Source organism: Quercus suber, unplaced genomic scaffold, assembly GCF_002906115.3.
Source record: "Quercus suber isolate HL8 unplaced genomic scaffold, Cork oak 2.0 scaffold_77, whole genome shotgun sequence".
Taxonomy (NCBI): Eukaryota; Viridiplantae; Streptophyta; class Magnoliopsida; order Fagales; family Fagaceae; genus Quercus; species Quercus suber.
In genome coordinates, this window is record NW_027069542.1 from 1,097,357 (window position 1) to 1,163,676 (window position 66,320).

General features: G+C 36.3%; 3 protein-coding genes and 1 long non-coding RNA gene across 8 annotated transcripts; 1 reads left to right on the forward strand and 3 right to left on the reverse strand.

Moving 5' to 3' along the window:
• Nucleotides 1-6,219: 6,219 nt before the first annotated feature.
• On the reverse strand, nucleotides 6,220-6,648 carry LOC112028795 (uncharacterized mitochondrial protein AtMg00310-like). Its single transcript, XM_024061485.1, has one exon. The coding sequence runs from the start codon at nucleotides 6,646-6,648 to the stop codon at nucleotides 6,220-6,222; it is 429 nt and encodes a 142-aa protein (XP_023917253.1).
• Nucleotides 6,649-16,787: 10,139 nt separating this feature from the next.
• Nucleotides 16,788-29,063, reverse strand: LOC112028810 (uncharacterized). Of its 4 annotated transcripts, XR_010629008.1 has the most exons (7): nucleotides 28,841-29,063; nucleotides 28,645-28,746; nucleotides 20,656-20,884; nucleotides 19,153-19,244; nucleotides 17,664-17,715; nucleotides 17,350-17,457; nucleotides 16,788-16,996 (listed from the first exon to the last, which is right to left on the reverse strand). XR_010629008.1 is itself a non-coding variant. In XM_024061504.2 (6 exons), the coding sequence occupies exons 1-6, from the start codon at nucleotides 28,949-28,951 to the stop codon at nucleotides 16,993-16,995; spliced, it is 684 nt and encodes a 227-aa protein (XP_023917272.1). In that variant the 5' UTR covers nucleotides 28,952-29,061; the 3' UTR covers nucleotides 16,788-16,992. The 4 variants fall into 4 exon arrangements, 3 of the variants coding, with proteins under 3 accessions (XP_023917272.1, XP_023917270.1, XP_023917271.1); XM_024061504.2 differs by lacking the exon at nucleotides 17,664-17,715 and having other exon boundaries at nucleotides 17,312-17,457; nucleotides 28,841-29,061; XM_024061502.2 differs by lacking the exon at nucleotides 17,664-17,715 and having other exon boundaries at nucleotides 28,841-29,058.
• Nucleotides 29,064-41,364: 12,301 nt separating this feature from the next.
• On the reverse strand, nucleotides 41,365-47,486 carry LOC112028802 (nucleolin 1). Its single transcript, XM_024061493.2, has 17 exons — nucleotides 47,313-47,486; nucleotides 47,101-47,152; nucleotides 46,572-46,744; nucleotides 46,216-46,302; nucleotides 45,976-46,119; nucleotides 45,735-45,878; nucleotides 45,537-45,653; nucleotides 45,321-45,431; nucleotides 44,313-44,423; nucleotides 43,870-43,944; nucleotides 43,692-43,780; nucleotides 43,504-43,621; nucleotides 43,218-43,306; nucleotides 43,029-43,122; nucleotides 42,841-42,932; nucleotides 41,766-42,079; nucleotides 41,365-41,601 (listed from the first exon to the last, which is right to left on the reverse strand). Exons 1-17 carry the CDS (start codon nucleotides 47,343-47,345, stop codon nucleotides 41,570-41,572), a joined length of 1,875 nt encoding a protein of 624 aa, XP_023917261.1. The 5' UTR covers nucleotides 47,346-47,486; the 3' UTR covers nucleotides 41,365-41,569.
• Nucleotides 47,487-59,529: 12,043 nt separating this feature from the next.
• Nucleotides 59,530-63,229, forward strand: LOC136067550 (uncharacterized). 2 transcript variants are annotated; one of them, XR_010629010.1, is made up of 3 exons: nucleotides 59,530-59,878; nucleotides 60,662-60,792; nucleotides 61,773-63,229. It is a non-coding gene; the product is annotated as an uncharacterized LOC136067550 (long non-coding RNA). The 2 variants fall into 2 exon arrangements; XR_010629009.1 differs by having other exon boundaries at nucleotides 62,055-63,229.
• Nucleotides 63,230-66,320: the final 3,091 nt, after the last annotated feature.

Below are 66,320 nucleotides of genomic sequence, written 5' to 3' on the forward strand. Positions count from 1 at the left end.
TTCATTTTATAGTTCATGATAAACTGATTAAAAGAATCAGGTAAAGATGCTAGGATCGCATTAGCTTGGGTCTCACTATCAATTTCTGCACCAAGCACATCCAATTCATTGATGAAAGAAATCATCTTTAGGACATGTTCCCAAACTGGAGTTCCTTCCACCATTTTGGTGGACATGAGATTTTTCATAGCAGTTTGTCGTGCGCTTCTGCTTTGTTCTCCAAACATCTCTTTAAGGTGCAGCATCATATCTTGTGTTGTAACTAGGCCTTGGCATTGTTTTTGCAACACATTGGTCATAGAGGCCATTATGTAGCATTTAGCCATTTCATCAGCCTCATGCCACTTATTAAATGCATCTCTTTGAGCCTCAGTGGCATCAGCTAAAGCAAGTTTTGGTGTCTTAGTATTAAGGACATGAGCTATCTTATCAGCAATGAGAACAATGATTAGGTTCCTTTTCCAATCTACATAGTTTGGTCCAGACAATCGATTTTCATCCAAAATCTTAGCTAAGGGATTAAAATTGGTCATAATGAATCTGCAAAATAATATAAAATAATATTTTCACATACATATATCCATCGTATTCAGGTTTTTGAATAACTAATGGTACCTCCCACAAGAACAAAATATCATAGATTCCTAGAACAGAATATAACAATTATATTCATAAATAGTTCGAAGTGGGCATCGAGAACCCTTACCTTGCATGCTCCAATAATTTCTTTTGAAATATACTGTTCACACCATATAAAGGCAAATAGATACTATTCATCACAATTTCATCTCATGTTTCTAATGTTATTTAATTTATCTCTGACTCCCGATTTACTTTTGGCCTCCAAATCAAACATGTTTTACACTATTTTTGTGGTCATGTTTATTTGGATAAGTGCAAACCATTATCTGAGTGTGATATATGCACTAGTATGATTATGTTGCTATTTTAGCCACAATCCCACCAGTCATACACACACCTGTCTTCCCAAGAAGTAAACAAGAGGAACTACTAAACCAAAATCAAGTCTATCCTTTTGGCTTCAACAAAATTTTAATTTAATAGAACCTTTATTCACTGACAATGGAGGGCCATAGGTATTATTCTATAAAATAATCCTATTTAGCACTTAATATATATCAGTACTGGGATGCAACTGTAAAGTGAGTCAATGCACTAAATATCATTCTTTATGTGTCTAACACAACTCCCACCAATTGAGATTCAATACACTTGAAACCATTAATTCGGCAATACTCAAGATTTTATCAATATAAAAAGGTGAGTCAATGAACTAATATATATCAATATGGGTTACACAGATAAGCACATATACATGAAACCATAAAAGACAATCTACAAAGCAATTATAGGCTTATAGCACTATGGCGCACAACTCAAGATTATATCAATATGCCACTTCTTTGAATATCAATTATAGCACTACGAAAACGAATCGGAACCAAACAATCAACATATCAATATATATCAATCACAGCACAAATTTTTATTGTTCTCCACTTCTCCGAATAAAAACAATTAACATATCACATATTTATCAATCATGGAATAAAAACAATTAACATATCACATATTTATCAATCATGGCATATAGGAAATAAATCTTGGCAAAAATACTGATATTAAATAACAATTTAAAATCCATGATTAATTGTGGTTTGCTCTGATACCACTAAAAAATTTTGCGGAAGCAATATAAACAAAAAAAAAAATTATATTTTCATTTAAAGATCGTTGTACCACACAACCATGGATTCTAAATAGAACAAATTGCATACCTCTCTTAGCAACCCAAGCGTGTTGCCTCCCAAGGTATTCATCAAAAATCCTAAATATTATTTTTTATTCCAAATGCTCTTTCTCTCTCTTTGGTGTCTCTTCTCAGAGTTCTGCTCTCCCTCTCTCCACAACAGTCCAAACTCCTCTCTCTCATCACATCTCTCTTTAGCTCATAGTGGTGGGTATTTTTTGGCTTGATCTCCAGCATGGGTTAGGTGACAATGTGGGTCGTGGGTATGGTGGCGTGACCTGGTTCGTGGGTCTGGCGTCGTGGAGGTGGGTCGTAGCAAGCAGGGTTATGACAAGGTGAGTCACGGACTCACAACGTGGATTCTGACGAGGTGGGTCACGGACTCACGGTAGAGGTGAGTGGATTTTGATTTTGGGTGGGTTCAGATGGGGTTTAGGGTGGATTCCAACTCTGATGGTGTTTGGATTTTGATTTTTGCTATGGATTTTTGTTTTTTGGACTTTGGATTCTGATGGGGTTTAGGTTTAGCACAGATTGGTTGGTTTGGTTTGGTTTGGCATGGTGGTGGTGTGGTGGTTGATATAAAATGATTCTTGGTGGTAAGTGGTGTGAATGTTGCTCAGCAGAGGTGGGTGGTGACTGGGAAGCTGGACGGTGGTGGTGGTGGTGGGTGGTTGAGAGAGAGTAAGAGAAACAAAGATTAGAGAGAAAAGTGAGAAATATTTTTATATTATTTTAATGTGTAGTATGGTATAATAAAAGTTGGGATGTTAGGTGTGTTGTAAAATGCTATGGTATAAATGATAAAATAGCTTTTGAGATGGTAAAATAAATTTTTTTGTAGATACTGGATGTGAATGCTCTTAGAATAGCTTAGAAGAACACTACATAGGCATTTGTTGTGAAAACATATGTGGAAGAATTTGGATTTGTTGTAGCAGAAGAGGTAGATGAGGAAACCTGGATCTTAATGGGGCTTCGATACCACACTAGAATAAGAAAGACATAGACTGAATATCTATGAAACAAGACCAAGAGAGAGAAGAGAGGAAATAGAGAGAATGAATTTGAAAAAGAAACTGAACCATGCACACTACATTATTAGTCAGTGTACAAGTACTTATACAATGATGTTCATCATATATTATAGAGAACTCACTTAACAACTTGATTGAAAAACAACTCTCTTAGCAAATCTAATTCACTAGCCATTAACCCTAACTACGAGGATGACACCACATCGCACCGACAGTGGCAACTCAACTGGGATAGAGAGTTTAATTCGGATGTGTTCCATTTCTTAATCTTAATAAAGGCTTGCTTAAAATTGTTTGCACACACCTTCACTTGGTTCTTTTGTCCTTTGCCATGGAAGGTGATGTGGACACAATGGAAATGTGTGTTAGGAGTCGCCACCTAGTTTTTGCAATGGTCTAGGAACCATATATATAGCGTCCTTTCAAGGAAGGACCTTTTGATCTTACTACCAAAGATATGGGTTTGAAGTTAAGGTATAGTCTGGGGAATGTGTTAGGCACCCAAAACTGCCCAACCCTAAGGTTGGCTTCCCCTTATTGTGTCTTACGTATTAACCCTATTAAAGGCACACTCAATATTGCATCTGTACTCATGCACACACTATCATTCATCTAATAATCAACATGACATCAAACATCCCTAACCATACATCTATCATGGCATCTCCTAACATTCATCTAGCATACATGTCACATCATCATGGCATCTCATTCCACCACAAACCCTAATCATGCTCTTATCTCACATTATAAACCCTAACATACATCTAGCATCACGTCATCACACCTAAGGTAGAAGCATATGAACATTAAAATCAATGTAGAAATAAAGCCAACAAATCATGTCATCATCCAAAACATTAAGAACACAATTGTATCATCAAACCTAAACAAGACCATGCCTGTACATTATGGATGCATGACTTACCTTTACTTACCTTGCAGCAACTTAGTACCTATGGCATCATACAAGAACATGTGAATGAATGGCATAGCATCAAAGCAAGAAAGTTTAAGAGAAAACCCTAATCTAGCATATAACAACAAACAAACATGTGAACAGAGAAATAGAAAACTCAAAAGCATACATGAAATTTAAAACAGAGGCATATGATGTAAAATAAAAGAAGGAGCTAAAGCAAAAAACTTGATTTAGGGTTTATGGGCACGAGTATGTGTACACATATTTAGAGCCTATGTACACATGCAAGAAGCACGCGCACACAAACACACCCTAAACCCTAACCCAAAAATAGAACAACAAAAAATGACTTAACAGCTTAAATCTAACATCATATAATGTTCAAAACAAAGGGAAAGTAAAATCCTAATCTAAAAAAACATGCTATAACATAAACAAAGCATAAAACAAGATCAAAAATAGAATTAAAAGCAGAAATGAAAGAGAAAGCTTAAAATTCGAAGATCAAGGCCAAAAAAAGGCCCTAATCAAATATAATTAACTTGAGAAGTTTTGTGAAAAACTCCCTCTTTGATTCACTATTTCTAGTGAATCTTAGTGTTTTCCCGTGTGATTTCTATGTGTTTTGAAAAGGTACCATGTATGGCTATTTATCTTGTGAAAATGAGGGTTTGAAACGACTCCCAAACAATGTGAGATTCATTCCAAACCTCAGTCTTTGATGCAAGAAACTTGCCTTCCATAAGATTCTAAAACCCTACCTGCATGCACAGGCTCATGCCTGCATACGCAGGCTTTAAGGATGCATACGTAGGTTTATGCCTGCATACACAAGTCAAGGGTTTTCATTGGCCTTTATTTTCCAAAAATAGATTTTTTGCTCATTAAAAAGTTATGTTTTTCATTTTAACACCTCTCAAGTCAAATTGTTATTTGATTTGGTCCTAAACCAACCTTAGGAACGGGGGCCCAAGTCGTAAAAGGTACAAAATGTGGTGTCTACAGATACCCCTTTTTTGATTCGTGGACTTCACTCACAGAATCAAAAGAATAAGAGACAAAACATTTTGTTTTAACATACGGCTCAGGCCTAACCCATGCACATGGCACACAGCACGCATACATAGGGTGAGGTGCGACTTCGCAGAGTCGCTTGGGATTCTTATGTCTAAATTTCCACCTTTATTGGTGGGGAAACAAGCAACGACAGGTTCACTATCCAAAAACTGTTTTGCCAATTGCAAGCAAAAGGTGAGTGACTCACTATCCTAAAGTCTCTTAAAAAGAAAAACAAACAAATGTGCTTTTACAAGCTCAAACAACCAAACAAACAAAGGTGCTCTTACGAGCTTAAAATGATATATATGTTTGGTGTCCATTTAGGGCTTTTGTCTCAAACTTCGCCGGGTGGCTTGTGTCTCTTGTCTTCTTCATCTCTATCTCTACCTATTCTTATAAGCCTCTTGCCTCGAGTTGACCTTGGTCTCTATCTTAATCTCTACCTCTTCTATTGTGCTTGCATGATCAATTCCTTTGGGATATGTGCATGAGTTTTGTCCATTTTGACCCACGAGGGAATTTTGGGTGAATGATCCACTAGGGATGATAAAGGGGAACTCACTAGGGAATATGATCTTCTTGAAGTTTTGGTGACCCTTAGGGGAGCCTCCTTATTGGGGAAAAAGAACTTGCTAAGAAGTTTGGTGGTGATTTTGACCTATGAGGAAGTCTTTGAAGATATGTGATCAACCAGGGAATATTTTATTTTTCTTCATGGCTCACTGGGGAACTTGTGCTGACTCTACTCACGAAGGGGTTTCATCAACTTCACAGGGATTACCTTCTTCACAACTCATAAGGGGGTTGTCATTATGCCTTGGACCCACAAGAGAGTCCCGGGCATATCCCCAAATTTGCGCTGATGGAAGCTCCACAGCCTCATGAACTACCTAGTTCTGGTTGTACCATATGGACCAAGCAATGACAAAAGATAACTCGAAGTCATGAGAGGTTCCCTTCTCCAAAATTTGCATTGCAACATCTATGAAAGCATGGTTTTCAAGCAACAAGCCTATAGGACAGGCTTGCCAATGCCACCATACTTCCCAAACTTTTTTACAAAAAATCAAGGCATGTTGGATGCTTTCAAGGGCTTTTCCGCATAAGGGGCACAAAGCATCAACCCTGATTCCCCTATTTCTTAGGTTTACACGTGTTGGTAGACCATTTATACATGCTCTCCATGAAAAAATTCTAACTTTGGGGGGAATCTTAAGTTGCCACATTTTTTTCCATAACGGGGTTCTATAGTCCCCATTAGAGCTTTCACCCCCTTCTATCTTGTCAACTAGAGGAATGGCAACATAATAAGCAATTTTGACTGAGAAGACACCTCACTTATTTCCTACCCAAACTATTTTATCGTCGGGGAAGGAATAGCTTAATGGAATTTTGAGGATGGTGTCTGCCTGAAAGGGACGAAAAAGGGCCTACACCAGATCAGTTTTCCACCTCCTTGTATCTTCATCAATGAGTGAGGAGACCATGGGGAAATCATCAAAAGCCTGTGGGGGTGAGCATACTCTGCACGTGGTTGGTGTGGGCAGCCATTTGTCCTCCCAAATGTGGATTAACTTTCCATTACCCACATTCCATCTTGTACCTCTCCTAATGACTTCCAAACTGCTGTGAATACTTCGCCAAGCATAAGATGGGTTGTTGCCTAATTTTGCTCCAAAGACATCTCCATTAGGATAATACTTGGCTTTATATATATGAGCCACAAGTGAGCCTTTATTTGTAAGGAGTTGCCATCCTTGTTTAGCTAACATTGCAAGATTGAAAGCTTGTAGATTTCGAAACCCAATACCATCCTCTAACTTTGATGTACACATTCTTTTCCACCCAACCCAAGCCATTTTTGCTTCTTCACCTTTATAGTCATCCTTTCCAAGTCTTCAAATAATCCATTTGGTAAAAGGAAGCAACTCATTGTATACGTTGGAATCGCTTGTGCAACCGCCTTGATTAGGATTTCCTTACCACCCAAAGACAACATTTTTTCCTTCCAACCCGATAGTTTCTTTGCCACCTTTTCTTTGATTTCCACAAAAACTTAAATCTTGGATTTTCCAATCACAGATGGGAGGCCAAGGTATTTACCATGCCTAGAGTCCTGCATAGGCCCAAGAATCCTAATAACTTCACCCCTTTTCTCACTGGTCATGTTTTGGCTAAAGAAAACTGATGATTTATCTGAATTAATTTTCTGCCCCGATGCCACTTCATAGTGCTCCAGTATTTCTACAAGCTTGTGACATTCTTGGCTATCTGCTCTACAGAACAAAAGACTATCATCTGCAAAGAAAAGATGAGTGACTTTTGGGCAACCCCTGCAAATAGAGTTACCATTGAGCCCATTTTTGTTATTAGCATCCACAATAAGAGCTGAAAAAGCTTCAATGCATAAAAGAAACAGATAGGATGATAAGGGGTCACCCTGCCGAAGTCCCCTAGATGGGATTATATTGCCATGTGCTTCCCCATTGATTAGGACCGAGTAGGAAACAGTTGAGATACATTTCATGATCCAAGCAATCCATTTTTCATGGAAACCCAGCTTCTTCATTACTTTTTCCACAAAAACCCACCCTACTCTATCGTAGGCTTTGCTCATGTCTAGTTTAATCACCATATAGCTTCCCCATTGATTAGGACCGAGTAGGAAACAGTTGAGATACATTTCATGATCCAAGCAATCCATTTTTCATGGAAACCCAGCTTCTTCATTTCTTTTTCCACAAAAACCCACCCTACTCTGTCGTAGGCTTTGCTCATGTCTAGTTTAATCACCATATAGCTTCCTTTGCCTTCCTTCTTGTGCTCTAGATAGTGCATTACTTCAAAAGCAACAAGGATATTATCCGTAATCAACCATTCGGACAAAAAGGCACTCTGATTTTCTGAAATAATATTAGGAAGCACTGCTTTGAGACGATTAGCCAATACCTTGGAGATCAACTTGTAAGTAACATTGCTAAGGTTAATAGGAAGAAACTCCTTCATTCTAGTGGGGTTTTTAATTTTTGGCACCAGGGTTATATTTGTTTTATTAATCCCATCCATAGGCATATTAGAGTTCAACACATTGAGCACCATTTTAGTAACATCTAAGCCAACAACATTCCAAAATTTGTAGAAAAATATAACAGACATACCATCCGGTTCGGGGGCTTTTGTTGGATGCATCTGTTGGAGAGCTAATCTGACCTCTTCTATTGTGAAATCCTTAATGAGGTTCTCGTTCATATCATTGATGACCTTAGGATGGATAAGGCCGGTTACTTCTTCAACTTGACTAAGATGTATGGTGGTGTAGATGTCCTTAAATTATGATATGGCAGTGGTTGCTATGCTAGCTCTATCATCACACCAAGTTCCATCTTCACTCCATAGGCCAGTAATAGTATTCTTTCTCTGTTGTTTTGAGGCACAATGGTGGAAATACTTTGTGTTTCGGTCTCCTTCACAAAGCCATTGGACTCTTGATCCTTATGCCCACCAAATCTCCTACCTATCAAGTAGTTCATTAATTTCGCGCCTTAGCTGATTTATTTCTACCCCATTTTGTCCCTCTGTGTCTTGTATAATCAAATTACCGAGGACCTTCTTCTTCTCCTTAATCTTTTTAGTGGTGTGACCAAACACTGAATTGCTCCAATTTGTTAGGGCAAATGCACACTTTTTAATCTTAGCTGCAATACCTCCTGGTGTGCTTGGTTCCATACTTTCATTCCAATTTTCTTCAATTATCTCCTAACAATCAACTCTTCTAGTCCACATGGCTTCAAAATGGAACCTACGTCCTCTATGTTGTCCAATGGTTATGGACTCAGTTAGTAAAAGTGGACAGTGATCAAATGTTGTGTCAAGTAGGTGGTGTACCTTGATACTGCTAAAGTGGTCAAGCTAGTCAGCTGTTGCAAAAGCTCGATTAAGCATTAAATAAATTCTATCATCCCCTTCCTGTTAGTTACACCAAGTAAAATCTGGACCACAATAACCCATATCTTTAAAGTTACATCTGTCAACTGCATTGCGAAAACTATCCATTTGTTGTTGAGGCTTTGAGGCATATCCCAATTTCTCCTTTCTTAAGAGAATTTCATTAAAATCTCCAAAACATAACCATGGAAGCTTGTATTGCTTGTTTAGAGTATCCAAAAAATCCCACGACTCCTTCTTCTATCTCTAAGCTTTCCTCTTTATTTGTTCTTTTAGACCCAACAGCATTTGTATAGCTATATTGGGCTTCATTGGGCTTGTTATCTCTAGCTCATCCCTTTATTTTTTTTTTCTTTGGTTGGCCCACTTTTGAACTTTCATCAGCCCATATCTTGTCCTTTTCTTCTATCAAGTCAAACTTAAGAGCTTTCCGAAAGTTACGTGCATACTCTTCGCTCTATGTAGTTGGTGTCACCTTTTTAGAATTGTCCCATCTTGGCAACTGATAAGCCGTCTAACCACTTGACCCTGCTTCCTCGCCTACGGCCCCCCATTTTTCACTATTCCCAACTCCATACCGACCATCGAATTTCTGAGTTCCTCCGTTGTACTCCACCACCAAACCACTTGTGTCTTCAGATAGTGTTTGAGACCTTGTCTTTTCCTTTCCATCATTTGATTGGTTGCTGCTCTCATTCCTAGGTTTTACTTTTTCTACACTTCCTTTGTAGTTTCCATTTGCTCTGATCCAATCCCTATACTGGTGCTCCCTTTTTTGCTCATCAGAAAATGTTGGACAATGTCTATCATTGTGTTCAATTCTTCCACAAAGAAAACAAATTGTTAGGAGCCTCTCATATTTAAATGTAACCCATAACCTTTCACCATCCAAGTTTGCCATATGTCCTCCCCTCCAAAGAGGTTTGTCCACCTGCAATTTTACTATAATTCTCATAAACTTAGCTTGATCGGACTACCATGATCTCTTATCAGTTTCAATGTAGTTACCTATTTGACTTCCAATATCCTTCCTAGTTTCCTTAAACATATTTTCAAAAGGTAAGCCCCATACCTAAACCCAAAATGGAGAGTGTGAGAACTCCATGTTTGCTATTGTTAATCCCTTTTTCCACCGTCATAGAAGAAGGAGGTTGTTATCAAAGTTCCAAGGTCCATTTTTTTCTACCCATTCCATTTGATACCTTGATTTAAACTTGAACTGAAGGATACCATTACCCGCCTCTACTATTCTGAGATTTGATCCCATCTTCCATGCTGACCTCAGTGTATTTTTGAGGGCACACTGATTTTGCTGTCGATCTGACTATAGTTTTCCAAATAGACTCAACGAGCATTCGTCTTACAAGTCCGGTTTGCTTTAGGTTGTAATCTGGATGTCTTTTTCTTCTTCTTTAGTGAGTTGCAGATTTTTTAGCCCATCTAGGATTATTTGTTCCATACTGTTAAGATTGGGAATTGATCATGCTTCAACCGGATTAAAACATAACCAAAGAGAGAACCCCAGGATAGGAATCTTAGGGAGAGTACTCTTACAGAGAGAGGGAGAGAAGCTCCTACGAGGGAGAGTTAAAAGACTATATTGATGTGTTAAGTGTTACTCTTGTTTGTTGTTAGATCCAATGCATGTTTAAGAATAGTTTTTGCTTTATTTATCTTTGATATCTCTGTTGTTAGTTTAGATTGTTTAGTTTTGTATTAGAACTATGCTAGGGTTTGTTAAATTACTACTTTTTTTGTTGTTTTGAAACTGTGTTTCTAGGCGTGTATGCGTGTGCATGCTCTATGCATGCATACGCATACTCAAAGTATGTGTACGCATACAGTTAGGATGTGCACGCATACTTGTGCCCAGAAACGCAGATTTAGGGTTCTTGATCACATGTTTAGATCTTGTTGAGTTTAGTTTTCACATATTTAGCATTAGGTTAGTAAAATAACTTGTTTCACCTGCTTGGTTTGATAGATTGATGATTAGGGTTTATGCTGAGGCGTTATGGTGTAGCAAGGTAAGTGAGGTAAGTCATGCTTAATTACATGAACATGCATTTGATTTGGTTGGTGAGCATGATATGGTTGATGAACATGATGAACTTTTTTGATTGATGAACATGATTAATATGCTTGATTAAATGCCTTGTTAATGCTACCGCCTTGGATGTGCTTACTACCCTTGGATATATATTGCTAGATGAATGGTAGGGTTTCATGCTATGGATGAGTATGGGACATATGCGATGTTTGGATGTTAGATGCATGTTAGTGTGGGTGAGTTTAGAATAACATATTAGAGGACTCTTTGATAGGATTAGGATTTGGAACACAATGAGTGGAGGCCGACATATGGACTAGGTGGAGTTAGATGCCTAACACCTTCCCATCCCCATACCTAAACTTCGGATATGTGCTCTAGTAAAGATTAATCCTTCCATAAGAGTGCTATATTTATGGTTCCTAGACCTAGTCTAGGTGGCGACTCTATTTACACCCTCTGCCATGATCCACCCTAAGCTAGGGCGTACTTCCCATGAATTTAGGGAAACCCAAAAGCCCGTTGTAAGCACTTGCGCCCACACACTTCACCCTACTTTCATGGTAGAAATCTAGCAGCATTTCAAGTCAAGTGCATCATAGCACACAAAACACTATTCTCACCGAACTTTTGCGGTGAGAATATGACAAGAAAATGCCACATTTTCACTGCAAAAATCTGGCAAAGTTTCGCGTTTGGTGCGCTACAGCACATTTTGCAAGGTTTCTTTCCTATGTATACGGCATGCATCAATATGCTTGAACTAAGGCAAGCCAAGGCTTACCGAAGTACTAAACACATGATGCGTGTCGCATACACGAGGAAGCCAATGTCACTAATTGACATGGATAGGGGCAATCACACACATGGTAGATCATGCATCCAATGAAGCATGACTATGCATCTATAGCAAAGCCTTGAATGCATACCCTCACTCCAAGGTTAAGAGCATCCATGATTAGAAAGGGGTTACCTTCCTGACCACGTATGTCCATCATTCAAAGTACATAACTACCTTTTTAACAACATACATAGCATGTGCAATGCATATACACATAGAGCAGAAAAGAAAAGCAGACATATCCACATCCAGATGGTGTGGCCCAAGCAAGCTACATGTAGACACTCCATTTCACACCCATAATTTAACCTTGGAAGATGAAAAAATGACCATTTTATGTACCCCAAAAATCATGGTTTCATTTTAAACATTAACTCATTCATCAAATATCACGAAAATGATCTTGAGGTTCTAACAATCACAATGATGTGTTTGGTTCCCAAATCGGACGATCGGATTAAAAGATATCACAAGATCAAGTTTTAACAATCTACATGCATTCATTTGGGTGGAACCTATCACATATGATTAATTGAAATTAATTTTGATTGGTTGATAATTAAAATTAATCAAATCAATTTTTGTGATTTGTGGAATATTCTTATTAAAATGTGATTTGTTGCATGGGAATAAAAGAAGCTGATAGATATTAAATCTACACTAATAATTACATTTTTAGGATAATTATCTTATAAATAATTGTTTTAAAAGCCTAATTATCAATTTGAGATGAGTTTTATCATGAATATTCCATGTGGGTTCATACCTATCTTTGCACATGGGATCTCGAGTCACATCCAACCCACATTTGTTCCCTGAGGACACATATTCTCTTTGTTTGCTTGCTTGTTCACATGCTTGCTTGCTTCTTCGCATGCTCTCTCTTTGCTTGTTTGTTACCATGTTTCCTCTCCTTTGCTCGAGTACTTGTTTACTTGTTTCCTTTCTTTATTCCTTTGCTTGTCTGCTGAATTCCTTTTTCTTGTTTGTTGCGTGTATAGATAATATGCAGACACAATTCTCACAACATGGAAACCAAAAGACTACAAAAGATGTTGCGGGTATGTGTGTAAGTGTATATATATATATATATATGAGTCCGAATTTGATAAGGATGGGGTGTAAAATCCATGTGTACACCATCCAATAAGAGATCTCTATATTAGTTTTTTACTTAAAACTCAAAACATTCTACTACACATAATAACATCTCAATAAACTCTCAAATAAATTAGATTTTCAAATGGTATTAGAATTAATTAAGTATGGTTGTAACTATTCTTTAATATGTAATATGATGATGTGATGTGTAGGGATTAGAAAGGTAAAACTTGGGTTTTGCACCATATCTTTATTGAATTTAATCTCATATATATAGTCTTCCCCTATATAGAACAAGGAGACAAAAATTGTCAGTAGGATGTTGGATAATTGAGGATACTAAATTAATGTTGGGAAAACTAGTTTTGCATCTCATACAAAACCCACCGCGGAAGCAACATAAAGATCTACTTCGTTCATGTGAGATAACATGGAATTTCTAAGTTTTAGAAACAAAGAATAGAAAGGTGTACCTTGATGCAATGAAATTCAAAACAAAAGAATATCGAACTTGGGAAGACCTTCAATCTTCACCCCAATTCCACATATACCCAAGATGTGTAGTCTCTCAATCATTTATGTACGCACTTGTTCAAGAAAGAATGTGTTTTTTTGAGAAAACTGTATTTTTTTTTCTTTTAATCGTACATACATTTTTTTAACTGTCAAAAGGTAGTTACTTTATTTAATAACTTTTATTAAATAAATAAATAAATAACTGATTATCTAAATGGGCTTTAGTGTGCGGCTTGGGATGGGACCAAATGAACAAATAAAGCTCTAGCTCCAATGAGATTTGGGCTTATTTGTCAACTCTTGACATGTCCAAAGTTACCATTAATTATATTTAATACCACTATATAAATATAATTGCTAAACATGACTTTATTATCTAAACAATTATCTGTCAACTCTAGGCTTTATTAATAAAATTAAATCCCAAGACTTTATTATCTAAAAAATTAACCCCTTCATGAAAATATTCGTAATAATACAAAGTCATAATATATAACTACATTTTAAAAAAATTACTACCTCTTGATCCTTGAGTACCTAGTTTAACCCTTTAAGTTATTCATATATATTTATAAAATCAAATTTCATAAAATATAAACTTTAGTAACTCTTTACTAAAGTGGTTAGGCTTAACACTCTGAATAACCAAACTCATTAAACTTATCATAAGGGAATATTTTATATCTCTACAAAGAGACTATGAATTCCTTCTTGAGAATATGTGTTCCTTTAGCACTACGTGTGGTTGCCCAACATAGTGAGATTTTGACCGTTGAATTAGATCTCACTACTGATATATCAAAGTAACCTACATTTCATAATCAAGTTCACTCTCCTCTTAGGATTAAGAGTTTATGAAAATTAAAATCGTGAGATTTATTATTCAGTTAGTAGTCGTTAATAGAATAATTAATCTCACGGTGGTCCAGTTCAATGTCTTATACATTTAAGAAACATCAACATATCAACCAGAAGTCTCAACTTTCATGATCAAAACAAACCATCTTAGTTGACACGTTATAGTCTTCACAAATGAAATGTCTAATTTCATCACTGACTACAAACTAAGGTTTTGATACAAAAAACTTGTGATTTATATCTTCTGTGACTAATCACATACTATGTATCTCAATGACTATATGATAAAGTCCAAATATTCATGCTACCATTATTTTAGATAATAAAACAAATTCATTATTTATAATATAATGTTATACATAATATCATACACAGCATCGTATAATAGGATTTTAGGGCACTAATCCTAAAAATTAAGGATTTGGCTTACCTCCGATACTTTTTTAACTGAAATCTCATTTTGTTTTAATGAGAAACTATCATTTCACCCACTAACTAAATAAAATGTAGAAATTAAAACACACTACCACCTAACATTGTATATTTAGGGTGAGTTTGGTTTGGCTTTTTGAAAAAGTGCATAATGAAAAAGTGAAGTTTTTCAAAAAGTACATAATGAAAAAGTGTTTTTTAAAAAAGTTGAGTGTTTGGTAAAAGCTGTTAAAAAGTGATTTTTGAAAAAGTTGAGTGTTTGGCTAACACTTATAAAAGTGACAGTTTGATGGGTAAATTACCAAAAAGGGCAATGTATATATAAAAGCATTTCTAGTAGGTTAGGAAAATTTTTGTATTGTTTGGACAATCAACAGTGACATTTACTTTTTGCCTATCCACTTTTTTAATTTTTATTCTTTTCCTATTCATTCTCAACAATTATATTTTTCAACAAAAAATGTTACATCCACAATATTTTTTGCAATACTTTCACAAGAATCATAACAAAATCTTATATGGAAAGTTGTTACTAATTCTAATTTAAACCCGCCACTGAAATTATATTTTTACTCACCAATATTAGCTAATTACTTAAAATTTATTGTGAAAATATTGTTATATTATTTTTAAATTGTCATTTCTTATTCTTTGCCTTTTCTTTCATCCATACGTTTCCTTTTCTTTTTTTTCTTTTTTTTCTTTTTTTTTTTGTCTTGCATTTTGTCCATCACACACATATACCCATCACTTGATTCCAGAAGCTCCTTTCCACACATTTATACCCACCACACAGTACATCCTCTCCTTTTTTTTTTCTTTACTTCCACTTGATTCCAAAAGCTCCCTCACTCTTTCTTTCTCCAACTCTCTCATTTTCTACTTTTTTTTTTCTTTTTCTACTTGATTCCATAAATTCTCTAGCTCTCTCTGTGATACGTCTCACATAAATCTTGCTTTCCTTTGGTGTCATTATTTTCAAACACACACAGACACACATGGAGAGAAAGAAGAAATCACCTTTGCTCCACCACACCACCACCGCTGCTCCTCTTCCTCACTGCAGAGTGCATGCTACTAGGAGTCATATCGGCTTCTATTTTTTTTTCCTTGTTCTTGATTAGTTGTTGTTTCTGATTTTAGATTTATCTCAGATCGGCTTCTTCTTTTTTTTCTTGATCATTTATTGTTGTTCTAATTTTTTTTTTCTATTCTTGATCTGCTATTGTTTTTGTTTTGATTTTAGATTTATTGTTTAACTTATATCAGTTTTATGAGAGCAAGAATTTTTTTGCTTTTATTGTTGTGGTTTGATTAATTTTATTGCGTGAGTGAGCTTCAAGGCAAAGGGAGAGCAGAGAGATGAGATGAGAGGAATGAGGGACAGGCGTGAGAACTGAGGACTTTTTATCAAGGGTAATTTGGTAATTGAAGGAAGAGCCCAACGGATAGTTCAGAAGGCTCATGGACTTTTTATTTTATGAACCTCCAAAGCTCCATAAGTTTTGCGCGTTCTTAGCCTTGGCCCAAAACGTAACTTTTTCTAAAAATTTGTGTTTTGGGTTGAACCAAACGTACTTTGAGCTCCAACTTTTACAGAAACGTGCATTTCAACTCCTAAAAGCTTAAACAAACAGACACTTGAAATAAAAAGACATATCCAGTTAAAAAAGTACTAAAAGTAAGCTAAACCCTTAAATTAAGTTTGTTCCTTTCTTTTCTTTTTCTTTTTTTAAATTATTATTATTGTTTTAAATTTAATGGGAACGTATATCATATTAATTTGTACCCAAATATATTACTAGATCAATCAACGAAATCTCTGTCACATTTGGCTAGATCTTCGCCAATCTGGTGAGATCACCAAACATGGTAAAATCTCCACAAGAGGTCCAGATCCGATGGAGATCACAACATCTCTGCAACAGGCCACCAACGAAAGGAGGACAATGAATTCATTCTAGCAATCTGTTCATCCCAAATCAGATGGTTACCAGGTCGGCAAGTCATATTCCACCGGTCAGTAATGAATATTAGATTCTACACAAACCCAACCCATGGACGCCCCTTAACTACAAAGATCAATTTTCAACCAACCCAGACCCTTGAGAGTCTCTTTGCATGTTGCCCTTAAATCTATTAGCGTTGGATCTTAAGTTATAAGCATTTAAATTATAACCGTTGCATCTGAAATTAAAATAGTGAAATTACAGATTTCACTATTATAATGAGATATTTTAATGAGATAATAATCATGAAAACAAATTTCATCTTCATTAGCCTTTATATCTTTTACCATTTTCTACATTACAACCTCAAACATATTGCAACCCGTACAACAAATGTACAATGCAGTTAAATCAAATCTTGCCTCCATGCAAAACTTTGGCTTCAACCTGCAACCCCGATCAAGATGTTCTGCATGGGCTTCTGCTAGGCGAACCCGCAACAAATCCAAATTTACCTAAAATACCCAGAAATAAGAATATTAATAATTAGTCTGGACAGACGAATCATTTAAAGTAATCCAACTATCAGTCTGTTTTCTATCTTTTACACTCCTATTTTGTAAATATCTTTTTCCATAAGAAAAGGAAAAATATCTTTACGATATGATCACCTCTTCACTATGAATCAACTTTGATTACTAGTGGGGCATACTCTTTAAAACAACTATAAAGTCATCCGTTATGTAATGTATGCTAACGACATAGTTTTCTTCTCAAGAAAAAATATAACACTTATGCCATCCAGCCTAAAATAGTTATATTAATCTCACATAGGAATAAGTAGGGAAATTGATGGAGATAGCAAGACCTCATTGTCTTTGTTGAGTTGAAGTTCACACAGAGTGCAGTATATAAGATGGTAATTCTCTAGCAACTCTCCTTGCTTACATATGGGGCACCAAATCTTCTCGCACTCCTACCATCAGCATCCAAAATTCTAATTAGTTTCTCTTTACTTTCTTTGCAAAAAAAGGGGGGGAATGGGAAAAAAGCGTTTTTAAAAGAAACTGTTTATAAGCATTTTTGCAATGTTGGATTCACACAGAACACATGGGACAAGTTTTGATAGAATATGGACACACCAAGTAGCAGATTGAATTAAAGCAAGCAAGGGAGACAAACCAAGGTAACTCAGAATAGCCGTCAGACTACAAGTGCCACAAGAAAAGCTGTCCTGAGAAGTAAAGGTAGCAGGAATGTCTTGAGGGGTGCTAATGAATTGAAAGATTTATGGTTTCAAGGGATTCTATAATAATTAAGCTACATGGGTATTACCTTCTTCTTTTTTTAAGTAAGATTTCATTAATGAAATTCAGAGGGTGCCACCAATATACACAGGATGTATACAGGTACACTAAAAGTACATTGATCAAGCAAGTCAGGCAAAGCAGCAAAAGAAAACAAGCCCAAAGCATTTATACACTCAAGCAAAGTCTTGAGGAATAAAAGCTCTAGGTCATGAACCGATCCTTCACAGCAGCCCTTAGAAGTCCAAGAATTTCTCTCCAACCAAATATCCCCACATGAGAGAGATTATACTCCAAATCTCAGCATTACTACACTTGCTGAACTTGCCTTGCCAACTGACTAAGAGCTCCACAACACCTTGCATGGGTATTTCTTTTCTTTTTTTCTTTTTTTTTTATTTGAGCATGGGTATTTCTTAATTTGCAAGCAATAGCAGAAAAAAATACAAAGAACAATTAAGTATAATGATTAAGAAATATAAGGATAGGCAATGATGCATTCAAAATAAAGGAAACAAGCTCATTTATACACATAATCAACCCTAATTTTTGTGTTGTACATGAAGCCTTTTGTGATACTAAAAATAATTTTATTTAAACTGAAAACCCTCCAAAGGCAAAACCAATCAATTCAGAAATCTGTAGGACTCCATTTGATCAAAGAAAAACTACCTGAAATATGTGTAATATAAAAACCTGGCTCCCAATAAAACAAGTGTAAGATGCTGGAAACTACTACAAAACCCAGCCCAAGGTTGAAAAAGAAAATGGCCCCAATAATAGAAAATCTGTTCAGGCACACTCAGGACAAATATGCTTACAATTCTCAAGCCAGTGACTTGAAGGGTTTTGTGTGTGTGTTAACTGCCTGGTTCAGGCTTGCAATGGAACCTAATTTTCCTATCCATTTCTCTCGCATTCAACAACCTCTTCTTTTCTTTTCTTTTCTTTTCTATTTTCATTTATTTCTTTTCTGGTTGAGATCCTTTACTGTTGATTAAAAGTCAAGGATCACATCCACCTCTATCATCTGGATTGTTAACCCCAGTGGCTTTCCTTCTCCGGCCCCTCCAATGAGTTCTCACCCTCTGAGGTGGACGAGAAAATTTCATAACTACTTGACATACAACAATTTTCAAGTAAACTGATAGTGGAACTAATATGATTCTATGTTTTATGCAAATAACAATTCAATCAGAATAATATGCACAATGACAACACAGACTTTTGAACATGTATATATGGCCAGAGAAATTAAATAAGCATGGTACATGGAATTAAATGTAAATTTTATAAAAAGATACATATATATACCACATACCATTAACTGTTGTGTAAACAAATACAAACTGTGGCTGTCATACCTGCTCATCATTCAGCTGCATATGCTCATAAACTGCACGGGCTAAGTATGCATCTTCTTCATCTTCCCATGTTTCAATATGGGCCTGAGGTTCTGCGAGCATAATCAAGCATTTATGTTCAAAAGATACTTTGATGTTTTGACCAATTTTTGATAAGTAACACTTTGACCAATTATAAGCTCCAAAGAAGACATATGTACATAGATCCAAATATATAATGGTCAAACACTTATTTGGTCCCTCAATTTTGTGTGAAGCTCCAATTTGGTCCTAAAATTTAAAAAGTAGCAAGACCATCAAATATCTAAAATGTTGCAACTACGTTGTTTTGCCTATCAAATGCAACAGAAACCACCAACAAAGCAATTATCACTGACAATGTTGTTAACCATAGATAAAGCTTTAATACTCCCTCCAATTCAATCTAGTTGGGCTGCTTTCCTTTTTGGACCATCTCAAAGTACATGGAAGTTTCCAAAAATGTTCATCCATTAAACTTTCAATATCACTTTTAAAATTTGGACCCACATTTTTTAAAATATGAATCCACCTGTTTTCTTCCTTTTCTGAGTGAATAATGATGACAAGAATGCTTCTTGGCCAACCTAACAACATTTTAGGAGGATTTTTATATTTATTTTGTTTAGTTTAAACAAGGAACAGTCATACAAATGTGTCAAATATGCTAGTTGCTTATTCATGCCATTGAGTTTGTCCAAAACCCCAAAAAAACCACAGCCATATCCACCACTTGTGCCACTAAATTCATGGATTTATCCAAATCCAGTGTGGATGCCAAAGTTGGTGGGTTTTTGCATTTTGTTTGGCTTATGGACATGATGAAGCTTGGAAATAATGAATGCAGTAAAGCTTGGTGTAATTGATTGCTTCTTTCTAAATTTGAGAATGTAATTGATACTTCATGGAAGTTTTAGGAACCAGAATAGGGTTTTGTCCACATGCATAAAATACATACATCTGCATGCATAAAGACACAAATTGAATCACTTTCTGGCATTAAAATTTATAATGGGTGTAGTTTGGAATTATAAGGAGATGAGAAAAAGATAAAAGCAAAACCTCAAGCTGGGAAAATAAGGTAAACTAACTGACAGGGGAAAGATATTGATCCAAAGAGGAAGTGAAGACAAAGATCAAAAGGGTAGAGCAAAGAATGAATTGGATATTCAGTTGACTGAAAGAAATGAAATTCTAATTACCATGCTGAAAACAATTGCATCCATACAAAAGTTTTCACCTATTTTTCTTTGCATGACAACATCTTTGCTTAAGTGGATATTTTGGAGATATTCCTCCAGAAACAAGAAATTAAAGATCTCATATAAATTATTTTTGTAAAATAGATACTATGTTTTGCCAATACACTCTAGTTCAAATAGAGATTCCTCCCCAGTGCAAATAGGATGGAGGATGAGATCATGAGGTTCAAAACCCACTAAGTACAAGTGTAAGTTAGAGAGAAACAGTGAGACCATGTTTCACCTTTTCTAGTTGATTCTGCCCTATAATCCTCATAAAAGATCCTCTGCATTTCTAACAAAATCTCTTCACATTCGCCTTGAGAAACATTATGAAGACCATCATATTCCCATAACACATCATTGGCCTCAGGGGCAGATGCTGGAGACTTCAAACAATCATTCAATGATGAGTCCTCAATCTTTTTGAGTTCATCAGATATTATGTCCTCAAAAGCAGATTGGATTAAGTCCTGCAGAAGAGAGGAAATGGGATAATAAGTAGGTGATGGGATATAAAATTTTATTCTAGAGAGACAAGTAATTCAGAAGGAAGAGAAAGGAAAAAAATAATTACTTTTCATACACATTCGTTCTGTTCAAATTATGTCCAGATTGAAACAGAATCTGAACATGTGATATGCAGAATCATTTTATATGTATTTGGGAAATTCCATAAAACCATTTTGGTTAGTTATGTAAAAAATGCTGCAGTGAGTAAAGGCATAAAAGAGTATTCTTTTCATTTTGGGTTGGGATGAGGGGGTAGGGTAAATTATGCACCCAATGGATCTTGCTCATTGGCATCATAAAAGAGTATTCCAAAATTCACTTATCAAAAAAAAAAAAAGACACAGAGTATTCTAATATTCTATTTCCTTTGTTCAGCAAATTGTGTAACAAGAACCAAATCCAATGCCACCAGTCCCAAATCTCACCACCCCCTCCTCCCCTCTAAAATGCTATTAGCGATGCATCCAAAGTCATGAAAAATGTCCCACTGACAAATCCTCTCAGTAAAACACCTCAACAATGTGTCCAAGACACCAGCACACTTCTTAGTTATTTCCAAAGAGTCATGTGGGTCAAAGGCAAATGGGCAAGATGGGTAGAAGGTTAATTGGATGATGCCCATTTGCAAATGTAGTAGGGAAAGCTCCTCTCAATGCTCAAGGCCACACTGGATATTGAACAAAATGTCTCATATGTTCTTAACCCTGATCATGCAAGATGGAAGCATTGAGGTTGATATTGAATAGATACAGAAATCACTTTAAATAAAAAATTGTCAGGTTGATATTGAAATAGATACAGAAATCACTTTAAATACAAAAGGTCAAAATAGACTTTTCCCCTCCTTAGACCCCTTGAGTTGACATAACTAGAGACTAATCGGATGCAATTGTGGAAGCAGACAACAATGAAATTAGAAAATAAGGAAAATGATGTGCCATGCTTGTTCAACCAAGGAATAGGAGAATCAATCAACTCAATTTTCTATTCCTATATGAAATTTAAAGGTTATCATACAAAAATGATATATTGCATGAGCCATTTCAGTTTGAAATCAAATAAATCCACCAACCCTTCACACCCTCCTACTGCAACAACAAACAATTACGCACTGTCATTTTGGACGATAAACTCTTAACAAACACATACTCAAACCTGTCCCCTGTCCCTCTTCACACACACAAAAAAAAAAAAAAAAAAAAAAAATGAACAGTAGTGTGAATAAATGCCCTATACCGAATCCAGCCTAATTAACACCATTTTATCCCAAGAAAGTACTGCCTTACAAACTTATAACAATCTTTTCAGAGATAATCCTCATTGGTTACTTTAAGGAAAATCACACAAGCCTTCCTACTGCGTATAAGATTCTACAAATTCAACCTTTCATTAGTCATTAATCCCCCCAATGTTCCGGATCAAGATTTTCAACTTGTAAGTCATTGGACTGTTCCCATTCCCAAAGAAATTCAAATTGCTCATTCATACCCTGTTTTTCGTAGTGCAAAAAACAATCCAATCCTTCTCACCACTAAACCCTATCTTTCCTACCTACACAACTCCTCTCTTTCACCCTCTATCTATAGTTTATATGGCCTCAAACAAACTCCTAACACTCTCAATTCCCTCAAATAGACACTTTTTCCCCCTTTCTTAAAGCCTTTAATACGTCTCAGAACTCTTTTTTTTTTATTTTTTTGATAGGTAATAAGACTTTTATTGAATGAAATGGACATCATGCTCACGATGATGAACACTCTGAACATGACACAAATACATAAAACTCGAGCTAAAGCTAACAAAATGCAAAAACTCAGGAATGGAAAAATACATTGCGTAAAACCTCAAATATGAGCCCACTGAAACTACGTGCCAAATAAAATAGATTTTAAGAGATCTAACAGTCTCTCCATATCTTCAAAGGTACGGGTATCACGTTCCTGCCAAACTAACCACATTAGACATGCTAGAACCAAATTGCAAGTAGTTAATAGGTGCTTCTGAAACCAATTCCTCCATGCAAAAAAGAAGAGAAGTAATCGTCATCGGCATTACCCATTACCCATTAGATCCCAAACACCTGAAAAACTTCATTCCATAAAACATGAGTAAACTTACAATGGAGTAAAAGATGGTCCACAGATTCTCCATCACAATGACATAAGCAACACCAATTAACTAGGGACTACCCTCTTTTAAGAAGATTATCAATGGTGAGTATCTTATCTCTAGTTGTAGTCCATAAAAAGAAAAACACTGTTTTAGGCACCTTTACACGCCAAATGCTCTGGCAATGAAAAACCTCTTGAAAAACTTCAGCAAGAGGACCAGACAACAAAATATAATAAGAGCACAAATCAAACACACCAGTCTAGGTCAACTTCCAAGTCAGGTTATCATTGCCCCCACCTCCAAGTCAGCATATGGGAATAAAGAAGCTCAAAAAAAGTACACATCCTCCAATTCCCAATCATGAAAAACTTGGAGAAATTGTATATTCCACCTTCTACTTCCTTCTGATTCAGAAACAATTTCAGAAACAATCAAGTCAAAAATCTGAGCTTCTTTAGATTGAGAACAATCAATCAAATCTAGAAACGGATCCTTTAGAGGAGTATGCCCACACCAAGGATCATGCTAGAACCGAATACGTTGACCCTCCTCCACATCATACACTACCTATACAAAGAAGTTCTCTACCCCTACCCTAATACTCTTCCACATCCCACACCCATGAGTCCCTCTTTCACTTCTAGTGCACCAGCCTCCTCTCTCCACACCATATTTAGTTGCTATGACCTAATCCCATAACCTATTACTTTCCTTCCAAAAGCACCATAACCATTTTCCAAGCAAGGCTTGGTTAAACAAACCAATCCTCTGGATTTCCAACCCACCTACCTTCGTCGACAGACAAACCTTATCCCACGCAATTAAAGGATATTTAAATACTTCCTAAGAAGTCCCCTAAATGAAATTCCTTTGAATCATTTCTAGTTTAGCTGCCACAACTTGAGGGATAGTGAACAAGGTAAGAAATAGGTAGGGAGGCTCAAAAGAGTACTTTTTAACAAAGTAAGTCTGCCACCTTTTGACAAATATAGACGTTTCCAACCAGAAAGCCTCCTCCATCTTTTCTATAACAGGATTCCATATTGATGAATCCTTTCAATGTGCCCCAAGAGGCATAACCAAATAAGTCATAGGCAAGCTACCCCCCTTACAACATAAAACACGAGCCAAAGCATTCAGATTCCCTACCTCACCAACTGGAACAATCTCATTCTTACCAACATTGACCTTCAAGCCCGTAATAGCTTCAAAGAACATCAACACCATCCATATATATAATAATTGTTCCTTGGAAGCATCACAAAATAAGATAGTGTCATCAGTGAAGAGAAGGTGATAAATATTCAAACCTCCTTGCACATGAGATCCCGCTTGAAAACTAGACCGAAAGTCACCCTCCTTTGTTCTCTTCAACAACCGGCTCATCAAATCCATAACGAAGAGGAATAAGAGTGGAGACAAGGGATCCCCTCGATGGAGACCATGTGAATAAACAAAAAAGCCCATTGGAGAACATTGACAAGAACTAAGAACTGAACTGTAGAAATACAAGCCTTCATACATCTCCCCCACCTCGCCAAAACTCATCCTCTCCATAAGATAAAATAAGGCATCCCATTTCATATGATCATAAGCCTTCTCAATATCCAGCTTAACTATCACACCGAGAATACCACTCTTAATTCTACTATCCAAGAATTCATTTGCAATCAAAACCAAATCAAGGATTTGCCTCCCTCCAACAAAAGAGTTCTAAGAATCAGATATGAGTGTACCAAGACACTACAAAGTCTATGTGCCAACACCTTAGCCAAAAAGTTTATATAAGCTACCCACAAGACTCAAAGGGAGAAAGTCTTCAATATTTATTGCATCTTCTTGGAGATCAAACATAGAAAAGTGGCATTGAGAGACTTTTCAAACACTATCTATGAAAATCCACACAAAATAAAAAGCCATAACGTCCCCTTCGAGCACTCTCCAACACTTTCAAAAGAAAGCCATAGTAAACCCATCAAGCCTAGGGGTCTTATCTCCTTCAGCCTCCTTAAGTGCCTCAAGAATCTCCTCCTCAAATTCCCTCTCTAGAGATATCCTCTCTGATTCATCAAAATAGGAAAATCTAACCCATCAATTGTAGGCCTCCAAGATTTCCGGCTCCTAATATAACTTCTTATAAATCCACCATCTCATCTAGAATATCCAACTCATCCTCATAAAAAACATCTTCTACCTCCACTCCCCTAATATGATTGGTTCGTTTGTGAGAGTTAGCAATTCTATGAAAAAATCGAGTATTGTTATCCCTTTCTTTTATAAACAAAGCCCTAGATTTCTGCCTCCAAGAAATCTCTTCTAAAGAAACCAAATAATCAATATCAGCTCTAATCACAACTCTTCTAACTCTGTCCTCTTGGGTCAACACCTACAACCCTTCTCTCATATCAAGGTCTAAAAGTTCAGACAATAGACAATTTTTCCTAAACGACACATCCCCCACAACATGCTTGTTCCATTGCTTCAAATCCCCTCTCAAAGCCTTCAACTTACAAGCTAGAACATAACTAGGGGCCCCACAAAGTGATAACCATTCCACCACTGACGAACTCTATCCACAAAACCCTCTACTTTTAGCCACATATTGTCAAATTTAAAAGGACTCTTCCCCCCTCAACATGCCTCCCACCTCCACAAGAGGGCAATAATCCAACACCACCAAGGAAGAAGCCTTTGGATCACATCAGAGAAATGTTCCTCCCAATTTGCTGACACCATAACTCTATCAATTCTAGACATAGAAGAATTTCTAGTCTTGAAACTACATATAATCACCCCCCACCAAAGGCAAATCGAACGAAAGATGTTTCTTGATAAAATTTGAGAATTTGAACATGGCTGGGCAGAACGAATTACACCCAAGTCTCCCTACCAGATACTTGATAATGTTGAAATCACCAAACAAAAACCAGGCTAAATTCCACTGCAATCTCACACTATCAAGCTCCACCTACATGGCTTCCCAAAGACTATCAACAGTCATTCCATACACCCCAAACAGACCCATTCAAAGCCATCAACCACACACTTCAACAGAACGGAACTGAAAAAATACCTACTACACAGTAAACTTTCTCAACCACCCTTCTATCCCACATCAAAAGAATCACCCTTAGTGTGAATGGCATCCAAAACTACCCAGTCTACAAAAGGGTTGCCCCACAGACTTTTTACAATGGTAGAGATGGTAATGTCCAATTTGGTTTCTTGAATACAAACAACATCACACTTCCACTCCTTTAGTAAATTCTTCACAAAATCACTCTAATTAGGATTATTCAATCCCCTCACATTCCAAGAAAAAAACTTCAAAGTCATGGACAAAGCCCATCCTAGAGGATTTCAAACTACCTCTGGTATTTCTCCCAAATTGCCTGTCATGCCCATCATAATTAACATTAGAAACCATATTTCTTAATTCCCTCATACCTTTTCGGCTTGAATTACCTGCCTAACGGGTGTTAACAACAGCAGCTTGTGCTTCCCAAACTCTCTCAAGTTGTTGGAAAAAGGCAATACACCGACTCTCATAGAAAGCACAAGGAAAACCCACAAACTGACCAAACCCTTTGATCATCGTTCTCACCCATTCTGAAGGCTCCATGTCTTCTTCCAAAAAATTCCCAACTGGTACACCCTCCCTTGTAACTAAATCCAGGCCTCCATTAGGGTCCCAAAAAGCCAAAAGAACACAGTCCAAAGAATGACTAGCCTTACCTGGAGGAAAATAATCATCCCAATTCAGCAGTAGGATATCATCACCAACTGACTCATAACCCAGCTTAGAGAGACAGGAGAAACAGTTCTGACCTAGTGTACGGTGTCGCCGAAGTATGTTGGAGAGCTCAAAAACCGAAAACAACTGCAAAAGACCCATAACTAGAAAATCACTGACTGAACCACAACCAAAGGTTTGGTCCACTTCGGCGCTGGAAGTATGGTCCACTTCAGTACTAGAGCTTGGTAGCTCCTCCATCAGTGTCACGTCAGCCTTGTGGGTCCTCGAGCATTCCCCAACCTCCCACTGACTTGGTAGAACTTCAGCACACACATGCCCCTCTCGCAAAATGCCCAAGTCTTTAAAATTGACTTTGGGTTGGGCTTGTTGGTCCACACAAAGCCTAATCTCATTGGGTAGGGACTTAAGTACCACTAGATGCCCATTCTCATTGGGTTGGGTATTAAGTACCGTAGGAGGCCCCTTCTTACAAGTAGAAATTAAATGGGCAGGTGGGTCAAATACAACACTAATGGGCTGCAATTTATTAGCCCAGAAAATTGCCTGTTTGCCTTCACCTTCTAAAACAACTGCAATCTTTAACCCAAAGTGAGCCAGGGTCCATTTTACATTGGTCGTACGTGGGGGCCCCAGATTTTAAATGAGTAGGGATATTTGACTTTTTCACATAATCAAATCCCCCAAATCTCTCATTCAGTAAGTTTTGGAATCTGTTTCTCAATACATAAATCTCTCCCTGAAATCTCGTGGCCTTTTAATTTTTGCCAAACTTGAGAGCTTTGATTGTTGGTGGAATTTCCAAACCCACCACCCAAGAGCTTTGATTGCTAGTGGAATTTTCAAACCCGCTACCACACCTTTCCCCAAAAAGAGCTCACACATACTAGATAACTATAAGATACGTATCAATACGTCCAGGATACACCCGTGATAAGGCCTTGATACAATTGTAACCCAATTCCCGATAGTGGGAAATAGCCCAAACTTGTAAGAACTTTTTATTTATATTTTTTTATATATTGGTTTCTATGTTGAACACCAATGTTTTTTTCTTTTTTTGAGCAAAAGGTAAGTAAATGTTAAACACTTATGTAGTTATCTTTTTTATTCACTCTTTTAGGTCTTGATTTGTATTCTAAACATCATTTAATGGCCATGGATTTACTTAGATACTAAAATGCATACACTAAGCAAAATGATTAATTAAATTTCCACATCAGATCCTACTCCCCTGAAGGCATTTTCAAGATCAGCACAAATAAGGAGCATTGCTTATATAGTTATAGTTATACAGTTGCATAGTTATAGTTATACACACTGATAGAGTTTTGTTGAATTGTAAGTGAGAAACTTAGCAAGTAATCTACACTAAAATTTTGTGTGAGAAAAACTTTGATAGAGTTTTAGACTAGCCAATGACGACAAAACTGTAAGTAGACATATTTATTTCCTATTGGAGGAATTAAATTTGAAGTGCACTAGTGAATGTAGAAAGAAAATTAAGAGATTTTAAAGGTTTCTAGATGAGGTGAAGAGCAGTAAAGTGAATAAATTGGACTACACTACACTAGACAAAATCACAACCCTTCACTGATAAAATTTATGAGGTACAAGTGATAAATGCTTCCCATGAATAATACACACAAAACTATGCCAACAATAATATGAGATGGTATACATTGAAACGGGTATGTGGGGGTGGGTCTTCTGCTAACCCTATTAATGCATAAGATAAGATAAATAGTGTTCAAAAAGGCATAACATGTTAAATAAATAAATAAATAAAACACAATGCATTAAATCAAAACGTAAGCATCATCTAAGAAGAAGAAGAAGAAGAAGACGACCAACCTTAACCTTATTATTATTATGATTGGGAGAAGATGGCAACCTCAATTTCCAAAGCAAGCGGGTTCTGTCCTCTCGAACCCTTTTGTAACACTTCTCTCTCAGCTACAACAACAAACAAACATCATGAATTAATTGTAATTGAAAAATAATAAATAATATTTGTGTTAGAAGAAGAAGAAGAAGAAGAAGAAGGGACCTTGTGTTTCCAGAAGTGATAATTATTGAAGTGAGAATGGGTCTTCTTCTTCAGAGAAAGCCCCCGTCGCCGCAGCCTACTTGGTGAGGCTGAGGCATCCTCATCCTCCATTTCTTCTTCGGCGCTGGGGCTCGGAATCTCTCTCTCTCTCTCGCTCTCTCTCTCTCTCTCTCTCTCCGCACAAAGCCAAAATAAATCAATACTGTAAATAATTGATGATGCCCATTCAGATTCGGTATTAATTAAATGGGTAGATGGGTCGGGTCGGGTCAACACTAATGGCCTAGGCTGCTGCTGCCTGCAATCTTAAAATAGCCCGTTTTCCTCACCTTCTAAAATAGCTGCAATCTTTAACCCGAACTGAGTCCACTTTACATTGGTTGTTCGAGTGAGAGGACCTACCTGATTTTAAATGAGTGGGAAGGAATATTTTACTCTTTTTTTTTTTTTTTTTTAAATCCCCCAAATCTCTCATTCTATTTAAAATGACATGTAGTAAGTTTTTGCTTGGAAACTTTAGTATTTCTCAAAACTTAAAATCTCGTGGCCTTTTAATTTTTTCCAAACTTGATTGAGGTTGAGGGTTTTGATTTTCAAAGTCACCACCGCCTCTTTCCCCAACCTAAAAAGAACTTACACGTCCAACCACCAATCTTAACTCGTACGAGAACCTGTAAACAATCACATCGTGCCTCTTTCCCCAACCCAAAAAAACTCACATGCCCAATCACTAGTCTTAACTCCTACAGGAACCTGTAGACAACCACGTCGTGCCCCATTGTGGTACCCCGAAATTTCCACAAACAAACCACCCTTATTTGATCTAGGGGTAATCTTCAAAGTTTTCAAATTCTCATGTAACCATTTGAAAAAAAAAAAAAAAAAGTAGCTTGCTAAAGTTCCACCGGCCTATCTCTACCAAGCATACAATGATCCAATCCAAACTCGTCCTTCCCACCCAGCCATGAAAGTTGAAACACTCACTTGACACAAATAAAATAAAATAAATTTAATGAGACATTTGATGCAAAATTAGACTCCAATTAAAAACCAATTTGAAATCTAATTGAATGTTCTCACACCATATTGAATTTAAAAACAAGGAAAACAAAAATGCGAAATTGAGATCGAAGTTAAGGATCGAAATACTGCTTCCAACCAACATATTTGGGACCGAGATCCTAATCTAAAAATTGATTGATTTTTCTATTTGGAAGAGGCAATGCAGACAAAAAAAAAAAACATTTAATTTACCACACAAATGCATAGGGTGTGTTTGGATACCGCTTATTTTGCTGAAAACTGAAAACTTATTACTGAAAACAATTAAAAAAAAATTTGGGTTATTGTTCACTCCCCCAAACATTGTACATTTGTCTTAATACACTGTTTAGGTCTCATGAACAATGCAAGAGGCGCTGGTAAAAAAAAAAAAAAAAAGGCAAAACGCTTAACGTGGACGCTGGACGTGGGATCCAAACGGGTACATAGAATAGGATTGAGATTTAATGGTTTAAAGTATGGATGAAAATTTTTCCTCGCCCCTCTTAACCCACCCCTCCTCGCTTCACCCTGCGCAGGTTTTCCCCACCCCGCAAAAGTGGTGAGACAGGAATGGGGTAAGATTTTAGCCCCGCACCACGGGGCAGGACAGGGATGGGTTTAGACTTTTTAGACTCACCCTACCTCGCCCCTCTCCATTCCCACCCTGCATTGCTAAAGATTATAATTGTAAAAAATTTATACCATAAAACCCTACTATTTAAACAAATATATCAATATTAGCTTATTTTATTCTACCTAATGTGGTTCTCTGCCTTTATTTTGTTATGTGTTATACTATGAGATTTTTTTATTTTTTTTATTTTGTTATGATTGTCTTGTTAAACACTTGGATATATTATTCAATTTTTTTCAAAAATTGATTTGATTTGATGGGATAAATTTATTTGTAATTTCAAGTATATTGTTATCAATGAAATAAGTTTCATTTAAAAAATTGTACTAGTTGTAGGGTAAAGTAACAAAAAGTAGAATTTTACGGAGTAGGACGGGGCTTCGCGAGGCCCCAAAGGGCAGAGATGGGATGAGAAAGTTTTCTCCGTCATGCGAGGCGGGGCGGGGCGGGATGGGGAGGGAATGGGGCAAGACAAAATCATACAGGGCGAAGACGAAGACCCCATCCTTCGGCCTCGCCCCGCCCCATTGCCATCCTTAGTTTAAAGGAAAGGAACAATAAAAATTGTAGTGGCAAAATGAGTAAATACCTTTAATCTTAAAATTATGCAAAATATCTTCTTACTAAACTATTTAGCAAAATGCCCATATTTTGGAATTCAATTTTAAAACAATTGAATTCTGTATAAAACTCAATATTCTTAAAATCAAGTTTTATATATATTTTTAAGAGCCCGTTTGTTTAGGCATATTGAAAGAGCTAAACGCCCGTTTATCAAATTGCAGAAATCAGGATATGTTTAGCTGGGCGAAATTTGTGAGATTATGTTTTTGAATCAACAGATTTTTGTGTTTCAGGAAAGGCAATTTCCCGCTGCGATTTCGATATCACGCGATTTGCAAATCGTGATTCCGCCAATATTTTTTGTTGAAAACCAAAAATAGCCTCCAATCCTCTCCCTTTACCGTTGCATCTCCAGTCCTCTCCCTTCACCATTGCGTCTCCAGTCCTCTCCCTTCACCATATATATCAGTGGAGTCAATACTGGTACAGAAACACGGCAATTTCGTATCACTTTTTGTACCGAAGCTTACCGGGTTGTATCGACAAAACTAGGAAAAGAATCGGATACCGGACGGTAAAAGAAAAACAAGAAAAATGGATCTTAAGTGATTAACGGTAAAAGAAAATACCATGTAACCCATAATACCGCCATCGCCAACACTGTTCCGAAAGTGACCAACCATTCTTCTTCTTCTTCACGTCCATCCCTCCATTCTTCTGCATCTCTTACTTTTTAAGTTTTTATTTCTGAAGGCTTTAGTCGATTGTTTAGTTGTGACTTTTAATAGTAAAAAACTAAAAAGTAAAGGAGGTTTGCTTTTTGTTTGTAACTTGTGGTAGTGTGCCCTCTGACACACCCACATGAATTGTTATAAAATTTTGAGATTTCAAATTTGTTTTTTTCTTTTTGGCGTAAACCCATTTTTGTCCCTACATTTTCACGCGATTCCCACTTTGGTCCCTAACTTTTTTTTTCACCACTTTTAGTCCCTATCCTAGAAAACGCGTCTCATTTTAATCCCTACCGTTACATCAAAGACGGAATTTGCTGAGCTGGCAAACGGCTTAAGTTAACAACATTAAAATATTGTCCACTTAAGCCACGTGGCTTCCACGCCCTGCAGTTAGTCACATGGCACTCAAACCCCAAAGCAACTAAAACTAACAAAAAACACCATAGACCTAACAAACTAACTAAAAAACATAAAACTAACAAGTTTACCCAAACCTCGCTTAAATCACCATAGACCACAAAAAACCCCCAAATCAGCAAGCACAAAAAACTCCAAATCAGCAAGCACAATCACTACCTCTTACCTAGATAGCTTCAAAGTGATTGTAGCAGCTTCATGTTTGTGAAGGTTCTATCTCTGTTTCACTTTGTCTCTCTCTCGTTACGTCTCACTCTCTCTCTCATATGAATGCTCTTTTTAATTGCTGGGTAATTGATCTAGGTCTCAATCTAAGCTTTTGGGTTTTGAGGATTTGGGAATTTTGAGATGTTGTGTTTTGTTTTTGTTCTTGCTCTAGGTAATTGGGCTGGGTCTTTATTTCTCTTTCTCACACTCTCTCTCTCTTCCTGTCTCCCTTTATAGCTTTTGTAGTGGACATAATATTGACTATGATAGTGGAATATTTTTGGGATTTGCATTGTTTAGCTGTTTACTTTTGTTTATAGCTTTTGGTATTTGCAGCTGTGTTTGTTTTACTTTTGTTTATCAGGGGCACAATATTAACTGATAAACAATGGAATATTTTTGTTGGTATTTGCATTATTTGTCTGGGTCCATGTGTTCCCTTTGTCATATTGTATGTTTTTTATTTTGTTTATTAGTTTATTAGCCTAACAAAGTATTATTAATTTCAGAAAGTGAATATATGTTTTCATTTTGTTTTCTTTCCGTGACTTGCATGCAGGATGGACGAGTGTTTTACTCTACATGTCCACAATGGTAGGCATTTTACATGGGACCCTCAAGCTTATGTGGGAGAGACAGTTGATATAGTGGAAAACTATGATCCAAATAAGTGGTCAAAAGTAGAGATCGAGAGTATCTGTAGGGATTTTGGGTACACTGTAGTAGATAAGTTATGGTTTAAAATGCCTGGTGTGAACCTAGAGCAGACACATTTCCATGAGATGGTTGATAATGATGCTGCTGTGTTCATGACGAACTTGGTGAAAGGATATGGGGACATTCATGTCTTTGTGGAGCATCCAGTGAATGAACCAGTTGACTTACCAGTGGAGGATTTAAAGCCCTTAGCTGTTAGACCACCTGGTAGTGAACCAAAAGGAGTAAATGAAGATGTGGTTTATTGTGTTAGCAATGACAGTGAGCTTCAGAGTGATCTATGAGTATGTTCAGTATGAAGAGGATAATGAGAATGATGATGGAGAATACAGAGCTGATTTTTCACAATTTGGAGGCCATGATAATGCTGAAACAAATAATGTTGATGAAGAGTATAGACCTAATTTTTCACAATTTGGAGGCCATGATAATGCAAAAACTACTAATGTTGACCATGGTGAGCAGGTTTGGGCTAGGAGGGCTGGCAAAGCACCAGTTGTTGATAACCAAGTTGAGGAGAGAAGTGAGGCTGAGGAGAGTGACTTAGAAGAAGAGCCATAAATGCAACTAATAGACATTGGTGAAGATAGTACTGATAGTTAGGACAATCAAACTGAAGATGATGAGGTTGAACCAAGACAAATGGTTGGTGGTGTCATGAATTCTAACTATGAGAGTAAGAAGCTGCTTAGCCTTGATGAAAGTTCATCAAGTAGTGAGCATTGTGAAGATTCAAGTGATGGTGAAACCCCTACTGCTAAGGTTGACAATTCTATTAGGAGGAGCAGATACCTAATCTTTAGGCCAATAGCCAAAGTTGAGAACCTTAGGTTTGAGAAGGATATGTTGTTCCTCTCACCTAAAAAATTTAAAGATGCTATGATTGATTATACAGTCCATGGTGGGTGGAGTATAAAATTTGTGAAAAATGACTTGGTGAAAGTGAGAGCCCAATGCCAGCCCGAGTGCAAGTTTGTTGCCTACCTTGCAAAGGTGCCAAGGGAGAAGAGTTGTAGATTGAAAACACTAAACATGACTCACACATGTACCAAAAGTTACAGAAATCCAAGGTGCACAACATCATACATTGGGAAGAAGGTAATGAAGAGGGTTAGGAGACAGCCTGACATAAGGCTCAAGGATATTCAGGATGATGTGCATGAGATGTACGTGGTTGACATAAGTACAGGCAAGGCAAGTAAGGTTAGAGAGAAAGCTCAAGAAGCTATTGATGGGGCCCACAGTGCACAGTTCAACCAACTGTGGGAGTAGTGTGATGAGTTGAGAAGGTGCAGTCTTGAGAGCACCGTTTTGATGAAGGTGCATACTTATAATGATGGTGATTTGGCAGCTGAGCATGACTTGGCAATTGGGCTGCCATATTTTGAAAGAATCTACATTTGCCTGGAGGGTTGCAAGAAGGGCTTCTTGGCAGGGTGCAGGCCAATCATTGGTCTAGATGCATGCCATCTGAAGACTAAGACAAGTGGTCAGCTGATGTGTGCTATTGGCAAAGATCCTAATGATAAGTACTTCCCTTTCGCATATGCAATAGTCGAGGTTGAAACCAAGGACTCTTGGACCTGGTTTCTTAATTTATTGCTTGCTGACATAGGAGATGACAAACCATGGGTGTTCATATCTGATAAGCAGAAGGTTTGGTTTCTTAATATTTATTGCTTGCTGAATTATGTTTTTATTGATTGTTGAATTAATATTTATTGCTTATGGAATTAATATTTATTTCTTTGCAGGGGTTAGTGAATGCATTTGTTGACAATTGGCCACAGTACGAGCTTAGGATCTACTGCAGACATTTATATAATAACTTGCGAAAGAATCATCATGGTGTCCTTATTAGAGACTTTTTTTTGGAAAGCAGCCAAGGCTACCTATCAGCAAGCATGGGAGAGGCCAATGAATGAGTTAAAGGAGGTGGATAAAGATGCATTCAAATGGCTGCAGGACCACTCAACAACTATCTGGGCTAGGAGCATGTTCAGAAGTGATGGCCAGAGTGACACTGTCCTGAACAACATGTGTGAAAGCTTCAATAGCAGGATACTTAAGTTCAGGAGCAAACATATAATCACCATGGTAGGCAATCTACTCAGTTTCAACACTTTCCCTTATGATCCAAAGACCTGTGTGCATTAAATAATGATTAATTCTCCCTTTCTCTGTATGTGCTTGCAGCTTGAGTGTATTAAGCTATATTTGATGACTAGATTTCAAGCAAATAGGCAAATGATTATGAAGGTGAAATCTGAGTTGTGTCCTAAGATAAGAAAGAGATTGTACAAGGAAAAGTTGGCATACAGCAAGTGGCTAGCATGTTGGGTTGGTCGTACCAAGTTTGAAGTGAAGAATGGGCTGGAGAGTTTCATTGTGGACTTGGAAGAGAAGAGCTACAACTATAGAAAGTGGGACATAACTGGCATACCATGTTATCATGCCATTTCCTGTATCTTTTTCAACAGGAAAGATGCTGAAAAGTATGTCAATGCTTGCTACAAAAGGACTACCTATATTGATTGCTATGACCCCATTATAAAGCCCATCAATGGCCAGAATATGTGGAGACCTAGTGGATTGCTACCTATGTAGCCCCCTATCAAGAGGAGACCTCCTGGCCGGCCTAAGAAGAAGAGGGCATTAGAGCCTGATGAACCTAGAAGTCACAAAAAAAAACAGATGTGTAGACATCTCAAAACAATGCAAGGCATGTGGGAAATTCGGCCACAACAAGAGGAGTTACAAGAGAGAAGTAGGAGGGAACTCCTCCCTGCCTGGGAGTGCATCCCAAGTCAGCAAGACCACTAGGAGGGTAAGTATACTACTTTGACTTAGAAATCTGTGTTGTTTTGTTTTTCAGTTGGCGGCATATTAATTGCTATTGTGCTTGTGTTTGTGCTTGTAGACAACCAAGGATGGTCATGCAAATAGCCCAGTTGTAGGCAGTGCACAACCAAGCTCTACTGATGATGTGACCACAACTGCACCTCCACCCCCTATTGATAACCAATCCAATCCAAGACCTAAAAGACAAAGGAAGAGAAGTGCAGTCACCACTGAGACCTTGCATGCATCTAGAAATGCAGCAAGGTATATGGCAGCAATGAGATCTGCTGGAAGGTAACAAGCTGAAGTAGGACCTTTTTTTGTTATATGTTGACAGCCAAAGTTAAAGGTTTTTTTTTTTTTTTTTTTTTTTTTTGTTGGAGAAAAAAGTTGACCAAGTAAGGACCTTTTTTTGCTATATGTTGACAGCCAAAGTTAAAGGTTTTTTTTTTTTTTTTTTTTTTTTGTGGAGAAAAAAGTTGACCAAGTTGATATGTGTATGTAACTGCCAGGCCTTTTTTGTATGAACCATCCTGGTGTACTTATATAATGGCTGACCAAGTCCTTTTTCTGTAAATGTGCTGGGTAGACTTTGTCCCATATTTTGTAATTATTGGTACACCAAAAACTGTCATTGGTGTTAATAAGTGATCATTACTGTTAATTAGTGTTAATTGGTGTGAATTAGTGATCATTATTGTCTATTCATTGTTGTGATGAATATTTAATTCCTATTCAGTTGAAACCAGATTTGTTTGACTGGCATTGGGGGGCTATTGTGTTTTTAATGCTATTGTGCAAGTACCCTTATGCAGGTCTGTGACACATTCTTTCATATGCAGGTCTGTGCAGGTACCCTTTGGTCTAAAGTACTATTTTTTATGTGCAGGTGTGTCAAAGCAATTTTAACAAAAAGATTTAAGTATTTTTTGTGTGCAGGTTTGTCTAGCAATTTTAACAAAAAGATTTAAGTATTTTTTATGTGTAGGTCTGTCTAGTAATGTCTTTAATATGTTGCAATTCTTTAAGTCGTGCAGCTATAATATGTTGCAATTTCCACTTTAGGTCATGCAGCTTTCTTTCAAAATTGCTTGCACCATACCTAAATTGACAAATTAGTGATTCAATGGCTTTATTGACAATTTTGTAGGAACTGAACTCTAATACCACAGTCACAGTGGTCATTTAAACGTACTATTTTCGTGAATACATCTTTGAAGTGGACTCCATTAAAGTCGTGTTTAAGGTAAGTACTCAATTTCTTTCAAAGACAATATACTGATATAGGGAAAGTAACCCATCATCGAAATCATGCTCACACAATTCCCCAAAATGCAAATATGATTAGAAACTTGATGTATTAAACTGTGCTTTGTAACAAAACCTATATTTAGCAAGTTGTTCAATGCAAATAAAATATATATATATATATATATCCAATAGGAAAAAAAGAAACCCGAAGATTCCCATATGTATTGGGATGCCTTGTGAGGATATTTTGTGTTCTAAATGTTTCTTAGATTTGTTTCAATGAATTACCGACCTAAAAAAGAAAAATGAATAAGTCAAAAAATATGCAAATAGTAGAAGTGTTTAGGATGGGGGCATGAAGGTGTCAATTCTACATATACTAATTCAAAGATGCAGTTGTTTCATTGTAGGGTGAAGGATTGGTCTAAAGGAGTTTCTTGACTTGATTTTGTAAAGTGTTGAAGTCTGTCTTGGTGACTTGAATTCAAAGGAAGAATATCCCACATGCCTATTGTGTATTCAACATGATTCCTAGCTAATTATTAACTAAAGGCAGTAAAAGAAGGAATTAAGAGGCTACTGGCTATGATACTTTAAATACATTGAATAATATTATATAGAATGAACCATTTCCTAGAGTTTAAGTAGGATCACTACATACACCAAAACACAAGCATTTTCCCACTAATACATACCAACACAAATTTAGCCAACACATACCAACACAAAAATTCTGCCAACACTTACCAAAATACACCAAAATTATGGCCTTTTTACACTAATACCTACCCACCTAATGACCCATTTTCCCCCACCTATTTGGCCAAACAAAAGAAGTATTAAGCAGAGTAGCATCCCACTTATCAACAGACACAGCCCCAAGCAAATGACCATCATCTTCTCTCTCTTCCTGCAACCTGCAATGTTAGGTTCAAGGGTTAATATCTGTTGCCTCTACTCCGGAATCAACACCTTGCCACGCTCGCAAATTTCATCATCACGCCATTAAAAAAATTTACACTTGCGTCCAACCTGACACCCAGGAGCCAGATAAAATCCATTATATATTCAACCAAAACCATGAAAAACAACAGCAAATAGTATTAGCAAAATTTGGTCACAACCAATCCAACACTTAAATTAGCAAAATACTAAAATCCTTGAAACTAAAAAGACCCACTAACAGAATCAAACCCAACCAATCCCTTTTTATTTTCCATTTTGATCAGTTAACTCCTAATCATATTTATGCTACTTGTGTAAATTTTTACTTAAATCCTTTATTAAAGTACTGGATCTCACAAATCATGCAGAACCAAAATTTCCATCAACATTTCATGCCAAAAAAAAAAAAAAAAAGCTTCCTAAAACATTCAAAGAGAATTAGACTCAAATTGCTTTAAATTTTTCAAGTTTAATCAGCTGAGATAAAAATTGAACAGATTTTCTAGTAATTTGCTTACCACTTATAATGAGTTAAAGAAAACCCCTTTTTATGCTTCAAGAAAACCCCTTATAACTGAACAGAATCTCACTCTGTTTTTTTCCCCACCCAGAAAATCAATAGAAATTTAAAAAGTGTACAAAGAAATAGTGTATTATATAGATACTAACTTACCCAGTAATTTGGACACCCTAGAACCTTCTTCCAGGGTTGTCAGGTGTCCACGAAACAACCAAAACTGGTTTCTCAGAGCAGAAGCATCAGGTTGGGCCCCTTTCCCTCAAGCTTCCACTTGATGACATCGAGCTTGATTCCATGAGAGCAGTTGTGAGCGAGGAGCTAAGTTCATGGCGAGGAGATGAGGGAGATGAGTTTGGCGAGGAGTTGAGTTTGGATTTCTAATAAATTTGAGGGTTTTCATTTCTGAATTTAAGGAGCTGGGCTTATTATTTAGTTTATAAAGTCACATGAGGGGCACGTGATCTCTTACAGGCAGGAATGGGACTAACTGCTGGGTGGGAAAGCCACATGGCTTAAGTGGACAATATTTTAATGTTGTTAACTTAAGCCGTTTGCCAGCTCAGCGATTCCGTCTCTGATACAACAGTAGGGACTAAAATGAGACACGTTTTTCAGGATAAAGACTAAAAGTGATGAAAAAAAAAGTTAGGGTCAAAGTGAGAATCGCGTAAAATTAGGGACGAAAATGAGTTTTACGCCTTTTTTTTTTTTTCCAATGCAAAGAAGTTTCAAACGGCATCTTAACTTTTAACTCTTTAGTATTATTATTATTATTATTATTATTATTATTATTATTATTAAAAAGTAGGAACATCAATTCCCTATTATTGTTAACATTACCTAGTTGAAATTTTAACTAGAAATTAACATATTAAATGATATAAAAATTTATAAATTTTTACTTTTTAATAAATAGTATAAATTTTGGTTATATATATATAATAGCAGTAAATCCGAAATGATATACAAGAAAAATGACAATATAACTTTCAAAAAATAGTTAAGTCTTTTTTCGAAATTTACACTCAAAATAGCTATTTTTAAAACAGCTTATCTAAACGCTTAATATGGCTTTAAAAATAGAAAAAACATATTTTCACATTTTTACCAAACACTTATGTGGTTTTTTAAATGGAGTTTTCAAAACGCACGTTTTGAAACAGCTTATCCAAACTGACCTTAAGTAGAACTTGATATTAACAATGTCTAGCTCCACTTAGATTTTCAAAAATAATAATANAGTGATGAAAAAAAAAAGTTAGGGTCCAAAGTGAGAATCGCGTAAAAATATAGGGACGAAAATGAGTTTTACGCCTTTTTTTTTTTTTTCCAATGCAAAGAAGTTTCAAACGGCATCTTAACTTTTAACTCTTTAGTATTATTATTATTATTATTATTATTATTATTATTATTAAAAAGTAGGAACATCAATTCCCTATTATTGTTAACATTACCTAGTTGAAATTTTAACTAGAAATTAACATATTAAATGATATAAAAATTTATAAATTTTTACTTTTTAATAAATAGTATAAATTTTGGTTTTATATATATAATAGCAGTAAATCCGAAATGATATACAGGAAAAATGACAATATAACTTTCAAAAAATAGTTAAGTCTTTTTTCGAAATTTACACTCAAAATAGCTATTTTTAAAACAGCTTATCTAAACGCTTAATATGGCTTTAAGAATAGAAAACACATATTTTCACATTTTTACCAAACACTTATGTGGTTTTTTAAATGGAGTTTTCAAAACGCACGTTTTGAAACAGCTTATCCAAACTGACCTTAAGTAGAACTTGATATTAACAATGTCTAGTTCCACTTAGATTTTCAAAACTAATAATAGTAATAATAATTAGCAAAAAATACATAAAACTTGACAATGCTAATGTCAAATTCTACCTATAACTTGATTTTGCTAAATAGTTTGTAAAGATAAGTATTCTGCAATATAATTTTAAAATTTGGGGTATTAACCCATTTTCCCCAAAATGCAACAGCCTAGCCAATTTCAGCATTAACCAGCGACTTTGAAACATCCTTACATTTTTAGCATTAAAACATCTTTAACATTCAGCCAATTTCAGTATCTGTTTTCACGAGTATAGAAACTCTCTAATCTACAGTCAAGTTGTTGCAAACCACAAATAGACAAAGAAATGCCATACTTGCCCCCAGAGACAAGGACTAGTGTTTTAGGGCCCTGTTTTAGGGCCCTTGTGTTACGGGACAATTACAAATTTTGTCATATCCTAGTAAAGATTAAAGATCCTAGGAAGTAACCCAAGAGTTGGCCGAGTTGATTGGGCTCTTAGTCTCAAGGTGCTTGTACTAGGCTCGACTGGATGTACTCTCCAGTTCGAGTCCTGCTTACTGCACTTTGAAAAGAATTTCCTGACCCAGAGCTTTACCACTTCGTGGACTTACCTGGCACGAACAATGATTAGTCTTCGGTTGAAAGCTTTGAGGATACATTGTGCCAGAGCCAAAAATAATAAAAGATTCTAGGAAGTCCAGTCAATGGCCGTGTATATCACCAAGATGAAAGAAGTTATAGCAGTTAGTTTGAGAGTGTAATTAAAGTGTGTGTTTAGCAATTAGTTTGTTTCTCACAAAAAAATAAAAGTTGGTAAAAAAAAACATTAAATAACATTCATAATAATTATATAAATTAAATCCAGGTGTTTCCAACCACTGCATCATCAATTGCGTTACAAGAGAAGAGTTGTAATCGTCTACCACAAGTCCAATCCATTCACCTAATCATATATAAAATTACCATCTACCAAAACTATTACAAATAACTTTTAACCAAAAATTGAGGTCCGCTCATATGACTTCATTATCTTACTCATCATCATCAAACTTCGTCTTCTTCCCTGCATTAATTAATTAAACATAAGTACATTACAGGCTATAATATTTTCAGATGGCTCAAGAAATCTAATATCAAACAACCCCAGCAGCTAGAATATGCGAGTGAAGCCATATGATAAGATAACAAAACACAGGTATAACCAAGATATACAAACAAAAATAATACCAGTTGATCCAAAGCTTGGCTTATAAGGTGTTCCGCGTCCCCTCCCGCCACCACCAAAACGACCACCACCCCCACCAAAACGACCACCGCCGCCACCTCGGCCACCTCCACGTCTTCCACCAAACCGACCACCGCTATCTCTGCCACCACTTCTCCCACCACCACTTCTTCCTCCACCACCTCTACCACTACCTGCACCATCACCTCGTGGCCTTGCTTCTTCTACATTCAGTCCATAACCATTAAGTTCAGATCCATCAAGTCCTAGAGCACTGTTCAAACCATCACTACTGTCGAAGTCCACATAAGCAAACCTGCAATTGTTTTCATTGTTTAGACCATAAACAACAAGATCAATGTTGACAGTTCTAAGGCAACGAAGTCAGGTAGTGTCTATCAAGGTGCTCCATTTCATAATGCAGCTAAAACATGAATTGAAATAAGCAACAAGGCTGAGACAAAAAGAAAAGGGGAAGAGGTTGACAAGAAAGATAAAATTGAAAACTCCATACACACAAAAACCTTGAAGAAAAAAAATTAAGCCTAATTGACACCAAACATTGTAGGAGTAATTATTGAAACCTGATTGTGTTATGAAATCTTTTACATCGTGGCAATTATTGCCCTCAAACATATTTTGAAAAAATTCTACAGTGACTTACTTTTAAACTTAGTATGCTGCCTCCTAATCTAAAAAAACAGACTCAATAAAAGGGTTGGTTATGCTTGCACAGCCCCGAGAATGAGCCATAATATTTTAACTTCACAAATTATATGATATTTTCAAAAACTTTTACATTGCAAAGTAGAACTATTAGGGTATTGAAATGTCAATATTTAAAAATACAAAATTTAAAGACTCCACAAAGCAGGTGCTCTTCACCAGTACACTAAAAATAGAGAAGTGATTAACAAGTAAACACTAGGAAAAAAAATGACATAAAACATGATACAAAGAGAGAGAGGACAGAACTAATTCTAAATTTGGAAACCTACCTTGTGCTCAATAGAGTATATTTCATGTAAATTGAGCAGGGAAATTGCTAAAAATATAAATAAGGGAAATGGTACAAACCCCTTAACAGCACCAGAGTCATAATCTTTTGGGATGGACATCCTTGTAATATCTCCACAAGAACCAAAATGTTCTTCCAGGGCACTCCTAATCTGTAAAAAGTGTTGCATTTCCATTAACATAGTTAAGAACACACTTTTTTAATAAAAGTGTGCATTAGGAAAATATAGTTGGTATGCCAACAGTACCTCATCCTCCCCAAGAGATTTATCAAAACCTCGCACATATGCTGTACAGGCCTGACCTCTTCCTCCCTTTTGGAATGAGTTGCTACTCTCTTTACTACATTATTTTACAGCACAGAATAGAGCACAATGAGTTCATTAGATACTCTGAATTAAAGCATTTGGAAGACTGGTAGAAACAATGAGAAATACCCGTCATGTGGGGTATATTGCCCCCTTTCACGAGCAAAATCAAGTTTAACAGCACGACCTAGCAAATCTTGACCATTCAAACTAACAGCCTGTGAAAAGAAAATAGTGCTAATTGATCATATTCAATGAAAGTGGAAAAAAACAGCATACTAATTATTTCAACAGAAAAAATATTGCCCAACAAAGTAGCCAAAGTATAAGTCAGGTAAGAGCAACAAATGATAGTCAGGCATATAAAGTCATTAAATTTTTACATTTTTACTAGATAATGGGACCATAAGCAGACCTTTTGTGCAGCTTCTACTGTTGCAAATTCAACATGTCCAAAGCCCTTAAATCTCCCATCCGCATCTGAAGCAAACCGAACATCAACAATTTCACCAGCATCTTTAAAGAAATTTTCCCTGCATAAATACATTAATGAGATGACAATTATCTGAACACTCTATTAAGATTTCCAGAAGCTATACATACACATCAGTTTGCTCAACATTGAATGAAAGATTGCCAACAAAAAGAGTCTTTGATGTAGTTTGACCCTGAGGAGTAACAGGGGTTTGAGGCTGCACAAACATGTTAGAAATCACCAAAAAATCAATGAAAAAAGTGATAATACAATTCCTCAAAAGAGAAAGGCTTAATGATCAATTACAGCTTTCTTCTCAGATTTTGAATCAGTCTGCTTGGTCTTTGGTGACACGGCATCTGCCATTTCCACATCAGTGTTCTGTTCCAGAAGTTATAGAGCTTGAGCATTAATAAGGACCAAAGCTATTTTTAGAGATTCTAAATGTTTAGAATGGAAATTAATAGTATCAATAATAAGCATTAAATGCACTTTTTAAATTGCATGCCCCTAAATATTTGATTCAATTCAGTTCCTCATGACAATCCTAACGATTGATTAATTACAATTAATCAAAACATCCCTTACCATGTTCTTTTTTTATAGGTAAGTTACATGCATGTATAGGTTTCATGGACCCCATTACTTCAAAAAATCAAGTTGTTGCTTTACCACTACAGATTTCATCTTAAGCAATATCATTCAACCAAAACATGATTAGAAACACAGAACTGCAGAGTTAAATTTACATTTTTCTTTGGAGTCTTGGAGGGTTTTTCCTCACTATCTTCATCAGATTCATCTGTATCTTCCTCAGATTCCTCCTCTGAATTGCTACTTTTCTTTGAATCAAGAGCACGCTGCAGGGTCAAAAATAAGCTATGTGGTTAACTAAACAATACTGAGACCTAGTGCAAAGCTAATGGGAATTACAGAAGATGATACTCAAAATTAGCAAACAATGGAAAGATGATCCTAAACACTACATCAGTAATAGAGAACGCAAAGATGATGAGTCAAGTTCAAAACCAAATAAACCACAAATAGAGAACGTCCTTTTAACCTTTTTTTTGTGGTTATAGTTTCCAATTCATATGGTCTATGTCTACATCAATAAAACAGCAACCCAAGTCTAAGAGTAAAGATCTACTTGCAAATGATCACCACGAAAGTAACTGCTATGTTTGATCCAAACATCTTTCATTGGGGGAAGCATGTATAGATTGAAAAAAGAATAAGCACAATCGCATGCCATTGATTACCTTATGATGGAACAATACAGTTTATATTATATTATAAACTAACTTATAAAATCAGTGCAACTTGTCACCAGTTGGGTTGCAGATCTGAATGCCACTGCTGGTGGCCAGTAAGTGTGCATATTAGTGAGGTTAATGTAAAGTTGAAGTTTGGTGGTTTTTCTAACAAGATACAGGCATCTATAAGCATTCGAGGATATTGCAGGACTTTTAATTCAGTCTATAGCTTCCATATCAGGAAGCATATAACACACAATAATTTTGGACAGAAGCCAATAATAAGATTAAAAGCTATAAATGAATAAAAATGCCTTACAATTTTCTGAACTTCTAGCAGTCATGATATTAGGGCCAATTAAAAGAGCAAAGTGAAGGCTTATTATATTTCAATTAATTTACACTATCTTATTAAAATAAGGAAATATAGGCATTTAAGACCACACATGTCAGAATATAATTCTACAAGAATTGTTCCAAAAAGGTCCATGACAAACGCACCTTTTCCCCTTCAGATTCACTATCTTCAGATTCACTATCAGAGGAGCTATCACTGTCATCCACTTTCTTTGGAGGGGCAGCAACAGATACTTTCTTTGCGGCAGTTGGTTTCTGCACATGAATAAAGGAGAAATTTCAAATATATTAACTTGACACAAAAATACACATAAATTAACTTGACACAAAAACACGATATAGAAACTATTCTACACTCACATCTGACTCTGTATCATCTGAATCTGAACTATCAGATGATTCAGCTTCGACTGTCTTAGTGGGGGCAGCAACCTTACCATTTTTAGCAGCAACTGCCTGTTTTTTTTTATTCGGCTCCTGAGACAAAATAAGATAATTACATGTTGCTGTCTATGTGTCACGAAAAATATAAAAGAACATGTATAACAAACTGCTCACCTCATCCGAAGATTCATCACTAGAGTCATCATCTGAAGATTCATCATCTGAAGACTCTTTCAGAACAGGCTTTGCTGCAACCACTCCCTTCTTAGCAAGGGCACCATTTTTAGCAGCAACTACCTCCTTTTTTGTAGAAGGCTCCTGAGATGAAAGAAGTTGACATTGTAATCAAATACTGATGTAAATACAGCATGATTAAAACAAATAAATAAATAAAAATTCTCAACCAACTGCTCACATCATCTGAAGACTCATCACTAGAGTCATCGTCAGAGGAATCATCATCAGACTCGGGAAGCTTTGGCGCAGGCACTCCCTTTTTAGCAGGGGCACCAAGGGTGCCATTTTTAGCAGCACCTGCAGGTTTCTTTGAAGCAGGCTCCTGAGACAAGAGAAGTTGACATCTTAATCAAGTGTTGCTGTAGATGTGGCATGATAAGACGAAATAAAAATAGATATTGTCAAAGGAACTGCTCACATCATCAGAATCATCACTGGACTCAACATCTGAAGAATCATCACTGGACTCCTCCACAGGAGGCTTCTTCTTGTTGTTTACTTTGACCTGATAAGCACAAATTGCAAATTCAGTAACCAACTAAAAGGGTGCCATCAATAAAACCCAGCCCAAAAATAAATAAAATGATGTTCAACAATTAATACATGTTCACAAAAGTAGACACAAATCAACATAAGACAGAGAATACAAATCCAAACATTGCATGAAATGAGCACAAAATCTGTTAATAAGGTCATATCATACTGTAATCACTTCAGACCGTTTATGGAAATAAACAATTAACAATAATTGAAACATAAAATTCACATAGTGACCTCTTCCTCAGACTCAGATGAAGAATCATCTTCTGAGCTACTGGTTTCCACTTTCTTCTTCTTTTGTGTCTTCACTTCAACCTTCTGCTTCACAACAGCCTGCTCTACACCCTCATCCCCCTTCTGCTTTTTTGCAACTTGCTTCTCTAGCTGTTGTTCAGCTTCTCTCTTGCCTTCAAGAAGACCAAAAACCCAGAATTTCAAAACCTCAGTACAAGACACCACAAAAAACCAAGTGCAAAATATTATTTTCAAAAAATTAATTTTTTTTTTTAAATTAAAAAAAAAAATACACCAAAACCATCACCAAGACAAAAACAAACAAAAAATCAATAACCTCAGAGTTGGACACCAAATCCACTAATTCAATGACTACGCAAGGAACATAAAAGGCATTAAAATTTAACAGTTAAAAGCACACAAAAAAAAAAAAAAACACCCCTTCAAAAACCATATACCCCCTTGAATTAAAAACAACCAAATATAATCCACAAAATAATATAGAAAAATGAATAAATAAACTGGGTACCTTTCTTGGCAGACTTGGACGGTGGAAGAACAGCTGGAGGAGCTGAATCGACCTACAAAATGAAGAAATATCAAAACCCAATAACAACAACAACAATAATAATCGAAATACGAAACCAAAAACAGAGAGGCTTTGCAGAAATATGCGATTTTTTTTTTTTTGTATTGTATTGTACTGTATTGTATAAATCGAAAAACGAAGAAGCTGCTTACTTTCGTAGCCGACTTCTTACTTGACTTGCCCATAGTATAGAAGAAGAAGAAGAAGAAGAAGGTAGCTAAGGTCAGAAAAAATAGAGAGAGGAAAAACTAAAACTAAAACCCTAAAGGTCTAGGGTTTTCTGAGGGGCAGAGGAGAGGAGTGAGAGGTGAGGAATAGAAAGATGCTATATTTATATGTTGGTGGGGGAGGCGGGTTGCGTTGTTAGGGTTTTTTTTTTTTTCACTCGCTTTCGTTCTTACATGTGTTCGGCTTCGCGGCCCATGCTCATTATATTTTCACGCCTTTTCTTTTCTTTTTTTCTTTTTTGGCTAAATTACAAATTCTACTCTTTTTTTCCTTTTTCTTTTTTTGCCAATTATTTTATTTTAGCATTGGCAACTCTAAGAATTTTTCTCATGGTATTCTTTAAAAAACATAAATTATACGATCTAATAAAAAGAGAAATTTATATATTGACAACAACAACGATCAAAAAACACACAAATATACAAAATTTACAATTGTCTTTTACGAGTTTTCATATTTTGAAATCATTGCATGATAGTCTCATTATTAATGCTACAAGCTACATCATTTTCAATATACACAACCACGCAATCATTCATCCACTGATCTCTCATTCAACTGAGCAGTTCGTTCTTTATATATTTCATTACTGAAAAACTTTTTTCTATTATTGTAGTAGCGACAGGAATGGTCAAAGCTAACTTCACAAACAAATAGACTAATAGATAAGTCTCATACTTCTCTGTGTTCACTAACTTTTCAACAAGTTCACTAACTCCTTGAAACTCTAAAAACAAGTCATTGCTGCACATATCAAAAACGTAATTTTGAAGTTGAGAGTCAAGTACCAAGATATCTATCCCAAAAAAAATCAAATGGATAAAACTTTGCTAGATATATTAACTATTCTTTATAAAAAATCACAAATGAATTACTTGAATTCAAGCAAGCCATACAAAGAAGCAAATCGGTATTCGCCTTTAAAAAATAGTTGTTAAACTCTTGAAATTGCATATCTATAACTGTGTAGAATAACTCAACAAGATAATGATGTAAATTTGTATTTTTTGGGTGTTGCATCACAGCCTCCCACTAACTACAAATATTTCATCTATGTTCAAGATAGGAATATCATGTGTAGTACAAAATGAAAACACTTCAGTCAATAAAAATATTAATTCATCGTCTCTCATCACTTGCAATCGTTGCTTAGACACTTTAATAAGATCTATGGCATTTACTATATCTTTTTTTATTTTTTTTTTAAACAATGCTATTAACAACTCATTTGTGATCCCTAAAATGTTTTTCATTAAGTGTAAAGTAAAGACAAATTCAAAAGATAGAATTGATCTCATAATAAATCGAGCTTCAACTTTTTGGTCGGAGATGTCATATTCTTCAATAATCTCAAGTATATCAATAACATCAGAGAACATCAAAATCAAGTTGAGAATAGTCTCATAATATGATCCCTAATACATTTGAGATTTGTCTCTTGATTCAAACCTTACTCACTTCTACTTACACATAATTCTTATTTACTATTGGCAAATTGTGCATCTCGAAAAGCATATCGTCTCTTACAAGAGCCTTCAACAACAGTTACTAAATTACTAACCACATAAAAAAATTTAGCAATGTTAATGTAATTTTTAGCAACTGCAACAAGTGTTAATTGAAGTTGATGAGCAAAACAATGGACATAAAATGCTGACTTATTCTCTTTCAAAATTAAAGTTTTGAGACATTGATATCATCTTGCATATTACTAGTCCCGTCATAACTTTGCCCACATAGTTTCAATAAACTCAATTTATGTTCACAAAGTAAACATTCAATAGCATATTTGAGTGACAAAGCGGTGGTACTTACTACATGTACAATACCAAGGAACTACTCTATAATAATTCCTTTTTTGTTAACAAAATGAAGAACGAGGGTCATTTGCTCTTTCACTGAAATATCACGTGACTTATCAATTGATATTGAAAAGAACACATTGTCAAGATCCTTAATGATGGCTTTAAATATTTCATGTGCAATTGCATTCACAATGTCTTTTTGAATTTCATGGTGGGTAAGTTTGCAATTTTTTGGAGTTTTTTTGCAACACTTCATTAATAAATTCATTGTGATCCCCTAAAATTGTAAAAGCTCAAGAAAAGTTCATTTTATCACTTGAACCTTGAGATTTATCATGACCACGAAAAACTAATCCCCAGCATAAAAGGAATCTTATGTAATCAACTATTGCATTTAATTGAACCAAATATTCAACTTTATCTTGATTTGATTGCTTAACCAAAATACTTTGAATGTATTGTTTTTCCTTCATTAAATCTTCACTCTTCTTGACAGCTTGATTATGAATACTATTAACTCCTCCAACATGGGAATTTAACTTTTCTTTTTTATCTCAAAGTTTGAATCCTTTCGTTACAAAAGTCTCGCCTCCTCCTTGCTTACCAACATCTTGCCCAAATAGGTAGCAAATATAAACAAAATGATAGTGTAAGAAAAATGCTCGGTCTTATGTCATCCAAATAGGCCGTCCATGACAAAAGGATGGAAGAAAGGACGTCCATGAGACAAAAGCATGGAGGATGGGACAAGGTGAATATGCCTAATAACCTTGTCCCTCCTATACTCGTCCCCAATATGAATATCGTCCGTCCTTAGTAATGGACGGATGAAGTTATTGGGCCCTGAGCGTATTGGGCTTTTTGCTAACTCAAGTCTTCACCAGAGGATCCATCAGGTACAGGTTGTGTCGTTACGAACCTAATTCTTTGCCAACCGTTTATGGAGCACAGGTCCCAACAAGATAACTTCCTTGGCAGTTAGGGAAGTTATCTATGAACCTTCTGAATTCCTTAACAATAGGAACGATTATTAAACAAGTAACCGCTCCATGAATAATATATAAGCATTCCTAAATGAAATGGTAAATCAGTCAGACATTTTTGAGAACTTTGAATAACGCTTCCTTCTTAAAGTGAATTACAAATCCACTGACTTTATCATCGGAGGATTCTTGACCGGCCTCTACCGGTCTCCTCTGATCTTGTATTTGTCTTCTTTTAGGACCTAGTCTCAAGATCATCAATGCCTGAGATTTTCAGCCTACTGATTTCTAAGGAACTATCAGTTGGCACCGTCTGTAAGAACGAAATTTCTTGCGCTCAGATTTTAGTCTTGAGTCCTATAATTTCTTTCTCCGACAAAGGGCTGAAATGGTTTGGACAAGATCAAGGGCTACTAGTCCAGGTCCTCAAGAAAGTAGAGATGCTTCCAATAACCCTCAACGTGACCATTAATCATCGCCTACCATGCAACCATCTTTTGTCCAACACGTGCAATCTATGGTTGCTACCATGGTGGAGTTAACTCGCCAGAACCAAGAATTGAGAAGGGAGATTACTCTCAAAAGACAACGACATGGAATCTATGGAGAGGAGCATGGTCAAAGCCAGGGTAATGGAAGAAATACAGAGCCAGATAGCCAATCAAGGAGTACTGCACCAAGGAGAGTGCCACAGTTGGAGAGGGAATTGGATCAGATGAGGAAGGTTATGGATGAAATGAAGGAAAACATGAGGAGAACTAACCTCGTGGAAGACTTAGTTCACTGAATAGATTCTCCCTTTACGCCTTCTATCAATGGCTATCCCCTGCCTTCGAAGTTCAAGATGCCTTCCTTGGATTCGTATGATGGAACACGTAACCCGTTTGATCACATTGCTACTTTTAAGACTACGATGCATCTTCAAGGAGTCCTTGATGAAATTATGTGTAGAGCCTTCCCTACCACCCTTAAAGGTCTAGCACGAGTCTGGTTTAGCAAAATACCCCCAAACTCAGTAAGTTCTTTCAGTTAGTTCATTGATTTTTTTTTTTTTTTTTTTTTTTGGTGGAGAAACCGGACTCTAAGGCCCTATAATATTAAAAACAAAACAAAGAGAAATTACAAAGAGTCATGAGTGACAAGGGGAGCTACATCCTCAGGGGTGGTATTATACCAAATCTGTAGCTCACTACCAGACTTAGAACTTTTGGCTAAACAGTGGGCAACTAAATTACCTATACGTTTTACATGGGAAAAACAACAAGACTGAAAATCGTTAGCTAAGAACAGGACATCTTGAATCACATGACCATATTCTGGGTGAGATGAGTCCTTCTACCTAAGTGCTTTTATAATCACCTTAGCATCACCCTCCACTATGCACTGCACAACCCCAAGATCCTTAGCAAAAAACAATGCCTTACGGCATGCTAGAAGTTCAACAATTACTGCAAAGGAAGGCATCATGATTCATTGGGACAAAGCACTGATAACAGCCCCTATGGAGTTTCGAACAACAACACTGATTCCTACACATCCCAATTCCTTGAATGTAGCTCCGTCAAAATTAATTTTGAGGTGGGGTGAGAGTGGAGGAGTCCACCTAGCTACTTTAGCCATGACTGTACGAAAGTCATGAAGAAGAGTGGCAGCCTTGTCACAAATCTTGCCCAGAGCAACAGAGGGTTCACCAAGCCTATCCAAGTTTCTCTTACTATAAACCAGCCAGAAACAAATAGGTAGTAGATTTGGATTAATACATTCCTTCATCAAAAAAACCATTCCCAATAAATTAGAAAAATCATTAAACTTGTACCTGAGGAGCTTAGTTAACATCTCATCATCCGACCACATAACCAGGAGAGAGGGACAAGTCCAAAGAGCATGGATTGTGTCTTCAGTACCAAATTTACATCTTGGGCAAAGGGCTGTGGTCACCACCTTATGGCGCCATAAATTGTATATGGATGAGACTGCATTGTATGCCACTCTCCACAGCATATGTTACTTTGTGGGGTATTTGTAGACCCCAAATTCCATTCCATAGCCTGTGGGATTTTCCTGGATTTGAGCAGCTTGGTCTTTTGCTTCTATCAACATTTGAGAGCAAATGATAGGCACTTCTAGTCGAGTAATCCCCATTGGGGGTTGGGAACCACACTTGTTTATCAGGAACATTCTGATAGCTGAGGGGGATGCCCAGGATCATGGTTGCTTCATGCGGTAGGAACTCACTCATAATTAAGGCGGACCTCCAGGCATGATTGTCCTCATTAATGAGCTCACTTACTTTGGCTTCTGGTGGTATCATGGCACTAGGGGAAACAATCCTTGTAGCTGGGATCTTTGGCAACCACCTGTCGTCCCGAATACGAATTGATTGACCATCACCAATTTTCCATCTCGACCCCAAGTCAATTACCTGGCATGCTTGTAGGAGGCTCTTCCAAGTGAAAGAGCCTTTGTTTGAGCTAGCACAATCCATAACCGAGCACTCAAGGAAAAATTTGGCACATGTGTGTTATCTCCAAATTTGTTTAGCCAAGAGGTAGTCATTGAATTTACTTAGCTCACGGAAGCCCATACCTCAGTTATTCTTCGGGAGACATAACTTCTCCTAGCTCACCTAGTGGATTTTTCTTTGCTCCCTTCTATACCCCCACCAAAATTTTCTAATCAAGGACTCAATTTCATTTATAAGGCCTATAGGGAGTTTAAAACATGACATAGTGTAGGTAGGGATTGCTTGGATGACTGCTTTTATAAGAATCTCTCGACCTGCCTGTGATAGCAATTTTTCTTTCCACCCTTTCAGCTTCTTCCAAATTCTCTCTTTAATCAAGCTAAAAGATTTCTTTTTGGCCCAACCAACTAAGGAAGATAGGCCCAAATATTGCTCATATCACTGAGTTACTGGAACACCTAGAAAGTTAGCGATAGTTGCACGGGTTCTGTGAGGAGTGTTTGAGCTGAAAAAGATGTTGGTTTTACCTTTGTTTATAATCTGCCCAAATGCTTGCTCATACAGCTGAAGGAGGAATTGGATTTGGACACATTCAGCAATAGTGGCTCTACAAAACACTAAGCTGTCATCTATGAATATGTGAGATCTTTGGACCAGCAGCACATATAGAGACCCCCCATAGAGCTCCATCAACTTCAGCCTTTGTAAATAGAGCATGTAAACCTTCCAATAAAAAGAGGTATGGAGACAGCGGATCACCCTGGGGAAGCCCTCTCTGTGGAGAGATTAGGCCGTGGGGTTAGCCGTTCAACAAGATGGAATATGTGACAGATCTAATACAACCTGAAATGAGGGAAATCCATCTCGGGTGGAAACCCATCCTCAACATAATTTTTTCAAGAAAGACCCACTCCACTTGGTCGTATGTCTTGCTCATATTCAGTGCCATATTCCCATCTTCCCAGTTCTTTTTGTTTTCAAATAATGGAGAGTCTCGTGGGCAATTAAGATGTTGTCGGTGATCAATTGCTCAGACATGAATGCACTTTGTTTCTCTAAGATCAGCTTTGGCAGCAAAGATTTTAGGTGATTGGCGAGGACTTTTGCAACAAGCTTTTATAGCACATTACTTAGGCTTATTAGTCTAAAATCATTTACCCTTCTCAGACTATGAATTTTTGGAATGAGAGTTAGAAAAGTATGATTGAGGTCGTTAGGGATAGTACCTAAGTTAAGCATAGCTAGGACTGCTTCTGAAATATCATAGCCAACCTTACTCCAAAATTTCTTATAAAACATGAGTGGAAGCCCATCTGAGCCAAGGGCAGTATCAAAATCCATTTGCTTAAGAGAAATCTAAACTTTGCTTGCCTTAAAAGGTTGAAGCAGATCCTCATTCATAGAACTAGTTACCCTCAGCTCCACCCTATTGAGGACTTGGTCAAATTGTGTGGGGTTAGAAGAAGCAAAGAGGTTCGAGTAGTATCGGATTAGGAGCTCCCCAACTTGTTCTTCCTCCTCCACCCACTCACCAAATTCATTTTCTAAGCCTGATATAAAGTTTCATTTATTTTTGTTCATATCTCGATAGTGGAAGTATTTCATATTCTGATCCCCATACCGAAGCCATTTAGTTTTTGACCTTTGATTCCACATACATTCCTCTATATCCATAGGCTTATTAAATTCCTCAATCAGCAACCCCACCCTTTCATGACTTCCCTCTACCATAGAAATAGACTTTGCCTCTGCTAACTACTTCCTCTTTTTTGCCAAAGATGAACGGACATTACCAAAGGTTTTTTTATTCCAAGAAGTTAGTTCAACTTGACAATTGCTTACCTTTGATCTTTGAGCCACATGGCTTCAAATCAAAAGGGGGGCTGGGGCCTATAAAACCGAGTATGAACATCGTCAGAAACTAACCAAATTGGCTTGTGATAAGAGGAGTAACCTGGCACGTGGTGGACACAGACTGAAGGAAATTTTAGCATTCAATCCGCCGATGCAGCAACTCTATCATGACGAACCCAAATCATTTAACCATCAAAATGTCAGTTGGACCAAGTATAAGGAAGGCCTGAGAAACCAAGATCTTTCAAACCACAAAAGTCCAAAGAATCCCTGAATTGTTCCATCTACCACTTCGGTTGGATTAATCCACCTGATTTTTCTCCAAGCCGAGTGATCTCGTTGAAATCGCCTATGCAAACCTAAGGCATATCAAACTGGGTAGCTAAATGCCATAACAGGTACCAAGAATAATCCTAGTTAGCAACTTCAGGAGCTCCGTAGAACCCCGTGAAACGCCAGGCATCATCAATTCTTGGATTTACCACCACATCAATGTGATGAGGTAAGAATGTACGGATGTGGAGGTCGAGATCATTACTCCATAGCAAAGCTAGTCCGCCATTCAGATTTCTCTGTGGAACAATAAACAAATTGTCAAACTTCAATCTACATCTCAGCTTCTCCAAATAGGACTTCTTTTTCTTTGTCTCCATCAAAAACACCAAACTGGGTCCTTTTGCTTTCACTATATCAGAAAGCTCTCGAACACGCCTGAGGTTCCCAAACCCTCGGCAGTTCCAACTCAAGCAATTCATGATGCCTGATGGGGATGGGATGTAGCTACTGCCAAATTGCCCTCAGGGGAGAGGATGTCATTTGATTTCACCATTCTTCGCTTCTATGACTAAGTATCTGAAGCTTTAAAAGGTGGGCGCTCTCTTTTTTGTTCTGATTTGGGAACTACAAAATTCCCTAGCTTTGTCTTTCGGCTCATTCTTATAAAAGTTCGTTGATTGGGCTTAGCCAAACTCCCTGGCCCAATAGAATTAAAGATATCCAAGAGTGGTGGACGTTCAGCAAAGTGGGGCTCAAGAGAAGTGGTGGAGAACAACAAGTCAGGCCCAAGCTCGTCTTGCAAAATTTGGGCCTGAAAGGCCTTACCCTTTTCCAATAAAATCTCTTTCGGCTAATCTGTACCATAGGTGTCACCCAACACCTTGTCAAATCTTCAAAGATCATAATCAATTTCATGGAGCTTCACAAGAAAGGTATCACCATCAGTATAAGCCCTCGAATTCATAGGATTCTCTCCAAGAATTGGCTCTAAAGGCAAGTCAGGTTGAGTAGCACCTATGATCATGAAATTCGAGGCTAAAACGGTGCCAGCTAAGTGCCAGCTAGTTGCAGTTATGGGAGTGGACGTTTTTGAATATGAAAAAGTGCCAGCTAAGTTTTCCTTGTTAGGATTGGGAATCACAACATTGGCATTAATGACCTCGTCATGCATGTCCATTTCCATAATTGTACTTTTCATCGCTAACAATGAACTGGACGAGTTCTCCACCTCCTCATGCAATCGGTTCGCCCCCTCAACCACTTTGCTAGAGGTAGGATTAAGAAGAGGTTCGTAAAAACCAGGAACAAAGACAATAAGTTTATTATGAGACCTATACGGTGGAGCATGTAAACTTTGGCTATATTGTCTTTGGTCAGGGGTGAACGTACCTTTGCTGTTTGGCCACAGTGGGCACTCCCTGTCACTATGGTCTAGTCGTCCACACTAGTAGCACAGGTTAGGGAGCTGTTCATACTTAAAGCTCACCTAAAGCTTTTCTCCATTCTCCAAGGACAGCAAATGACCATGGCAGAGTGGTAAAGAAATATCCAAAGTTACCTTGAGCCGCATAAATCTTCCACCATCCTCTTCGACGCCCCCAATAGACTAACACACATCTCCAACCTGATCACATATATTTTCGGCAACCAACTTCGACATTAACCTAACGGGTATATTGTGGACTTGGACCCAGAAGGTAGCCCGGTTAAACTGAAGGTCATTCACAGAAGTGTCACAATCATATCTTTGAAGCACCACAAGATGCTTATCAAAACACCATGGTTCACTCAATATGATTCGATCAACATCACCTTGGTTCTTAAAGACAAATAGGACTATATGGTCTCCAAGGTTCCGTATTTTGAAGCCATTAGTAGACCTCCAAATTTGTCTGAAGGTTTTGGCTACTGCGTCCATATTCAACACTCGTTTAGTCAAGAACTTGGCAGCAATAATGAATTCAGAGGATCGCAATTGATTTCGAAGAACAAACCGTGAGCCTTCTCTATCATTGAGAAATAGACCGCTCTAGGAGTTCGTTAGTTCCTCCATTGACAAAAGAAAATGAAGTAAAACAAAATAAAAAAAACAAAACATTGTTTCCCACAACCCCATGAAGGAAGGAAAATCACAAGCTCAGAGGGTAATTGTGTTACCCCTGAGAGGACACACACCTTCAGGAAGAAGGGACAAAATTCTACAACCTAAGAGAAGGCTTTTCAGAGAAAAACCTTTCTTAGCGACAGAGAAACCTTGAAGATATAATTCAATGATAGAAAGTACAATATATATATATATATATATATATATAGTTGAGACTTTGAGAGAGAAAGTACCAGTTTTGAACTTGGATACTAAACTCCTTATTGTACAAGTTATCATATGTCTTATGTGCACTTTTTCATGTTGCATGTAAAATAAAAACAAAGTAAATGTAACATATTAGATAAATAAGAATAATTAAGTAAATATTTAATATGAATTGCACCTCAATCAGCTCAATGTTAGTAGTAGATCCAACACTAGAAATTTTCATACTTGTAAATAACAGCTCAAGTTGACAAGTAGCTTATTAATTAGTTTAGCGAGAGGGATAAGAAAAATTACCCTCACTATGGTCCGTGACCAAATGGAGGTGCCCTGTGTTTGTGCCACTACCCGCATATCTATGATTGTGAGGGAGAACTGGACAATTTGAGACTCTTTAGAACGGGATAGTAATAGTGATATAGAAGAAGAATTGGAGCATGAAATGAAATAACTTTAGTCTGCTACCGCCTGCATGCTTAGTAAGGTAGTGGTTGGTTACTTGGATAGCTGGGGGCTGTTTGGTAGGGTATTTTAAGTAACAGTTTTCAGTATTTAAATAACATTATACGAATTTTCACACACTTTTTCATCTATACGTATTTTCAAAAAATACAAACAACGTTACTAGAACGGCATTACCAAACAACTTAGAGCATGTTTGGTACATGTGTTTAAACACATGTTTTCTGTTTTTAAACAACATTATACGTATTTCTACACATTTTTTCACGCACATGTATTTTAAAAAAATACAAATAGCGTTGCTAAAATAGCATTACCAAACGTGCTCTTAGTGTTTCATTGTTTTAGTTTTTATTTATTTTTTATTTTTTAAATAATGGCATGGCGGGCTTATATATATATATATGTGTGTATGTATATGTACATTGTGCTCTAAAAGATAAACTAAAAAAAGAAATAATGAATTATAAAACGTATCTTTTTTAAAATTAAAAAAAGGACAATTTAAAAAAAAACTGGGTCATTGGTCAACTCATTTTACTCTGTGTCAGGTTACTTTCCTTTAATTATCAAATCGGGCCCAATTTTGCTAAGTCTAATAAAAAATTACATCATGTATGTACAAATTGGAGAAGTGGGTTAGCCTTCATTGGGCTATTAACTTTTACAAGTTTTGGGCCTCCAGTCTAGAATATAAATTATCAATAGTGGAGGGCATGGCAAAGGTAGCAAAACTAAAGCAGCTCTGGCTAAAGAGGAATAACCAACTGACTGGTTTATTTCTACATTCATTAGTAATGCTTTTGAATTAAATTTTGTTTTTGTTAGCTGTGAGTAGTTGTGCTGAGTTAGAAGATCTATAAACTTAGTAGCTTGACCTGCTGCTAAACTTTTTGTTGCTGTTAAAGCTGATTTTTCTTGTAATAATCGTAATCTACCTCCTCCAGTTATGGAAGCTTGCCTTTGATTCTTGATTAAATTATATTTTATAAAATAAATTAAAATCTCTCCGAAATTTTTTTTTTTTGAGGAAAAAAAAAAAATCTCCGACTTTGATATGTATTTATCATTCTTTCATGCCAGACTTTGTCCTATTTTGTATTTACGTTCAAAATTACACCAAGTCGGTTACTAATTAAACTCAGACTTCCCCCACAAACTATTACAGTTAGGAGCTGGCAAGGGAAATGGCAAGCAGCCGGCTAGCCAAAAAAATAAAAAAAAGGTCCTAAGTTTTCTTTCTATCTTTTTAATCTTTTGTTGTTTTGGGTGTACAATGAATTTTGTTTGTTACTGTTAGGTTTCACAGAGCTTTGTTAATAAATAATAATATTCATTCTTCAAAACACAACCCCGCAATATATATATATATATATATAAAATGGCGCTCCACCAAGAAAGAAGATGAGGATTTGGTAATTGGTTCCTGATGAGTTTGGGTAGGCTATTTCTTTTTATTTTTTTTAATGCCTCTTCCTTCTTTACATTTTGCAGATTTTTTTTTTTAGATCTTAGATATATAACATACTATCAATAAATTACTCCAAAAGCCACGGGAGAATAATCTCCATGAAATAATTTTAATTAAGCTATGCCTAAAATATAATGGAATTGAATAGGTAATATTTAGTTAATATTTAAAGATTAAAAATTCTACTAATTAATATTTATCATTTTAAACTTCAAAATATATTGAGTCATCCTGATTATAAAATTAGAATTGATGCTGATTGTTAAACTATAAGAATGGAATATCTATATTAATTACTGAAAAACAGGTTATGTGGCCATATTTGGTAGGGGTAGTTGATCAGAATCTAAGACTAATTAACCAAGAAAGGTTTGGTTCCCAAACCCTAGCAACCTTGGAGAACAGAAGAAGTGTAAAACTAGTCAACTCTCCTCACCGACTGGGTAATAATTGGTCATGACAATTCAATGGTACGAGCCAATAAGTAGCCAATTAGATGACCTCATACTATTACAAATAGGAAAGATATTGCAGCCTTATTCACCATATTTAATTAGGAGCATCAACAAAAAGTTTTTGCTTAGCTCCTATCATCAGGTTCTGATAATATGGAATTCTTCTATAAACATTCTCTACCTCTTCTTCTTTTCATTCTTCAATTGTTATGCTTCATTTCTATAGCTCAAGTCTTGAACAGTAATGTCACAGCTTTGTTAGTTTTTGGTGACTCCACGGTCGATCCAGGAAACAATAACAATTTAAGAACAATTTTTAAGGCAAATTTTCCACCTTACGGGAGAGAATTTGCAAACCAAACACCCACAGGAAGGTTCAGTGATGGCCAGCTTACCACTGACTTTGTTGGTAAGTTTTCATAGTTATCTTCTCCTTTGCTTCTGTTTTTGTTCCTTTTGTTTTGCCTAATGCATTGCAGAAAAAAATGAGGCTGTAAACTAAGGGAGTCGGCCATGAACACTGATTTATATCCGACTTCTTAAAATTAAAGCATGTTTACGTTAAACGAGAAAGTACCTCATGCACAGGATGCATAAAAGATTTTTTCCTGTTTGTTTATTTATAAATAGGTCAATGTGAAGCCTAATTTTGAGGATTATCTAATAAAGGTACCAAGCACAAGTAAAACTTTGTGTTCATAAATAAGCTAACAAGCATATATATAGGATTCGTGAATAAACAAGTCCAAGGAATAAGCTCATGAGCAGAGGATTGTGTCATGCTTTGTTAATAAAGTTTGTTAAAGCATCTGACACGATTTGGCTCGATATTTACGTGGAAATTATTATTTTTACATTTTTTATATTTTAGATCCAATTTATTCTGACCTTTTTTTGCATCAACTTAAACTTTTTAAAAGCGAATATAGGCTTGTTTGTGAGATTGAACTTGAACTTGTTTTGAGACAGTATTTGGGTTAATTTTGGCTTGATTTATAACACAACCCGAGATCAAATTACTTGAATTTTAATACATTTGAGTTCAATTATAATTGAGCTCGAAATAGGCCCAAGTCAAGCTTGAACACCTTATTAATCTTGCCTAACCGAATTCAAACCTTCAATACTCGACTGACTAAGTCAATTAAAACTGTGCACTAATGTTGGAATACTTTGGTTATGTCTGGCACAGCTTCGTATTTAGGCATAAAAAAGTATGTTCCACCGTATTTGGATCCAAGTCTAAGCATTCAGGAGATGGTGACAGGAGTTAGCTTTGCGTCAGGCGGCTCTGGATATGATCCACTTACGCCATCGCTAAGTGTAAGTGCTACACTCTCTCTTCGCCTCGGTAAAATAATCTAGGAAATAATACTATTAAAACTTTCTGTAAAACTTCATGTTTATATCATCCAATTATTTATTAATACATCAAATTTATTTAAATTAAATATTAGATAGCTTCATGCAAAACAGAAGTTACCAAATTTTTAAATAGAAAAGGAATAATGGTTAAAAAAAAAAAAAAACGGAATTATGGGTTTTAATTAGCTTTTTAAATGATAAAGTCTGTATATAAAAATAAATAAATAATATCCTGTCCTTAAATGAAAGACTTGGTTGGAATCTTATCTACAAAAAGAGAATTTCTTCCTTCTTTTTTTTGTTCCTTCCTTTTTTGTTTTGCCTGACATTTTAGTGTCAGTTTGAGAATAACTTATCTAACTTTTTGCTAAAACTTTTTTTATAAAAGTGTATTAGAATATATTTGTACCTTGAATTTTTTTTTAAGAAGTGAGAAAAAGCGAGAAAAAAAATGAAGTTTTAAAAAACTACACGTAAAAGTTAAAAATGAAAAGCTAAAACTTAAAACCAATATCAAACTCACCTATATGTGTATACAATAGCTCAACCTCATATTACATGTTTTTGGTTTTGCCGCTAGATAATGCCCTCCCAATTCTTTTCGGGATTTTATCCTATGATTAATATGACTAGATTGTACGGTTGTATTTACTATTTAGCATGAAATTACCGATTTTTAATGTTGAAAAATCACATAGCATAAAAGATGATTAGATGATGTTAAATATTTATATATAATTAATGCTTTCAAGTGATTCAATTATTTAGTGAATAATCCGCTAAGAGTCTTGTATTTTAATTGGTAATTCATGGTGTTTTCAACAAAAATATTTAGGGTTTAAATTCTTCCACTCCTAATTATCGAATTATCCAAAAAATAATATTGAATGTTAAATATATTAGCAACGTGATGTGTTATACCATATTGCATATGCCAGAGTGGATGTGGAAGAAGAAGCATAGAATAGGAACACCAAGAACACAAGGGTTATGTGGTTCGGCCTTGTTGGCCTACGTCCATGGAGGAAACCCTTAAGGGTTACATCTTTATTATATAAGAGTGTAATACAAAACCTATGTTAAAATGAACTTTAATATGAGTATATAAAGGCAACTAAAACCTAGACTACTAATACAAGCAGTAGTGAGCTTAGGCCTATTACATTGGGTTAATATGTCTAATATATTTCTAACACCCTCCCTTAAACTCAATGCAAAAGCTCAATGAAGGCTTGAGATTGGATAAGTATGAGAAGATCCCATGGAGTTGCCATGGAGAATACCTTTGAAGAAACCATGATGAAGAATGTGCCAATTAAGCAATTTTGGAGCTTTAAATGAAGAAAGGGACTCCAAAATCAAAATCTACATGAAAAACTAAGCAAAATAGGCCCTTTCAAAAATTTTGACTTTTAATCAATGGGCAATGCAAGAAGTCAAAGTCAACAATAATCATCAAAGTCAATAGATGAGGTCCAATTTGGGTCGGTCGGTCCAATTCCGAGTTGAGGCGCATGGATCCACTGAGTTTGTAAACCGATGATGTGGTGTGAGGTGGACTAAGGCTGATGTGTCTTCGCTTGCGTGGCTACTAACGTGGCTTGGTGATGTCATCAGATGACGTCAAATAACATCAGCAGATTCTTTGGTGTGTGCTTCAATTCTAGCACGTGGAGGTGAGGCCAAATATCCAGAAGGTGCGTGAAAGTATGTGGGAGGTCGAATGAGGGCCAAATTCTAAGGTTCCGTAGATCGGCAAACAATAAGGCCTAAATGGTAGCGCGTGTGACCAAAATCCAATCTTGGAGTCAAGAATCTGTGGCGGTGCATGGAGTAAGTGCTAGAATTTGTGGCAACACGTGAAGCTTCTGGTGGAGACCAAATTCCTAGGTTTTGGTTGTGGGAGGCCATGGAGCACGTCTATGTAGTTGGTTTCATCAGGAGAGGCCTGATTTGCACAGATCTAAAAGGGAGAGGCACATATTGCTTAGGCTTATTATCTGAGACACTGTGGCAAGGTAGCGACGATGATCCATGGGAGTTGTGTGATGACATGGGGTTTAGATCTGAAGTCAAGCCATGGCACTACTGTGGGGTTCAAATGTGTATGAAGGAATCTTCTTTAATGGGTAGAGATATTTGCTTAATGCCAAGGAAGAAGTTTGGCTCTGATACTATGTTAAATATATTAGCAACGCGATATGTTATATCATGTTGTATATGCTAGAGTGAATGTGGAAGGGAAAGATTAGAATAGGAACACCGAGATCAAGAATGTTACGTGGTTCAGCCTTGTTGGCCTATGTCCACAAAGAAAACCCTTAAGGGATACATCTTTATTGTATAAGAGTATAGTACAATAATCTATGTTACAATGAACTATAACATAAGTATATATATGCGACTAAACCCTAGACTACTAGTACAGGTAAGAGTGGGCTTGGTCCTATCACATTGAGCTAATATGTCTAATATTTCTCTAACACCCTCCCTCAAACTCGATGAAAGCGGAAGCTCGATGAAGGCTTGAGGTTGGATAAGCATGAAAAAATCCATCGGTAATGCCTTGAAGAAACCATGATGAAGAATGTGCCAATTAAGCAATTTTAGAGTTTTAAATGAAGAAACAGAGTCCAAAATTAGAATCAACGCGAAAAACTGAGCAAGATAGGCCATTTTATAAATTTTGACTATTTGGTCAATAACCAACACAAAGGTCAAAGTCAACAGTCAATGGGACAACAGTCAGTCAATGGTCTCCACGATCCGAGTCAGTTTTGGGTTATCCAAATTGGGTCACAGACTAGGCTACAGAGACCCTGACATAGTCCTGTGACATGGCACTAACTAGACACTGACATGGCTAGGGCTTATGTGGCTCTTGTTGACGTTATAGATGACGTCAGAAGAAGGCCGACATAGTTTTTCAGCACGTGGATGGTGCGTGACAGCGATGGCACATGGAGGTGACAACTGATATACAGGAGGCACGTGAGAGTGCGTGTTAGCTTGGATGAGGGCCAATTCTTAGGCTTCGTAGAGCGGTGGACGACAAGGCCAACATGGCGACACGTGTCCCTAAAAGCCGATTTAGGTGTTAAGAATTTGAAGCGGCTTGTGGAGGAAGTTTTGGAGTCTATGGCCACACATGGTAGCATATGTAGCTGGAGATGGAGACTGAGTTCCTGGGTTTTGGTTGCGGGAGGCCATTGAGCATGTCTGTGTGATTGGTTTTGTCAAGCGAAAGCTTGATGTGCACAAATCTGAGAAGTAAGTCATGGTTTGCCTGAGATCTTGGATCTTAGACACAACATTGAGCCATGGTGGCTGCATGATACCATGGAGTCTAGATTTGAAAACAAGCATCTATGACTTCAGATGGTGGTGTGAATGTGGGAATCTTCTTGCTATGTAATACCATGTTATATCTACTAGAGTGAATGCATAAAGGGAAGTATAGAATAGGAACACTGAGAACACAAGGGTTATGTGGTGCAGCCTTAGTGGCTCACATCCATAGAAGAAACCCTTAAGGACTACATCTTTATTGTTTAGAAGAGTAATACAAGTCCTATGTTACAATGAAACCTAACATGAGTGTGTATATATATATATATATATATGCAACTAAACCCTAAACTACTAGTACAAGTAGGAGTGGGTTTGGGCCTATTATATTGGGCTAATATGTGTAATATATCTCTAACATTGAAGAATCTAATTAGATAGGTGTGAAAACAAAAGAGGTCATGGATCACTCACTTATGTACCCCAATAGATCCAAAAAGAAATGTTAACTTGGATTCAAATCTTTAGACTATATATAAGGGTATTATGTGATTTTTTTTTCTTCTTCAAGTCCCCAAAGAGAGAGAAAGAGAGTTATGAAAAGTTTTGTGATTAAATATATAATATTTGTTGGAATTAAGAATGCAATAAAGATGATTTAATATTGTACAATGGAGGCTTGTTTATATAGAGGCTTAGAATTAAGATATTTGAGAAAGGCAGTGGTCTTGTAACAATAAAGCATGTTGATAGTATTTAAAGGAATTTCGGAGAAGACAATCACTACTATGGCAACACCGTGAAGCTAGAGTTTTGGTTCCGATGCCATGTTGGAATTTGAGAATAAAATTCTCTATATATTGAGTTTTTGTATGAATATTCTTTATATATTGGATTATAGAAAGACCATGGTTTTAAAAACCGAATAGGTCAAACAACCGGAAAAGGTAGTGGTTCCTGGTTTTATGGTTGGACCGTGGTTGGACCGATGGTTGAAACCGGTAACATCATAATTAATTAATTAATTAATAATTATAAAATATAAAATATATATAATAGAATATGTAATAAGTTTGAAACAAAGAATATTTAGTTTTAAATGCATTTTTTTTTTTTAATGTGAGTTTAATTATCACGTCTTATATTTAGAAAATTAAATAACAAATCCACAACTTATATATAGTATTAAAATTATTTAGTATGAAATTAACAATAAATAATAAATTATTCATTATTTAAAAAAAAATTGTATTATTACTTATTATTAAATTTATATGGGTTATTATTGTGCATTATATACACACACACACACACATATATATATATATATATTATGCTTTAGCTACATATATTATATATTATTATTATTTATTTATATGATCAAAATTGGCAATTGGCAATCGGCAAGTAACATGTTTCTTAGTTCTTTTCCTCTGTATCAAAGTTCATGAAATACGCTAATAGCCCAAAGGTTGCCCAAAGCTCGAAAGCAAAAAACACACCCTCAAAAGAACGACATTAAGGGTCTGTTTGGTTGGAGGAGTGGAAAAGTGAGAGAATGAAAAATTAGTGGGAAGATGGAAAAGTAGGAGGATAGAAAATATTTAGTTTTCCCTCGTGTGTGTTTGGTTGGAGGGGTGGAAAAGTAGGAGGGTGGAAAACTCTTTTGTTTGGTTGAAACTAAAAGTGAGAGGATAGAAAATGTAGTTTATATAAATTGACTATTATACCCTTGTTACATAATAGATAAGAAATATATTTATTTGTACTTATTAAATACTATAAAATTTACCAATAATTATATTTTTCAATGAGAAGTATTACGTCCACAACATTTTTCGCAATACTTTAACAACAAAACTTATGTGAAAAGTTGTTACTAGTTCTAATTTGAACCTACCACTGAAATTATTTTTTTACTCACCAATATTAACTAATAACAATCTGTTACTTAAACTTTATTGTGAAAATATTGTGGTAACATTTCTCAATTAGGATTTTTTTATTCATTATGTTATTTCCCCTTTCCCAGCCTTCATTTCATCCATACGTTTTTTTTTTTCTTCCTCTTTTTCTCCTCCACACACATTGTCCTTATCCTTATCCCCCTTCTTTTATCTTCTTCCTCATTCAACACAACTCTCATTCTCTCTTTTCTTTCTCCAACGCTCTCTCTCTGTTTTTTTTTTTTTTTTTTT

What these genes read in the sequence shown, in the direction of transcription:
- LOC112028795 (XM_024061485.1), bottom strand. Translation starts at nt 6,648, where the DNA reads ATGGCTTGGGTTGGGTGGAAAAGAATGTGTACATCAAAGTTAGAGGAT.
- LOC112028810 (XM_024061502.2), bottom strand. Translation starts at nt 28,951, where the DNA reads ATGGAGGATGAGGATGCCTCAGCCTCACCAAGTAGGCTGCGGCGACGG. An exon ending in GGCAGAATCAACTAGAAAAG is followed by an intron (nt 19,245 to 20,655) that starts GTGAAACATGGT and finishes TTATGCTCGCAG; the next exon opens with AACCTCAGGCCCATATTGAA. An exon ending in AACTCAACAAAGACAATGAG is followed by an intron (nt 16,997 to 17,349) that starts GTCTTGCTATCT and finishes TGGGTATTTTAG; the next exon opens with GTAAATTTGGATTTGTTGCG.
- LOC112028802 (XM_024061493.2), bottom strand. Translation starts at nt 47,345, where the DNA reads ATGGGCAAGTCAAGTAAGAAGTCGGCTACGAAA. An exon ending in GTGATGAGTCTTCAGATGAT is followed by an intron (nt 45,879 to 45,975) that starts GTGAGCAGTTGG and finishes CTTTCATCTCAG; the next exon opens with GAGCCTTCTACAAAAAAGGA. An exon ending in CCAAGACTCCAAAGAAAAAT is followed by an intron (nt 43,945 to 44,312) that starts GTAAATTTAACT and finishes CTTCTGGAACAG; the next exon opens with AACACTGATGTGGAAATGGC.